Here is a 72,089-nt window from a genome sequence, read left to right as displayed (position 1 = left end):
GTCATTTGATTATCATTAATACATTGCTGTATTATTTTATTTAATACATTTGCGTGAAATTAAATCATATAGACTTATGATAGCTTACAACGTATAAATTATGGTAATGCACAAATAGTAAGGCGAATTAACATAACTACAATATAACTACAAGTAATAATACAATCCATGCACTATTTTCAAATGACTATCTTTCTCCACAGACATAGCTGAAAAATTAAGATTGGACTCTGAAACAAAAAAGCTGATTCTAATCTCTTTGCCATCTTATCCTAAACACGAATCTAAATAAATAATGATGTAAACTTCTTTGTCACTGATATTGATATAGCTCTGAAATACTTTACCAACCTGCCTAAATTATACTCCATTTTAAAGGGATATAGACAAATTAATTCACAGCTGCACCTTGCTAACATTTCTGAAGAAAAACACAGTTAATTGTCTTGCAAAACAATCAGCAGTGAAATCCTCTGAAGTCTGCTTCCGGTTCTGTGAGTCTGCTACCGAGCATGCACTTTGCACATGCATGCACACCTGAGGCCCACGCAGCACTAAAAAAAGGAACATTTTGAAGCCTTCCGAGTTTGCAAAGGTAGTAGAACAGTGAGTGGGGGGGAATCCGCTGTGCCACATGATTTAGATAAGCTAAAAGCAGGAAAGCCGACGATTCTAGCTAATATAAATCATGCGTCACAGCTGATCGTCGCCCAGCTGATCATCAGAAATACTGGTTCGCCTGAACTGGTATCATTTTTTACTACCGGTTCAGGAGAACTGATCCAAACCAGTAGCATTTCACCCCTGAAAATAATGTTAGAGTAAGTGGTATTGTACTTGATGGTAACTGAACTATTACATGATGCTTGAAACTAGTACATGTTTGTGGGCCCACTGGAACATGACCTATAGATAATTCTCGACCTACAACCATTTGTTTAGTGAGTGAAGTTACGACAGCATTGAAAAAAGTGTTTTATGACAATTTTTCACACTTATGACCAGTGCAGCATCCCCATGGTCACGTGATCAAAATTCAGAGCTTGGTAACTGACTCATATTTATGATGGATGCTGTGTCCCAGGGTCATGTAATCACCTTTGTAAGCTTCTGACAAATAAAGTCAATGGGGAATCCAGATTCACTTAACAACCATGTTATTAACATAACAACTACAATGATTCTCTTAACATTTGTGTCAAGAAAGGCCATAAAATGGGACAAAACTCACTTAACAACTGTCTTATATAGCATCGAAAATTTTTGACTCAATTGTGGTCTTGTGTCGAGAACTACCTGTACATAGACAATTAACCCACAGAAGGCTGATTCATGTTCCGGAACAATAATATTTGCTCTGTAAATGAGATGGGCAGTCTCTAGATTTGATAAATAAAATAGTAACATTCCTAATAATAACTGTCAAGTACAATACCACTTACTCTAATATTGTTTTCAGGGGTGAAATGCTACCAGTTTGGACCAGTTCTCCTGAACCGGTAGTAAAATATGATACCGGTTCTAGCGAACCGGTATTTTCGACGATCAACTGGGCGATGATCAGCTATGATGCGCAATTTATATTAGCTAGAATCATCGGATTTCCTGCTTTTAGCTAATCTAAATCGCATGGCACAGCGGAGTCCCCACCCCCCCACTCGCTGTTCTACTACCTTTGCAGACTTGGAAGGCTTCCTTTTTTAGTGCTGCACGAGTGCACCTCAGGTGCGCATGCGTACGCAAAGTATATTTTCTTTCAAGCTTGATCAGCACAAATACTTATAGCTGAAAGTAAATAAAGTAATTGATCTTCAATCTCCTATCATACAAATAGAGAAATAAGAAGGAAATGCACACCTTGAGTTGTTGTCTTTATTTGGACTGCATTGTACCAAAAATCGTAAGGGGTACAATGATTTCTAAAAGACTCCAGCAAAAATAGGATGCCAAGCTGAATTAATAGAATTTTCAAGTTCCTGTGTTTAAAACCATTTCAAATGTTTATAAAATGGATGTGGTTACATGTTACACACATTGTAGCAAGTATTATGCCACAAGTTAGAACACATCTACACATTTAGTAAGATTACTTTAAAATAGACATTTCTGATATTCATGCTAATGTAGGATTGTACCTTGATACAAAGGAAAATGATTTATACTTCTATCCTTAGAAATCTCTGTTTCTCTTTTCATATATTTATAACCAGTTTTGGTGGTCGAACTCAAAGCTGAACTGCAAAGATCCCCAGAGATTATCCAAGAATTGTCCAATTTGCTTAGTACTAGCAAACTAGTTGTGTCACAAGCCTCTTGGATTACAACCTTGAAACATTGCAGCGTGTCACAAATGAGCAAAACCTATTTTATAAGGAAGGCCCTTTCGTTGGCTCAGCCCTTTTCCTGCTGTGTAAAGTTGCAATGTTCTTGTCATTATTTTTACATTATAGCTTTGTGATCATGGTGTACTATCTTGTATCCCATTTTAAAAAGGGTAATTTAAAATGTAGTGATTTAGTGTTTAGCAATTACTTTAATGATAAAGGGTGGAGATGACTATCTTAAATAAGATTTCACTATCCTTTGCAAGCCCTGCCTTCCTGAAGCAGGTATAACACACAGCTGTATTTACAGCATTAAAAAAATTGTAAAGACAGTATATGTAAAAGATAAAACTTGGAGAGATTCTAGAACATGCTATTCAGGGATCGTGGTCCATTTTGAATGCTTTCGTTTGAAAGATGTTGCTTGAAAGGACCATAATTTTCTGGTAATCACATTTTCTCAGAGTGTTATATCTGGTGGCAGCAACATTTTACTGGATGATTGTTGGCAGCTGCATGCAAATTACTCAGGAAGCTGTTGATTTCCTGAGTATGCAAATTGCACAGCTCAGAGTAAGTAGGCACTTTGTTTTCAGTTTTTATTTGTGGGTGCTTCTCATAAAAGCAATTCTGTATCCAAAATACACCTGATTCAGAGGCGACTCAAAAGTCTCTTCTCTGGCAAACTGCTGGCTGCATCCTTTGGAATCACCCCCCCCCCTCACCCTTTCACTCTAAGCTAAATACTTTTTAAAATAGTCTTTTTAACTGTACAATTAATATACTTGATTTTCTTTTCATTCGAGAAACCATTTCCTTTTGAATTAATATGTTTTATTAAAATACAGAGTGGACATATTACGCGGGCTAGAAATGAACTTTACACTAGACGTTCCAATTAAAATCCTAATTTAACAATGACCCAGCTGTGTAATTTTGAACCAGTTTTTATCCTGTAGCTCCAGCTGCTCCAGTGTATTCTAAATCTGTAACAGGGAGTCAGTAATTGTCACACTGCAATTTCACACCATAATTGTAAGAATCACTAAACTGATATTTTTCTGTTTCACAATACCAAGTATAAACTTAAATGAATGATTACATGAAAATATCATTAAAAGAGTCTATTTATATTTATTTATTTATTTATTGTTTGTTTGATTGATTGATTATATTTAATATTGTTAATACTGTAACATAACCATGAGCAGGACATAAAACAGTAAAAACCACAAATCCCCAAGCCATCACAATGAAAATCAGCAAAACTCCCACAAAAAGTCTTTAAAAACTCATGGCTGTAGGAGCAGCATTCTCCCATACATCCACATCTCATCTTGCTGTGCTCCAGCCCAGGGCCGGATTTTCCTATAGGCTAACTAGGCTTCAGCCTAGGGCCTCAAGATCAAGAGGAGCCTACATTCAAATTGTTAGCAAAATTAAAATTACACTTTCACTATAGGTGAAAGGGCCTCATAAGTGGAATAGCCTAGGGCCTCTTTTCATCTAAATCCGGCCCCGCTCCAGCCTCATTTCATCCCACCATTTGTGGGAGAAGCCAGCTCTTCTAGACATGAGCAGTCCTTAGTGCTCTCTGACCTTGGTTGCTTTCTTGCAGACATTTCATTAGGTAACATACATCATCAGTGCTGGTCTTCTAGACATTCTGGAAAGCAAAGGTTAGGTGGTTGGGGCCTGCCACATCTCTAAAAGAAAGATGTTCTGCAGATGTTCCGAGATTGTTCTGTGCAACTACACAGAAGTCCAAGGTTCCTAGGTCCAATAGATGCAGAGGTCTTCAAACTTGGCAGCTTTAAGACTTGTGGACTTCAACTCCCAGAGCTATGCTGGCTGGAGAATTCTGGAAGTTGAAGTCCACAAGTCTTAAAGCTGCCAAGTTTGAAGACCTCTGCTTTAATGCTTGTGTCTTACAAAGTTGAAGAAGTTTTGGTATTGAGTGCTACTAATTATTCCAGCAATTCCTGCTGACCAATAAAGGCTACATAAGTAGGATTTTTAGATTTTGACAATTGTGACCATTAGTATGAGAGACTGAATAGGAGTTTAAATACATAGTCAGTGTTTTAAATTCACTGTGATGTCCTGTCGAGAGGACTGTTATATGCATCCAGTTTTAGAGAAGCACCATAGTTGATGCTGTCTTAGTATGCAGTTTTGTTTTGAAGATGTCATTGACCATTTTTACTCTTTTTCCTTGGTTCTAAACAGCTAAGACATAGGATTCTATGGGAGTGTTAATAACCTACCTCCGCGATGGCGAACCTATGGCACACATGCCACAGGTGGCACTCGGAGCCATATCTGTGGGCACACAAGACTTTACCTAGCTCAGCTCCAGCACACATGTGCATGCCAGCCAGCTGATTTTCGGGCCTTCCGTCCCCACCGGAAGTTGGGAAACGAGCCATTTCCGGCCTCCAGAGGGCCTCCGGGGTGGTAAGGAGGGCCATTTTCGCCCTCCCCAAGCTCCAAGAAAGCCTCTGGAGCCTGGGAAGGGCGAAAACAGGCCTACCAGGCCCACCGTGCCATCACGTGCCAAAGCAGGGGACGCACGGGGGGCTGTGTGCACATGCGTGGGGGGTGGGGGCATTGCGTGTGGGCACACATACACACAATCCCAATGCGCTCCCCCCGCTTTTGGCATGCAATGGTAAAAAGGTTAGCCATCACTGACCTACCTTATTGTTTTGGTGTCTTGAGTCAGTGTAACCCTGGTTAATGCCTGGACTAGTCTTTGGAGGGTTGTTGTTGGTTTTTTTTTTAATTATTTCAGACTATTATGTTCTGGCATTTGCATTCTAAATGGCATATTCACTAAGCAGGTTATGGACTGAAGAAGCTTCTTGGATGAGAAGCAAAACGTCTTCAAGAAAAAAACAAAGACAGTCCAGTTACTTTTTAAAAAAGCATCTTTAGGACAACCATGATCTGGATGACTGATAATCTCCATAGACATTAAGGAAGTTACATTTGGCCAAAGCAGAATCCTTCTAATAAAATGTTTAAATCCCTAAAAACAAGTAAAGCAGAATCTTTAGGCTTTTTAACACTACGTCTTCTGAACAGAATCCTTGGTCATACATTTTTAGGTTATTGTTCACTACCAAGAATTCCCTCCCCCTGCCACTAAATGAAAGGTGAAAATGAGAAAGAATGGGCTCCTTCTGTTAAATAAATTTACAGTTTGTATTATTTGGTGTCGTTGGTGACTTTTAAAGTGATGCCTGAAATGTTTTTCAGAATGATTATTTCATTATTTAATCCACTTTATTTTGAAACATCCTTTACATGCACAAATATCTGTTGTTACAAAGATATCTATTTCTAACCACAATAATAGCAAAATGTGCAACATGACATCACAAGGCAAGCTCCACCTTTTCATAGTTGCATTGTGACATCATGCACAAGTACAAAATAGGTGCAGTTTTCAATTCAATGTTGGGATAGACCTCTGAAAGAAGGGCAGGAGATGATGCATCTAAGTATGAGAAGTATTGTTTTCTCTGCACTGCAAGACCTGTCTGATTTGGTAATATATCACTAAAATGAATATTGTCTTATAATGGTGTTTTATAAGTTATCTTATATTCCTGAATGCTAACACAAGGATGCAATGCAAGTAGTCTTGACTTAAAACATTAAGCTGAACAATCATTTGAAGTTGCAACGGACTTCAAAAAAGATACTTACAACCTACCTTTAAAGTTACACTCCTGCGTCTCTCCCACATTATTGCATTTCAGGCAGGCAGTTCATTTTTACAACATTCAGCATCCTGTGGTCATAGGACCAGAGTCTGTTACTTTTTTGATGGTTTCTGGCATATTTTACCAGTTTCTGGCAAAAAAAAGACCTACTTGGGAAAAGGATTTGTTTAATGACCAAGTGGTTGGCTTAACAGCTCTGTGATTTGTTAACTGCCACAGTAATTCATTTTATGACCATATAAAACAGTTGTAAAATCCAGTCCAATTACATGGTGCTTCAATTTATGACCACACACTAATTTAAATTCCAACCTCCATTGTGATCATAGGTCAAGGACTTCCTGTAGAATCTTTGCTGGTTTGCGAACCATTTATTAGCACAATACAGACCAGATTTAACTCTGCTCATGGGAAAAAAGCAATACACGCAACAAAAAAGAATGCAGATATAAAGTTGTAAAAGAAGCATGTGTTATGTAGAATGACAAACCAACCCAGCTCATACAGGATGAAAACTGAGAAAGGGAGCTCACACCTCTTCTACCAGAACTTTTTTTGGTTGTTCACATGTTGGCCTACCCTCCTGCCTTGGTGCAACTTTTGGATTACATACTTAACCTCAGCCAGCCCCTATGTTGGACAGGAGAGCAACGTTGTGTTCTGGCTTCCTCTACTTTATGAGAAGGGTAGGACATTTCACAGCTTGAACATTTACATGCCTGAAAAAGGGCAAATCATCATCATCGTCACCATCATCCTCTTCTGTAGCACCATCTCCTGGCACTAGTAACTTTGAGACATGTCACACAAGGAAACATCTTATCCCATCCTTTTCAGAAAAGTAGAGGAATTCAAAGCACATTTTATCTATTTTTTAAAAATTAAATTTATTCAAAATAAGAGAAAGGAAAATTCCCTTTTAAGTTTAAATGTTCTGATGCCTCAAACAATCACAAGCATACAAAATAAGGCATCAAGCACTGATAATGTCATAAAATATCAATCACCCTTTACTTTACTTTACTTTATTCAAATTTCTATACCGCCCTTCTCCTTTCGGACTCAGGGCGGTGAACAGCCAAGATAAAAACATCTATACAAAACATCACAGTTAAAAAATAAAGTTAAAATAATTTATAAATTTGGCCCATAATTTAAAACTTGTCAATTTAAAATCAATATTAAAATTTTAAAACTAACCCTAAAATCAAGACAGACCGGCTAACTGGAAAAAATAAGTTTTTAGGGCCCGGCGAAAAATCCGAAGGTCGGAGATCACTCGTATCTCTGGGGGTAGATTGTTCCATAGGGTAGGTGCCACCACAGAGAAGGCTCTCCTCCTGGGGGTCGTCAGCCGGCATTGTCTGGCCGACGGCACCCTGAGGAGGCCCTCTCTGTGGGAGCGAACCGGCCGGTGGGAGGCTATTGGTGGCAGAAGGCGGTCCCGTAAGTACCCTGGCCCTAAGCCATGGAGCGCTTTAAAGGTGATCACCAACACCTTGAAGCGCACCCGGAAGTCCACCGGAAGCCAATGCAGCTCGCGCAGGAGAGGAGTCACATGGGAGCGCCCCGTCGCTCCCATAATCCCCCGCGCAGCCGCATTCTGCACCAGTTGGACACAGGAAGAAAACATTAGAAAGAAATAGAGAGCTTAACTCTCTCACTTATAAGAGGTTAGAAGGAAAAGGTTTTTGTTACTCTAACCTATATCAATAGAGTTCTAGTGGTAAGGGGTGAAAGGAACAAAACAATTGCTATGTTGTTTTTATTGTGTTTGACTTTTCAGAAAACAAATATAGCTCTGTTTATCAGCCAAGTAAGTTGAGGAGGAAGGCAGAGAATTCAGAATAGCATGTACTAGACAGAATGTGATAAGCTAAAGGCCTGGAAAGTGATAAAAAGATTTAAGAAATGTCAATAGGGTTTTTCAGTCATCCAGGTCATATCTGTCCCAAAGGTGCTTTTTCAAAAGGCAACCAGACTTTGTTTTTCCTTGAAGACATTTCTCTTCTCATCTAAGAAGCTTCTTCAGTTTTTTCAGAGAACTGAAGAAACTTCTTGGATGAGAGGCAATATGCATAAGGTGTTAATTTTCATTAGATTACATCTTTATGTTTGCTTTTGATTTTTGCCTTCCTCCTTTTCTTTTGTACTGGGGAGAATAAAACTTTCCACTTTAATTTGGCGGATTGATTCTCTGAATCAAAAAGCTCAACCAAACAATCCAGGCTAATTGTCCCCTCTCTAAAATGAGATGGAATTCACTAACTCCTTTGATTAAACAAAATGAGAGGGGTTTGGAAATCTGCACATCTGGCTTTGTCCTTAACAGTCATTATTGTGCAATTCCTAAGCTAGATTTCCTTGAAGGGCAGACATCAATTATATGATTCAAAATCATCAGTTGAGCTAATGCGATGGGGATTGTCTATGTTGTTTGCACCTTAAAAAGACAAAACATCATGAATTCCAATCAAATGCCAAGATTTTATTTAGCATATGGCTGGTCACACACATATTAAAACACTTCAATTTTACAGGCTAAAACAATTAACACAATTAGAAAAAGAGCAGTAAGAAAACCATTCCAAAATTCCAAGAAATCCTTGGAAAGAGGGGGAAAGAGGGGAAAAAGCTTCCGGAACACTGAAGATCTCATGAGGGATAGGGATGTGGTAAGGATGTCACTCCCCTTTTGAGACCTTTTCAAAATTCTCGCTGAACTTCCAATTGCATTATCATAACTTTGTTATTCTGATTTCCTGCTGTCATTTTTAATGGGAGAGAGTGAGAAAAATATGGCAGCCCTACAGTACATTTAATTAATCCCATTTTCATTCTTATTCAGTTTAAAACAAAGTAAATCAACGAGAGTTAAATCTGGGTGATGAGTGGACAGGCTACTTCATTTTTCCTAGTTCTTCCCAATTGGGAAATAACTTTCAGTATGCCACTGAACTCATGATCAGGGGGGACTATGGGTTCCGCAAAAGTTAGCTTTAGACATGAAAGTTAGCTTTAGACTATGAAAAGATTGCATAGAAATGATGGAAGAAAAGAGGAAGAGAGAGAGAATTATTATCACAACTATTAAAAATGTGTCAGCAGCTCATAGGTCTTAAGTATTGTTTTGCATTCCTTTATGCCATGTCTCATTACTGCTCAGTACTCCTGTCATCCACTTTAACCTTTCTTGAAGCAGCCCTGTCTTACGTTGAAGGAGAACATTAGTAAGAATATATGACTTACTGAGACATTTACTGTTTCAGAGCTGACATTTTCATCTTCTGCTACAAGAGGATACAGACAAAAGATTAAAGGAGTAACTTTAATTGATTCTCCTTTATTGATTTTTTTTTCTGTGCAGCCAAGCAACATTATGATGTGGAGCTGTTGTCTCTCACGTGCAGGGGACAGAGCTACCATTAAAATGAATACTTACTGTTTGATAAATGCAATGCGACACTGTTTCCTCTCTATAGTTCTTATTTGCAATACTTGTTCAAAAGAAAAGAAAAGAAGACAAATAACATATGAGCACTAATGATGCTCATTAAAAAAAGATTGCTCTTTTTGCTACCATTTTTTTTTTTAATGCACAAGTGTTTATGTATCTAAAGCCAATGGAATATTTGCAATTTTGTAAAGTTCTAAACAACTAAAACATGTATTGATGGCTGAGTTTTCTCTGGTGGCAAAAACCAAAAACCAAAAAAACCCCCAACCCTTTTAAATCTTTTTCCCTAAGTATAAAAAGAAATACTGTAACTACTGCCAGAGCTGTGGACTCGAGACCAAATCAGACAATCCACTTAAGTGCAGGTATATTCAGGAGTTATCCTGGAATGATGACTGTATCCCAGATTGAAAAGTAGCCTCTGAAATATTGTGATTGTATCACCTTGAACTGCAAAACTCTTCACTCTGTCACACAAAAAGCCATTCCTTGGAATTTTGTAAATATATATTTTCAGCAGCTATGCACAACTTTGATCATTGTCAATGAATGTTCAGAACCTGCTAGCAAATTATATATAATAAAGGTTGATGTGATATAAGTGTCATCCTGGTATGTTCATGTAATGGGTTGGCTCTACTGTAAAAAATATTAAAAGATGGGAAGCTAATTCTCATGCTCCAGAATACAGTTCTTTCTTTTTAAAACTTAGTGGGAGAGAGTCTGGAGAGATTCTCAGTCAGCCAGGTCATGGTTGTCCCAAAGGTGCTTTTTCAGGAGGCAACTGGACTTTCTTGTTTTTTTCTTTGAGGACGTTTCACTACTCATCCAAGAAGCTTCTTCAGCTCTTATAGGACAGTGGGGAATAGAAGGATTTATATTCCTTGCAGACAGCTTAGTGGGAGAGATGCACTTTTGAGTCAGTGTTGATTCCTCGTTATTGCCTGGACAAGTCCCTGCAGATTTCTTGATAAGATTTTGAAACTAGTTTGTCATTGCTTCCTTCCTAAAGCTGAGAGCGTGACTGTCACCTAGCTGTCTTTATGCCTAAGGTGGAACTGGAACTCACATCTCCTAGTTTCTAGCCTGATGTCTTAACCACTACCCTAAACTGGTTCTCCAACAGTTATTAGGCTCTTCTTCTTTTTCTTTCTTATAGAGACGGGTTGCATTTGTACTTTTCCTATCCTCTGTCACTTTCCTGTTTTCTGGGAGTCTTCAATAATAATTGATAGAAGTTCTGATAGCTCTTCAGACATTTAGTATTCTGGGATGGGTTTCATCAAAGCCTGCATTTCTATGTTTGGGAATGGCAAAGGAGATTGCAGGTTACCATAGATGTGGTGAAATTCTTTTAACTAATTTGAATGCTTTCAGATCTCAGCAGGACAGAATGAATCACCAAGGAATTAGCTGTGAGGATGGAATAATGAAACAGGAATGCAAATTACTTGGCATTAGAAGTCCTGATGGATAATGGGTTCACGGGTTAGACATATTTAACCACATAGATTCAGAGATTTTATTTCTCTCAGACGTGTATACTGAATATGTCCTCTTTGTAATAACTCTACCTTTCCTCCATTAAAAGAATATTATAGTATGTGGAAGGCAGGTTATTAGACAGGCTGGTTATTAAACAGTATATCTTGATGTATGAACTTGACACCTCAGTCTGGTCCTTGCACAGCCTATTAGTCTCTAAGTTGAATTTAATGTATCAGCTTAAAACTATTGCTACCAAGAGAGGCTATAAGCAGAGGACAGTTTTCCATTATTCTAAGCTGTGTACATTGACAACTTTATCTGCAACTTGCAAGCTGGATGCATTCATTCAAGCATTCATTCATTCAGTCAGTTAATTAATTAGTTAATGCATCAGCAAAGTCATTAATATTTTTCAAGTGCTAACTGGCCTCATTTAACCAGTTAGGAAAAAAAACACAATCTCAGTTAAAAAGAATTTTAAAAGCAATCAGTGCAGGAAACAAATGCAGATTTGACTTTCTGTTGGCCTGTGAGAAAATTCATTGTGGTTAGTTCTGCCTCCTAGGCCCAAGTTTCTATAGATGTAGATTCCATAAAACATTAAATTTAATGACAACGTTAAATTGTTTGGACCAGGTTATCATACAGTTTAAAAACCATCATTTTAAACTGAACTTCTCAAGTCAATTCATCCACATTGCAACTAGATTATTACATGCTGAGCTGGTTGAAGCTTCTGGATTGTCTTCAAAAGCAGCTTGTACTGAAGTGGGTTCAGTTAGTCCTCAACTTACGATCACAAGTGAACCCAAAATTTATGTTGTTAAGTGGGACAACATAAACAACATTAAGTGCCTTTGCCTCATTTTACAACCTTTTTTTGCCACAGTTGTTAAATGAATCACTGCAGTTGATAACTTAGTAACCTGGTTGTTAAGTGAATCTGGCTCCCCATTGACTTTGCTGGTCAGAAGCTCAGAAGATACAGCAACGGTCATAAGTATGAAACAGTTGCCAAGCGTTTGAAATTTGATCACATGATCAGGGAGATGCTGCAAAGGTCTTAACTGTGAAAAATTGTCTTGAGTTCTTTTTTCATTGCCGTTGTAACTTTGAATGGTCACTAAACGAACTGTTGTAAGTCGAGGACTACCTGGAGTGCTCAAATTTATTTATTTTTATTTATTTATTATTAAAATTTATATGCCGCCCTTCTCCCATAGGTCTAGGGGCGGCTCACAAAATAAAAACCATGACAATAAAGTACTAAAAACCAATCCAAATTTAAGTTTCAAGTTTCAAGTTCAAGTTTATTAGATTTCTATACCGCCCTTCTCCCAAAGGACTCAGGGCAGTGTACAGCCATATTAAAACAGATAGATTTATAAAATTTAAAACCAAATTAAAATCAATATATAAAATTGGCCCACAGATTTAAAACACACATACACCCATAATAAAATTCATATTAGGCCAGTCCGGCTTTAAAATCCCCAAAGTTAAAAGCCTCATAGTCGGTCAGGGAATTTGCTGAAAAAGCCATGTCTTCAGGCCAGCGCGGAAAGTGCGGAGATTGGGAGCCGTCCGGAGCTCGGTGGGTAACCCATTCCAGAGGGTCAGTGCGGCCACAGAGAACGCCCTCATCCTGGGGGTCGCCAGCCAACATTGTCTGGCCGACGGCACCCAGAGGAGGGCAGCTCTGTGAGAACGCACAATTTAGACGAAGTGAACTGATTAATCATACAAAGTGGTTTAGTCTAGTGTCATTTCTATCTCCATAGTTAGGACTAGGGAGTGAACAGAAATCTCAAAGTTTTATTAGGTCTTAGACGGGAAACTGCACTGTCATCCAAAACTACATTTTTAGATGCTACCTGAGAATTCTGGGAGTTGAAGCCAACATGCCTTAAAGTCACTAAGATTGAAAAGTACTGAACTAGATTAACCTTTAAAGTGTTTTCTCTTTTATATCCAAACCTCCTTCAAGAACTTATCTGGGATTTATAGGTGGAAAAATAGAGTTAAGAGCCAATTGCTCTCTTCATATTGCTGACACCTTAGCTTAAACTTCCCAATTACTTCTTCTTACAAGTTTGTGTTAATTTTAAAAAGGATTCAGGTTAAAAGATGGAAGATTAAGACACTCCAAAACTCAGTTGTCATGTCACAATATTAATATCACAGCCATTCAAAAGAGATAGTAAAAAAACCTAGGAAGGAAATAAAAAGATTAGAACACATTTAATATTAGACCATCATTAGAATATATTCCTTCCAGAAGCAAACATTCAGATCAATCGGGATCAACATTAGACAAATTATCATGCACAAAACAATCCTCGAATCAAGAACCTCCAAGGAGGAAACCATACCGCCAGGACAAGCTACAATGAATTAAACAGACAGCAAATTCCACAGTCATTTGCACTGATGATATTACCTAGATAGGTAATGAAATGTCCACAAGTAAGTAAAACAATTTCTACAATTAATCTTATTTCTACAAATAATCTACTGTACTAAAGTATTTATAGAATATACTATTAAAAATATGACACTAACATATGTAAACAAATTTTGAGGTGCTACAGTCAGGATCAGCATATAATACCGTAGCTGAAATGAAGGTTGCACAGATTAGTGAAGCCACAGAGATGGCCATCAATTCAAATACAGTGACCTTGCTAAAATTGGACTTCTCAAGTGCTCCTGATTTATGGAGATAGCAATGGATGGATGATTTCTCAGGGCACAATGACCCCATTTTGGTGACACTAGCATCATTGGGAAGATTTTCCTCATGATACCTTCCATTAGGATTTAATGGAAATGTTAGGAGCCCAGAAGAGATAATTATACAATGACAATGAAAAGCAGGATATTAAGTCATATAAATGGCTACTTAAATAAATATAATGAGCCCACATTCTACTTAGTGAAAATTCCTTTAGAATTCTAGGCAGACAATGCCTTTTTTTGTCTTGTCAGACCCTCAAGTAAGAACTCTATATTTCAATACAGAATTTAAATATAGCTCCAAACAAACAACCAATCACACGACCAACTGACCACACTGGCACACAAGATGCTAAGGAGAATAGGACAAGAAAATCCTGCTGATGATGTTACCTAGTCTGGTAATGAAACATTCAGAAACTAAATTAAAACAAGCTTGAAGAGAAAACCACTGCCAAGAACCCTATAATCCTACATCTCAGCCATGGCAGGGCTGTGAATTGGACCCACTGCAAACAAATCAAGATTACTTGCCTGGGCATCTTGGCAGAATTGGTCTTCCTCATGATTCCACTAATAGTTCCATACACTCAAAGTTTACCAGAAGTGAAATTTTCTGAAATCATCACTGCCCTCACTGATAAGTGTATCTTTCCTTTGAAATATTGAAATGTGTTCCTCTATTTTACATTGGGCGATGTCCATTGTAAATTGTACATAGGAGCATTGTTGGCCAAATAGCTTGGATTTCAAGCTGTACCCCTTAGATATCTTGGGGATACAACTGAAACTGGTGGGAAATACATTTCATTTAATTGTTATAGGTTTTCATGCAATGAACTCTTGTTCAATCATACTAAGTCTTTTTATTGAAAAGCAGCTCTCTCTCAGAAATTAGAAGAAATCAAAAGGAACTAATCATGTTGAATAAACTTATTTGGTACTCAAAGTACCTTTAATGTGAGACTTTTAAGCTGTAGTGCACAAAACAGAACTTTTTTCTTACAACTGACTTATATTAAAAACTTTAGAGAGACGTCCATTTTCAGTTGCTACTTATTCTTTTATCCCATGTTTTCCATTTGCAATAATAAATCTTGGTAAGATTTATAGAATGAACTAAAATACCTTGGACAAAACAGCAAAACAGAAGTCCTTGATATCCTTGAGAAAATTCAATATACTTTGACCCAGGGGTAAAATGCTCCTGGATCGGACCGGATCGTCCGATCTGGTAGCAATTTTTCCCTGTGGTTCGGCGATCCGGTAGCGATCGCTGCCCGGGTGTCATTACTTCCTGGTTTTAACCAGGAAGTAATGTTTTTTTACCCTCTGCACATGCGCAGAAGGTTTTGCGCATGTGCAGAAGGTTTTGCACATGCACAGAAGATGTGTGTGCGCATGTGACGCACGTGGGCATGGGGAGCATGCACTTCCGAACCGGTAAGGAAGGTAAGTAGATTTCACCCCTGCTTTGACCCAATTATAGCATAATATTAATGCCACGACAAATAACTGCCTCTGCAAATGATTGTTCCAGTTTTGTTTTAGGTGGGAATAAACATCCAGGTACTTTTGAGTCATTTTATTTTTCACTGCAAAGTCATAGAGCAGGAGGAAATAATGAGGGAGAACTGTGTCTCTCCTGGCATTGATTGACACAGCAAACAGCAACCAAAGGGAAGCATGCTCAAAAATAATAATAAAGGCTTTGAGTGGTGTAATAAAATGGTGACCAGCTGTTTCATTTGTTCACCTCCTGGGCACTGTAGTTGAATTGTCCTCTTTGCAGTGTTTATTGTGCATATGTATTCATTGAGTGCTATTAAAAAGGCCGGTTTTTATATGTTGAGGGCAGGCTCAAGCCTTCCATTACTAGAAGAAGCTTCCTATCACTGCCACAATTAAAAGGCAGCAGGCTATAGATCAGTGACATGAAAGGCATGGAAATAGTTGAACACTTGTCAAGATGGAGCATGTATTGTCTGCCTAGCTGATTGTTCTCCAGACCTTAAATTATATAATAAATCTTTCCCAAAACCCATGCAGAAAACACATAGGAGATGGCTAGATTCTGCGTCATCTGACCTTCATGTTGCCTTCAAGTAATTGTTCTGCACCGACATTTTAACAGAGATGTTAGTAAAAGATAGTGCTCTGCACAGATTTGCTTCTAAGGTATCCAGCCAGCCTTTGGTTCTAATTTAAAATGTTGATGCATGCTTGCATCTGTGCAAATACACTTTTTTCCTGAACTGAATCAAGTCAAACTGATTTTATTACTCCATATGAAGGGATAATTCATACCGAATCCAATACTTTGATGGAATTGAATTAATTATGCAAATAGAATCCTCTGAACTGAATTTGATCATTCAAATAGGATCTGATGATTTGCTCTGTGCAGTGATGGTAATATCACTTGGTAGCAAGTGATGGTAGCAAGTTGTGTTTGTACTATGTATTAGCTGGGCTGGACTTTAACCCTACTTTTTTTTCTTACCTACTTTTTTCTCCTTTAATTTCTTTACCTATCTCAGGCTTCTTTTCTGTGCTTTCCATATTGTGACTTACTCCATAATGGAATAATCTACAGACATGCCCTGTAAGTATATTCGACTTTTAAAACAACTGAGTAGTCCATTCTTTCTGGTCTCTCTTCCCCTTCACTCTCTATTGCAATGGAACTCATGTTTGAACTACTTCTGGCAAAGAGGATTATTCCTTAAGAATGGAAAGCTGAAGGGCCCAGTTCAACAAATCCTAACAAGTTAATCAGCTTTGGACCTGCTGGAACCAGGTTTACCTCATCTTAGTCCCTGTTGTTGCTGCATTGTTTGTAGTATCTGATATCCACTTTAGGCAGTGGTGGGATTCAAATAATTTAACAACCGGTTCTCTGCACTAATGATTTTTTCCAACAACCAGTTCACCCAACTGCTCAGAAAGTTAACAACCGGTTCTCCCAAAGTGGTGCAAACTGGCTGAATCCCACCACTGACTTTAGGGCTAGAACAAGGGCTACCAGAAGAGTTAATCAAAGGGAATATCTACCTCCTTCTATTCTAATTAGGCGATTTGGAGATTCCTGTCCATCACGGGTTCTTTTAAGTATACCCAAGTCAGTGTCCTCCAAAGCACAAGAGAGCCAACATAACAACACAACAATACACGAGCACACAATAGATAGAAACCAGGAGTGAAATGCTACCGGTTCGCTCAGGTTCGGGCGAACCAGTAGTGATAAACTACCAGTTCAGGCAAACCGGAAGTTTAAAAAATGCTTTAAAAAGTAAAAAAAAAGTTCCGACGATCACAGCTGTGCCGCACGATCGTCAGAACCTTTTTTTAACTTTTTTAAAGCATTTTTTTTTACTACTGGTTTGGGAGAATAGGTAGTAAAAAATGCTTTAAAAAGTAAGAAAAAAAGTTGGACACCCCCACCCAGTCACATGACCCCCCCCACCAAGCCACACCCACCAAGCCATGCCCACAGAACCAGTAGCAAAAAAAAATTGCATTTCACCTCTGATACAAACTTAAGGTAAACCGCTCCAAACTCGATTGCAGAAAATACAACTTCAGCAACAGAGTGGTCAATGCCTGGAATGCACTACCGGACTCTGTGGTTACATCCTCAAACTCCCAAAACTTTAACCTTAAACTGTCTACTGTAGACCTCACCCCATTCCTAAGAGGTTTGTAAGGGGTGTGCATAGGTGCACCAATGTGCCTACCGTCCCTGTCCTAATGTCCCTTTTTATTCATATCCATTTCATGTATTCATAATCATGTTTATACTTATATCTGTTATCTAATACATGGTTGATAAAATAAATAAATAAATAAATAAATAAATAAATAAATAAATAAATAAATAAATAAATAAATAAATATAAACAAGTCCCTAAGCAACACACACACAAGTATTCATAGGCTAGTACTCACTGCTCACCACTTCTCCACTCTTCCCCACAACAACTACTATTGTTTCTCCAACTACTACGGCTTCTGATTCCCACTACTGGAGAAAAAGTATCTCTTTCTGGCTGCTTTATTTTCACACATCAACACCCTAGCTTCCTCTCAGCACAGCTTTTATAGCCAACATAGCTGTGCTAGCTGGGGCTTAAAGAGGCAGGACAATAGCTGCCTAGATGCTGGCCATTTTCCAATCTGCCGGCTCACAATCTTTTCTAATGCATCTTAGAATGCAATCTTTTCTAATGCATCTTATTCCAAAATACAAAAGTTATTTTTACTTCTTTCATTCCACTGGTAAGGATTTCAGTCTTAAATAGTTTTTGCACGTTGTTTGCATTTCATTTTGCTTTCTGTGCTAATGCGAAAAACCTCTGACACATTGTTTTTTTTCTATTCAGCTGTCAAAAACAAATTGTACAAAATCACATTTTTCCAAACAAGGTAATGTTAAAATTCAGCACTAATATTTATGTTTTCATCAGTAATGACACCCAAGGACCTTCCAAGAAATCAAAAGAAGTGTGGCAGCACTTTTTGCGAATTAACAAATTTTATTTAATGCGCACACTTTTGTGAATTGAAGGTCAAGTGAGTTGCAGCTCATGAAAGTTTATGGCTTTTATAAAATGTGTTAATCAGAAAAGGTGTTACCAGACTCCTCCTGATTTTGTGCTACTGTAGACTAACCCAGCTGCCCTCTTCTAAGAGTCTTTCAAGGAGGCCTTTACAGGCTCAACCAGAAATTGAATCAGGATCTGCATCTGAAGCTACCAGAGAAATAAGGTCTAATAGTCCATTTCCTCTTCTGGGATATAAAATATTTGATTAGTTTATCAAAATATAAAATACAGAAGTTCAAGAAAAATGAAAATAATAGAAAAATGAGAGAGGAAAAAGGGAAGACAGAAAAGTGTAGGGTAAAGGGGTAAAGAAAAGAAAGCATTAACTTCTGACACCTTTTGGTGCAGTAGAATACAGTACTAACATAAAACCTCAACTTTTTACTTTTATATGATAATATATACTAGCCATTTCTATAACAGCAAACCTATCTAATCAGCAACATCCAAAATTTAAGTTTCATTTTTTCCACCTCAAGCACAATGTCCAAAAGAGGTTTCCAAGTAGAAACAAAATTGGGTTCATTTCTTTAATCAAAGCAGTCAATTAATCTGCTAATTCCATCAACTTTTGCAGCCATTCATCAATTGTGTGAAGCAAAGTATTCTTCCAATTTTGTGCATAAAGTATTTTTGCTACCATCAACATATATAACATCATTTTCTCTTCCAAAGTAAGCTGTGAGCACAGTAGAAGTCATCTGCTGTCTTTGTTTTATCAGGATTTTTATTTGTTCAGTTTCTGCAAAATGTGTTATCAAATTTGTCAGTATTGTTACTGAAATACAATTAAATATCTGGCAATTTCATGGTTCAATAGTAGTTACTATTAATGAAAACCACAAGTAGAAGTCAAAATTACTTTTGAAGAATGTATTACTGGTATAATGAGCAGGACAGGGGTGAAATCTAAACTTTTTTGCTACTGGTTCTGTGGGCGTGGCTTAATTAGTGGGTGGGGCTTGGTGGTAAGGTGACTGGGAGGCATGGCTTGTTGGTCAGCTGGGCGTGGCCAAGTCAATGTCACTTCTTTGCCCTTTTTTAACCTACAAAACACAACACAACATAACTGGCTCATCCACAATATAAAAGCAGTTGTTCTAGACCCAAAATGGCCCCTGTAACAAGCAGGAACCTCACACAGCCACAAAAAGCCCAAAAAACCAACTTTCACATTTTACACACAAAAATTTCACATACAACTTTGTGAGATTTTGTGTGTTTGTGTAGTTAGAGTGAAACACTACAGAAACACACTAAATCGCAGAAAGCTGCACAAATATTATTTTATTTTAATTTATTTTTATTTTTATATAAAAGCAGCTAAATTTAAAACTTCCTAAACTTTAAATGGCTAGGTCTAAAAAAGAACAACTAAAAAACCCCCAATTAACTATTTTTTAAAGCTCCCAAAGGGGAAAAAAAACTTACCCAATAGAACAGGGGTCTCCAACCTTGGCAACTTTAAGATTTGTAGACTTCAACTCCCATAATTCCTCAGCCAGCTTTGCTTTGCTGGCTGAGGAATTCTGGGAGTTGAAGTCCACAACTCGCTGCCTGCTTGATTGCAGGTAGGGAGATTCAGTTGCTTGCTGATGCAATGGATTGCATGGATTACAGCAAGGCGGTGCGACCAGCAGCTAAGGTAAGCAAGCTGAGGGAGGGAGGGGGAGGGATTTTTGCTACGAGCCATTTAAAAGAAAAAAAGTTTTTTTCTTTTACATGGCTCTGGAGATCCAAACTGAGTTGCCTGATTAGCAGGCAATTCAGCTGGGATCGTCAGAGCTTGGCTCGTGAGAGCCATTTAAAAGAAAAAAAAGGCTCTGACGATTGCGCGGCTCAGCTGGGCATGGGGGGGGGACGGAGGCAGGGATTTTTGCTACCGGTTCTCCGAACTGCCCGCCGCCATCGCTGCCTACTCGCCCGAGCTGGTTCGAACTGGGAGCATTTCACCCCTGGAACAGGGGTGTGAAACTCAAAACCCATGGGCTGGATCTGGCCTGCGAGGTGCTTAAATCTGGTGTGTGGGGCCGGCATGGAAATAGCAAAGGACCAACCCCTCTGGCAGCCAAAATAGGGGTATGGATTTCTGGATCTTCCCATGCCCCATTTTTGGCCTGGATGGACTCCTGCAGCACTCTGTCAGCCAAAACTGGGCATGGGGGGCTTTGCTCCCCTCCCAACACCCATTTTAGCCAGCAGGATGCTGCAAGAGGTGTCCATCCCATCTCTTCACCCCCTCCCCCGCCGGCCCATGGAGGACAACTACATTGCTGATCCGGCCCTCGAAAAATCCAGTTTCACACCCCTCGGCTAGTTGTTGGGCAACAGTATAGAACAAATTAATTAAAAAGGAGATAGTATCAGTTACAAAATTAGTCTTGCTGCAAGCACATGTATAAAAACAAATAAAGCTTTAGTGGGTCCTTACTACATATTATTATTGTTTCCAATGAGCCAATTCATTTGGATCTGGACCATAGGTTGCATGTATATATTATCACCACGTACTGTTCAAATTTTTATTCTTATTTGCGCTGAATAAAAATGTAAATTTTATCCACTGGTACATAGAATATTTGCAGTAATTACAAATATAGTTATCTTAAATAAAAGATTATAAATGCCAATTTAGGTGAGTTTTCTGGATAGATTTTTACATATGAGAACTGGCTTTTCATCTTGTTTGACAAGAAACAACATATGCATTTTTTAAACATAAAAAAGCCTTTATAAAGATAGGTTTAATATGACAGTAAAAATGTACCAGGTAACATTTTAATTATCATCAGTGAAACCTTCAAAATAGCACACTGACTGACTATTAACACAAGTCCTACATCAAATACCTCTTGTACTTAACTACAAAGCAGAAAATCTCTATTGTTTATTTATATTTAAAAAAAGCGAGATGCTGGTAAAATACATAGAAGAAGGTTATAAATTAAGAGAGTTAAGCAAGTCCGCTGGCTGTCGAGTATGATTACAATTTTTAATTAGTATCAGTTTTATTATTTATTTAATCCATATCCTACTTTTATTATTTTCAGGAGGCAACTGGACTTTCCTGTTTTTTCTTTGAGGAGGTTTCACTTCTCATCCAAGAAGCTTCTTCAGCTCTGACAGGATAGTGGGGAATGGAAGGATTTATATTCTTTGCAGACAGCTGATCATTGGCATCCTTTTAGGTGGTCATTGAAGCACTTGGAGGTTTATCTGTGTCCTCAGGGTCACCTGAGGAGTGTTCCTGGTTCCTATAGTCTGCAATTTTGCCTTCCATTCCCCACTATCCTGTCAGAGCTGAAGAAGCTTCGTGGCGGAGAAGTGAAACGTCCTCAAAGAAAAAAACAAGAAAATCCAGTTGCCTCCTGAAAAATCAGGAGACAGCCTGAGACTGCCATGACCTGGATGACTGAGGATCTCTACAGAGTTTTAGCTATACAATTTGGGATGAACATCCTTTGAATGGTGTGGGAGCAGGAATGGATTTCAGAGAAAAAATTACAGGCTACAGAAACCAGAAGCACAACTCGGGTGACCCTGAGGACACAGATAAACATCCAAGTGCTTCAATGAGCCTGTAAAAGGATGCAAATGACCAGCTGTCAACAAGGAATATAAATTCTTCCATTCCCCGGTATCCTGTCAGAGCTGAAGAAGCTTCTTCGATGAGTGGCAAAATGTCCTTAAAGAAAAAATATGAAAGTCCAGTTGTGTCCTGAAAAAGCACCTTTGGAACAACTATGACTTGGGTGACTGAGAACCTCTATAGACTTTTACTATTCAGGGAGTTACAGCAGTCTTGGATTTAATTAGGTGTGGATCAATTGTAGTCTCCACTTTCAATAGTGTGAATAAGTAAACATTCCTATGATCTGAGTAGACATTTGTATGGCCTTATGCCCCAGAGAGTTGATGATGTACATAGTCTATCCAAGTTATGAGTATTATCTATAGAAACTGCAGCAGTACAAAATGACAATTTATCAACATCATCAAGTCTGAGGCTCTTACAGAATACAGGAAAACACAATTTATCAAATGTGATTATAAATGACTTTAATTACAATAGTCTCTTGTATATCACAGACAAGATCTGTGGCTGTTCTTTGATGGATTGTGTAAATATGTTTTCTCACACCAATATCACCTACTAATATATGATTCAGTGATATACATGTATATAGTTTAAACTAATTTTGATTCCACAGTGATGAGTGGGTAAAATTTGAGCAATTTATCCAATCTTGTGCAATATATTTGCAAAGCTGAAAGCTAACTCTTTGGTGAAAATTTCTATTTGATGAAACATTCTTATTAGCTTAATGTACATAACCTAGCTGACTGTGGCTGATCACAGAAAGACAATCAGAGCTAAATATATTTATTATGTAGGACACCACCGGGAAATCTATTTGTATGGTAGTCTTCAAAATGAAAAAGAAACAACTTGGAAGAATGGAAAGTCACTGTCATATTATTACTAAATCTCTCTCTCTCTAAGATGGGGTCACTCCAAAACAAACTTTAATGTATTAACTCATAATTCAGATATAGAGGAACCTATGAAAAAGTTTAAATACTAAGGGGTCCTTGATGCTGTCTGAGCTTTTTCGTTTTTTTGCAGACATTTCATTACTCAAACTAGGTAACATCATCAGTGCTGACTATATCGGTTTAAATAATATCAGGGATTCTGGAGGACAGTGCAACAGTTTACAACATGATCTTACTTGGATTCCCTTTCTATCTTTAAACACTATTTTCTTTTCTCTTGAGCAAAACAGAAGACAACTCACATAAATGTGATCCTTCTTAAAAACGTTCAGCAGATGAAGTTTATTTATTTATTTATTGGTTCGATTTATATGCCGCCCTTCTCCGAAGACTCAGGGCGGCTTACAATGTGTTAAGCAATAGCCTTCATACTTTTGTATATACCTGCTTAGTAGGGCTTTCAGCCCCCCCCCAAAAAAGCGGTGTTCTTTTTTATACAAAGTCAGCTTATTGCCTCCACAATCCGGGTCCTCATTTTACCTACCTCGAAAGGATGGAAGGCTGAGTCAACCTTGAGCCTGGTGATATTTGAACTTGCAGTAATTGCAGGCAGCTGGTGCTACTTAACAGCACTTTAGTCTGCTGCGCCACCAAGGCTCTCTAGATATCCAACTCTCTCTTCTATCTCTGGAGGAATATCATGAGAAACAAGCCATAGCCGGATGTTGTTTGTGTGTAGGGTACTCATTTCATATACATTGAATGAAATAGGATGTTTAATTTTGTATATATACAAAATTCATACACTTCTGACATTCTTGCCTACACTTTTTGTATTATGTTTGGCTTGAAGTGACAGTTTCAACCAAACATAAAGGTTGATTCTTGGGAGCATACAACAACTTGCTTTGTCATTTCAAAGTGACTTATTTCCAATGTTAATGGGCAAGGGCTGTTTCATTTAAAGTCATTTTTAATTTATAGAATTTTGTTTCCCTTTCTTTCCAGGAGGATGTTATTATTTTATTTCATTCATCATTTTCCTCTGTGCTAGAAGCATAATAATTGTAATAATAAGCAAACTGTGTTTTTCTTACCATTAATAAATTAATGACATGAAATAAATGTGGCCTGCTGATTTGAAAATAAACAGGTCTGCTGCACTTTGGTATTTCTGCTGGCAGGTGATTATTAATAACTCTCATAAGACACTATCATTTGTATATGAGACATGCCTACTGGAAAATTATGTATCTACCTCATCTATCTCCCATTTAAATTGTTACACTAATTTGTTCCTTGCAGGCAAGGTGCGCTGCTGCAGTTTTCTATTCCTGGCACTATAATTTGGAGAACGGAGGTTGAAATATAAAGCCAGAGCAGGGATTAGTAAAAGTAAGGAGAACAGAAATCTTAGACAGTACATTTACAGCAGTCTTGTGCCCAGCTGACCTTGATGGATCTCAGTAAGTTGAGCAGAGCTGGATCTGATTAATATTTAGATAGGAAACCATGAATTTCCAAAGATGCAGGCTAGCCACGGACATAGATGGCAATGACAAACAACTCCTTTGTTGCTTCCAGGAAAACTATAATGAGATGTCTATGAGCTGCATTCCAAGGGGATTTTACCTTTAACCTTTAACCCACGGGTGTCAAACTTGATCATGTCATGTGAATCATGTGACATATCATGATATTTGTTGCCTTTGCGAACTGAGGTGGGCGTGGTCTGCGCGTGATGGTTCATGGACCTTATTGTGTAGTGGGCTTCAGTAGGAAAGAAGCAAACCAGCATAGCTACAACAACATTTATTGACTCAAAACTGGAACTGAAGAACAGCAGGCAAATACCTGTAATTTATACTCTAGGCCAGTGATGGCTAACCTTTTTGCCGTCATGTGCCAAAAGCGGGGGGAGCACAGGGGGGCCGCGCATGCGTGTGCCCACACCCATAATTCAATGTGTGTGTGACACACCCACTCCCCCTGCTTTTGGCACGTGATGGCACGGTGGGCCCGGTAGGCCCGTTTTTCACCCTCCCAAGGCTCCAGAGGCTTTCTTGGAGCCTGGGGAGGGCAAAAACAGCCTTCCCCAAACTCCCGGAGGCCCTTTGGAAGTCAGAAAAAGCCCATTTCCCAACTTCTGATGGAACCGGAAGGCCCAAAAATCAGATGGCCAGCACGCACATGCATGCTGGAACTAAACTAGGACAATGCTCGTGTGCCCACAGATATGGCTCCACGTGCCACCTGTGGCACCCATGCCAGAGGTTCGCCATCACAGCTCTAGGCCCACAGGGCCTTAATCAATCATAGTACTTGAAAAAGCCCGCCCAAATATGAATGTATCAAGTTTCCCTCCAAAACAGTTGGAGTTAACAGTTAGGGTCATCTAAAGATTAGTTTCACTTTAGCAGGGCTTAACACAATTACCATGTTTCTCCGAAAATAACACCCTGTCTTATATTTTTTTTTTTTTGAACCCTGAAATAAGCATTTGGCCTTATTGTCATGCGCTCAAAAGCCCGATTGGGCTTATTATCAGGGGATAATATTATTTTGGGGAAAAAAGGGTATATATATTCAATACATAACAGACCTTATGTAATCTTTCACACAAACACTCATTTAAGATCCCTATAGCTCCCTTGAGACGCCCATCACAGAGGTTTGATTGGAAATAACTGAGAAAGAGAATAATAATGATATTCAAAATTATAATTCAAATAATTTTATGTTTTTCCAGGCCTATAAAGTAGGAGAAGGGGCTAAAAATGCTACTGCTCCCCATTCCCTATGACAGGGTCTCCAGCCTCGGTAACTTTAAGACTTGTGGACTTCAACTCCCAGAAGCTTTGCTGGCTGAGGAATTCTGGGAGTTGAAGTCCACAAGTCTTAAAGTTGCCGAGGTTGGAGACCCCTGCTTTATGACATCACTGGAGAAAAAAAGCACAGCTGTAGAAGCCTGTTGGCCCTTACAATGCAAATTAGTTCCTAAATTGTTCCACAGAATTGAATTAGTAAATAAAATTAAGGAGACCTATTGGCAGATAAAACTTGTTAAAAAGAGATTACAACATACACACTTCAGATCATCCCCTCTTCTTTTGCAGTTTCTATGGTACTATGATAAGCACCCTTCAGATCTTTTCCAAGCTGTATTTCTCAAGATAGCTCTTATTTAATTGATTGATCCAGTGTTTTTAGGTAAATGCCTACTTTCCTAAACCCATAAATGGAAGCATTTAATTTTGATATATTAAAATAGCACTTTGTTAGCTGTTAGTTAGGGTTGAAGAGGCAACCTGCAACACACTGAATATGCACTTCACTTCATGAAATTACTTATTATTTATCTTGATGAAGCATTTTAGGTGACTCCAAAGCTAGGGAATTTCAGAACAAAACAATACAACAACAACAACAACAACAACAACAACAACAACAACAACAACAACAACAAAAACAACAGCAACAACAAACCATGACTCCTATGCTTTTGAAATCACACTAGTATTATATTTGTAGACTACCTGAGAAATCCCAGGACTATGTCTAGAGTGGATACAATTTGGATCTAGACTACAAATTGGATCTAGATTAAAATTTCTGCAGATAGCAATGACAACTTGTATAACTTGCTAAGGAAGTTATATGGATACATTTATGGGGTCCCCAGGAGCCAAGTTCAATTCAAGTGTATCTTTGCTCAGATAACTAGCAAAGCCTAGGCAACCTTAGCTTTTCTCAAAAACTTTAAGCAAGGTCACTCCAATTTATTACTTAGACAGGAGGGCCCATGATGGAAGTCTATACCTGAAGATTAAAAAAAAAAATTCCCAAATCCCATGTGGATTGTCCCAAGAAAACTGTATGGAAATATCCGTGTACTCAAAGGAAATTATACTTTTAATGTTTTACATAGATTTCTTTTCTAAATGCATAGCCACTATTTATGCCTATGGATTTCTCAAAAATGCTGATGTATGGCAGCCTATAAACCAACTTGGGTGTGTCCATGTGATCACACCTGTGACATCATTATTCCAGATATATTAAGAGAGGAAAGAACTTGGCACCTTCTTAGATGAAGAACTAAAAATACCTGGTTATCAAATTATAAACCAGGCACACAAATTACAAGGAAACAATCTTTATCTAAACATAAATAACATGTAGATGGTCTCACTCTTTTTGGATGAACTCCTTTGAATTATTTGTTGATGGAATCAAGGTATATTAATAACCCTACCAAATCTTGTATCTCTTATATCCTATGACTTTAGGATATAGACTCCATCATATAATTTTAATAGATTATATCTTTAGACTCCATCATATAATCCTAATAGACTCTATCATATAATCTTAATAGTTAAGGTTGAGTTCTGAATCTACTAGAAATGAAATAGATTCCAGTGTTTTGTATCCTGTTGTACCTAGCATCTAACCACAACATGTGGCTTTCAGATATTGAGGAACTCCAAATACCAAGAGCAACCAGCAGCATTATTATATTATGTAGTTCAGAAACATTTGGAAGGACATAGGTTCTCCAACCCAATATTTTTGTTCCAATCTGACAGTCTATGTCTCTCATGGTCTTTTCCTGACTTTCCTTTTTCTAGCTTCCTACTAGGATCTTGTGCCTACCAATGTAAGCATAAAGTGGATTCACTTAACAATAAGACATTGCTCACCACCATGGTTTATGGAATATATCATAATTTGAAGGGTCAATCAACAAGCTAATATATTTATATTATGGATTACAAATTGCCGCAATTGAGTTTATAAATCATGCTAAGCAAGATCCAAACAAAATACATCATTCCACACACACCAATGCTTCTACCACCTATTTTTCTTATTGGTCTGTAAGCTCACAGGGACTTCTATTTTACATAGCTGAAAAATAGGTAGCTATTTTTCCCCTTCCTCCATCACTACCTGCTTTAAATTTGACTAATATAATTATACCCTAGTGCAGCTGACTAATGAATCACATAGTTTTAATCCTTCATTGCCCTCAACATGATTACCTTCAAGGGACTCATAAAGCAGGGATTCTAAAAAACTGAAATGGTCCCTTACGTGAATCTTGATGATCTTATCACTGTCTGCAAGATTAAATGCATGCCATTCCAATGATTGCCCAACATGCGTGAGGTTACGCTATGAAGCTACATTCTGCCTGCACAGGAAGAAATTTAATTCTCAATCTTATAAGATTAAGGCATTAATTCCCTGCTTGTGACATATTATCAAATATTAATTCCCCATTTAGGTAAATAATGTAGTCAGGGCATTCTAGAATCATTTGTTTACCTAGTGAATCTACACTTGAGGTGAAATAGGGATCAACCCAATGGACAATACAGCTGATTAAACAGCAAATTGGAAGTGAAACAATTACCCATTTCTGAAGTCATTTGTTTTGAATCCATCAAGATAAGAAAGAGCCTTGATACTACAGTGGTTTAGTGCACCCTGTTATTAACACAGCTGCCTGCAATTTCTGCTGGTTCGAATCTCTCCAAGGCTCAAGGTTGACTCAGCCTTCCATCCTTTCTAAGGTAGGTGAAATGAGGACCCAGTTTGTGGGGGCAATAAGCTGACTTTGTATAAAATATACAAAAAGAATGAAGGCTATTGCTTAACGCATTGTAAGACGCCCTGAGTCTTCGGAGAAGGGCGGCATATAAATCAAATTAAAAAAAAAAAAGCTTTGCTGTTATTCCAGAGACACTCAATTTAAAGGGGTTTTCCTTACTTATAGGTTTCATAAAAACAACTAGTTTTGACCCTTAGCAACTCAGAAATAGGGAATGTAATTATAAGCTTATGGCCATTCACCACCATTACAGCAAACTATTACCTATTATACTCCTGAGCCTAGGTACAGTTCTCAGCTGTATTACTATATCAGTTCCTTCCTAAGGTTAGACAATCCAGATGTTTGAGACTGTAATAGCCATGCTTGGGAACATTACAGAAGTTGTCAGAATAAGAGGAACTGTCAAAAAGCAAAATATATATACATATAATGGAGAGATTGGTTTAAAAACCTATACAATGAGAATGCACCTAGGGAAAATAGGGAGTATAAAACCATTCAATCCATATAGGTGTCCAGTAAAAGCCACAATGACATCACACACATTGTGATGCTAAAATGTAATTATATTAGTTGCATTATTTGTGTGATGCTGTTATGACACATGTGATGTTTGTTGCCCCCCTCATGAGTGGAATCAGCATCTGAGGCACAACTCACAATGGCTAGTTACCAACAAAGAGTGGCTCATTTCCTTTCATACATTTTCTTATTTTCCCCTCCGTCATCCTGATTTATTTAGCAAATATTGGACAGCCTGGATTTTATTGTGTCTGAAGTTATTTGGTTAACAGACAGCTTCAGACCAGAGTATTTGCCTTACAAAAATAACACACACCTGTATTTATATTCAGACTAAGGTAAGATCATGATGATGACTGTTATTGACTAGTTAAGAAGGAAATGTGTTTCAAATTTGTTTATCCTTTCATCACCCCACAACCAACTTTTTAAGAGTCCAGCAATATGTATTCAGTTCCATGCAAACCAGCTTAATGTATTCATATAAAAACTATTAATAAGTGTTTGGGCAGCTGGTTTGGATTCAGTTGATTTCTTTTCCTTTAACACCTGCTGGATAATGAACAAATTCCCATAAGGAGTTTTCATTGGAAAAGCTTGGGAGAGTTGCTGTAAACAGACAGATGGCAAGTGATAGCTCTGTGCATAGGTGTCTGCTGCTTTCATTGGTTTCATGGTGAATAGTAATGGTGGGAGGGTTGATGCAATCTTGAAAGGAAGAAAGGCAAGGAAGAAAGATCAAAACCAGATAAAGCAGCATACTTGCAGCAAAATATTTGAAAGCTGGAATGAAATATCTGAACCAGGTATGCCCTTTGGGGCACATTGTGAGACGGCAAGTGAAAACTAGTTTAGAATATAGAAGCATAATCAACAAAACATGTTGCACTGATTTGTCGTTGATTGACTATCAGTTCTTGGGTGCTGATTTTGATCTATACATTCTTTTATACTTTAGCACAAAATAATTTACAAGGCCCTCTTACAGATGAATATCAGCTAACTTATTTGCTCATGGTGGGGGGGAAGCACTTGTGACTCCCCACTTTGCTAAAATGAGGTGCTGCTGCTCAGTGGGGCCAGCAATGCTACATTTTTATTTATTTTTTTTTGCTGAGAATTGGATTGGCTGCCTTATGAACTGTAAGTTTCTGTAAGTTTTCAAAGACATTTTTTTCCATGCATCTTAATGAGGGTGAAACCATACTATTGGCTTATTATTGTTGCTTAATATTGACATTGTGGCTGCTTCATTGTATTTTTATTCTGATTTTATGGTATTGTTGATTGCTACATAGTTATTGCTAAGTGCCAAGAATCTTTGGATGGTTGTAAGGACAAAGCTAATACAAATGAACAAACAATTAAGATGCTGCAAACACTGAAAACAGATGAATTTCACGAGTTGATGGCAGCACATGTTTACAGGAGTGTTTAATTTTTAAAACTGTATGTAATTTTAAGCATAATTTACCACAATTGTGACTCCAGGGTAGGATTGCAAAATTTAGAGATATTTTTTCTTCATACTAAGAGTATTGGTTAGGTCATGAGCCAAACACATTTCTCCTTATTCATAAAAATACCATCTCTTAAGGCTGTTGTCTTTTACCCTCTTGTGGAAATCAGCTCCACAATCACAGTTGTTCTTACTGTCACTTCCTACCTACTACATGCCAAGTAAACAAAATGCAATTATCTCTCTTCATGGCCACACTTTATAATCTTGGACCAAAGGCATGATGAAATGAGGCATTTTTCACTTGTTTCCTAGATTCAAGAAGAGTTGGGAGTTGAGGCTCTATATACCCCCAAGAATTGTATAGAAGGTTACTACCGAGAAGGGCTATCATCTTAATTCTATTTTTATTTTATTTATTTTATTTATTTCATCAAGCATGTATTTGATAACATGTGTAAGTGTAAAACGTGATTATGAATACATGAAATGGATAGGAATAAAAGGAAACATTAGGACAGGGGTGATAGGCACTTTAGTCCGCTTATGCATGCCCCTTACAGACCTCTTAGGAATGGGGTGAGGTCGACAGTGGACAATCTAAGGTTAAAGTTTTGGGGGTTCGGGGAAGAAACCACAGAGTCCGGTAGTGCATTCCAGGCATTGACCACTTTGTTGCTGAAGTCGTATTTTCTGCAATCGAGTTTGGAGCAGTTTACCTTACGTTTGTATTTATTGTATGCTCGTGTCTTGTTGTGGTTGAAGTTGAAGTAGTCATTGGCAGGTAGAACATTATAGCAGATAATTTTATGTACTATGCTTAGGTCAGATGGAAGGTGGCATAGTTCTAAGTTGTCTAAGCCCAAAATTTCAAGTCTGGGGGCATAAGGTATTCTGTTGTGAGAAGAGGAGTGGAGGACTCTTCTTGTGAAATATCTCTGGACTCGTTCAATTGTATTAATGTCTGATATGCAATGTGGATTCCAGACAGATGAGCTGTATTCAAGAATTGGTTCTAGCAAATGTTTTCTATGCTCTAGTTAGCAGTATAGTATTACCAGAGAAGAAGCTACGTAAGATTAGGTTAACAACTCTTAATGCCTTTTGGCAATGTTGTTACAGTAGGCTCTGGCACTTAGATCATTAGATATGAGTACTCCAAAGTCCTTGACAGAGTGAGTGTTGTCTACAAGGTCATGTGGACCTAGCTTGTATTTTGTGTTATATTTTTTATTTTTTATTTTTTATTTTTTGCCAATCTGTAAGAACAGAGCATTTGTTGGTTGTGATTTGGAGTTGCCAATTTTTTGACCATTCAGATATATGAATGGTCTTTTTGAAGAGTAGCAGCATTATCGGTGGTGTTAAATAGTTTTACATCATCAGTGAAGAGAACACAGTTGCTTGTAATATTGTCGCAAAGGTCATTTATGTAAAGTATAAAGAGTGTTGGTCCTAAAGCGCTGCCTTGGGGGACACCGCTATTAACAGGTGCAGGATTTGATAGGGCGCTCCCAATCTTGTCTATACCACAGCTGCACTGTAAGGACGGGAGATTCATAGGATGTCCTATTTAGATGAATGGATTAGATAGGCAAATTCTGTTCTGACAAGATGGGAACTTCTGGGGTGACTGGGTGATGCAGCATTAGATCTTTAAACATTCTCGACTGAGCCCAGAAATCTAGAGGCAACCAATACAGCTTTAAAAAGTTCAATGGAACATATTTGTTTTCAGTGATTTTAAATACATAGAAATAAACACTTTATTGGTTTATTTTTATTACAACATTTATACCCTACCATGCTGAAAAACATTCAGTGTTATTTCTGTTGAATCCTTAATTTGAGACCTAACTTGATATAGGAGAAATAATATTACTGCAAGATAACCAAAAGGGAGGGAAAAGTTCATTTTGGGAACTCTTTTTTCTTAATGGGAAGCACACTATATGTTCCCATATATTAAACCTACAGTCTTTCACAAACTGATGCCTTCAATTTCCAGCCATCACTTAAGCACCAAACAAATATCCTACATATTACCCTCCAGGCCAAATAATGACTGTGTCCTTCTTTTGTAAAAAGAAAGCTTTTCTTTCCTTTTACAGGGGAAAAAAATGAAACCGAAAAGAAAAATCAAGCAGAACATCTGAAGAGACATGAGTCTTCTCCAAAGACATATGAAAAAATATGAGCCAGTTTGGAACAGAGGCTATACAGCTTTACACATTTCTAAAATCTATTGCAACAGTCAGATGTATGTGTGATTTATAGCATATCACAGATCTCAAACTATCTGGCAGTTTAAACAATCCTCTCCTGTCACTCAGTGTATAAGTTGTCGCTCCAGTTTCAGTCACTGTGCATTTATTCATAGGCACAATAAAATTGCTTTAGTGGACTGCAGTTGACTTGCCCTTTCGCCCCCCTCCAAATATCACCCACTGTGAGTGGCAGGGGTTGAGCTTTCAGGTCTCATCTGACATATATAAATATATATATATTATATTTCATAACTAATTATTTGACAGATTAATCAAATACATGGCTCCTTGGAATCCTAAATGTATGGGCATTGTGAGATTATACAACATACTCAATAGCTATAAATGGAATGGTTTAGGGATTCACTGTCCTTAAGGCAAAAGGGCAACATTCATCATGATGACCTAAATAAAGGTCCATTGAAGTATCCAAAGGTATCCAAAGAAGCTTCTTCAGCTCTTCTTCTTGGATGAGAAGTGAAACATCTTCAAAGAAAAACAAAGTCCAGTTGCCTCTTGAACAAGTACCTTTGGGACAACCATGACCTGGATGACTGAGAATCTCCATAGATGTCCATCAAGGTAATTTTCATGGTAGTCTATAGTTTCTACCCATTTTTAATATTTTACCAAGTTGGTTCAGATTTACAAGAGCAAAATGAAAAACAATTTTTTTCACAATCCACTGAAGTATATAGTTTGCTTGCTTATACTTTAGAAAGGAAGCTCCATGCAAGCATTCTTTTTAAAAGAAATATATACAGAACCTTAAAAGAAGACTCCTCTGAGTTACACGGACATGTCCATGTAGTTTTTTTGGCTAAGGACCCAATCAATTTGCATTGCTTTCTTTGGGCTGAGATTTCCCAGTCTACTCCATAAGGCTAGGATTCCTTGAAATATTTCCACCCAAGTAGCAATCAAGCTTGATCCTACTTCACTTTGACCTCAAATAAAGTTAGCCTTATACTGTCACCTTCTGAGGCATAGAGATTATTGGGTTTAGGATTTAAATATTTATTCCAGTCACAGGTAGGTATCAAAGGAACCCACAGCCAAATCTTGTGCCAAAATAGCATTGGTAGTTTTCAGATTCCAAAGTGAGATTCATAATTTAGGGCACTTTCACATTTGCCATCCTCCCCTCCTGGGCTCCAGCTGGCTTGTTTATAAATCAGCATAAGAAAACTTTCTTCAGACTGACAAACTGGCAACAGCTTATAAGGTATTTGGTTCAGATGGCAAGGTAGTCCACCCATTGGACAATTCCCTTGCTGCTGTCCCCTCCCTTTCAGTTCTAAGAAAGCTATGGCCAATCACCTTCCACTCTACGGAAAGGTCCTCCTGGGAGTACATAGTTTTTTAAGTGTCTGTTGGTCACAGTCTGTTTCTGTCTCTCTCTTGCCTTGTAAATGGAAGATTGTTCATTCAAAACCTAGCTAAAACTTTTCTTAAACCAAAAAAATTCTTTCACTGAGCTTTCTATTTGTCCTGCTCTTTTTACAGTTGCCTAAAATAAAAGAATATAATCCCCACCTTCCAAACAGGCACACACTGTACATTTTTGGGATTATCTGATAGCTGGTGATGAAACTACTCTTGATTGTTACTGTGGGAATAATATTTTAGAGTAGCTTGTGTTTCTAAGTTTTCAAATATAGCAGAGTAACAGAGTTGGAAGGGACCTTGGAGGTCTTCTAGACCAACCCTCTGCCGAAACAGGAAACCCTATAACATTTCAGACAAATTGTTGTCCAATCTCTTCTTAAAAACTTTCAGCGTTCAACTCAGAACTTCTGAAGGCAAGTCTTTCCACTGATTAATTTTCTAACTGTCAGGAAATCTCTCCTTAGTTCTATGTTGTTTCTCTGTTTGATTAGTTTCCATCCATTGCTTCTTGTCCTGCCTTCATAGGTTGACCTGCTCCTCCCTCCTGTTTGTGACAGCCCTTTTGATATTGGAGCACTGATATCATGTCACCCCTAGTCCTTTTTTTCATTAAATTAGACATACCCAATTCCTGCACCCTTCTTCTTGTATTTTAACTTCCAGTCCCCTAATCATCTTTGTCACTCTTCTCCACATTCTTTCACATATGAGACACTACAGAAATCTAGTCTGAATAAGAGCATAGTTCTGATTTTATCAACAATCTAAGCCATAATGTGACCTGTGTCACACTTTCAGATTAGTACATTGGGTAAATCAGCCATTATGATTTACAAAGCATTGTCTATAATTTAGCATCTTTTACAAATAAACACCCAATGATGAACCAATAAAATGAATGGTGACTTATGATTTACAAAGCATGGTCTATAATTTAGCATCTTTTACAAATAAACACCCAATGATGAATCAATAAAATGAATGGTGACTTAGCACGATAAATGAATCAGGTAATAAAATTGTTACATTTTATGGTGTTTTGAATATCTCTTTTTAAAACAAACATATCTATGATGATACATTACATAATTCATGTATGGTTTTGTGAGAAGTTAAACTCTTCAGCATTTCATAATATATTTTATATTTTAATCATATTTTTTTAAAAAAAATATAATTACTTTTGCTTTTCAAAATTTTATTTCTATATTCAATTCAAAATGTTGCAGTTTAGAACAATACAGTAAAAAGTCCTGTTAAGCATAAAGAGAAGCAAACAAAGCAGCAATGATACATTCAAGGACAATGACATTGGCTTTCTAAATTAGAAGCAATTTAAGATTTATTGTAAGAAGAGCAGTTCAGTCATGGTTTCTGTGGTAACCAAATATCAATGCTATTTGCATTCAAATTTCTTTTAGTTCTAGCGTCAGGATACATTAATACCCCTTATCAAAATGTCTGTCATGACTTAAAAAAATAAAAATAACATGATGCTAAGAGTAATGAAATTAGGGAAAAGTGCTGGCTTCAAATAAAGTTACCTATCCTTCTACCCAATCATGATTGTTATGGTATTCCCCCAACTATATTATGATTATTATGGTGTCGGTAAAAACTGAAAAAATCATCTTCTGTTCACTCTCCATATTAAGATGATGGAAAGGGGATTGTTTGCATTCTTGCAAATCATTGGAAGATAATCTAAGACAACTGTGGCATGAGGACTGGTATAGAAAAAAAAATTGGGTATATTTCACAACTGAGTTGTTGTCCCTTAAATAGGATTCCATAAGAGCAATAAATCCAGGATCCAAAACATCTTTATCACCAATATCAGGGACTTTGAAAAGAAGGTCCTTGAACAAGCATCCTCAGTTCACAGTAAAATGCAACCTTAAATTATACCTACTTTGATTTGATAATTGTGACCTCAATGATTAATAAAACTTGTTATTATTTAATAAAATAAACACACAATGAAATATGGGAAGGAAATTATCTACTGTGGCTCGGGATTGTCCATCAGCAGGATACTCTGTAAATTTGAACAAAATAGAGTCCAATTTAGGATGGTGGGGCAAATATTAAAAATGGCTACAGCATGAGGCTGAAGAGTAAAACATTCCAGGAAAAAAATTCTCAATGCTCAGGATGTGACCAAATGTTCTATTCTAATCCATCTTCCCCACTCATTTGTGGGGTTATAGGCAGCTTGCATAGTCATAATCACATGACTATGAAATGTTTTTGTTGCCCATGTTGATTCTAAAGCATCGATACCACAGAAACAATTTGCACTTTGAATTTTTCCATAATTTCATGGCATTGAAAACTAACAGTATTTTTTGAACCCTAAAGGCTCACAGATGATTGGTATTTCCATCATTCAACATATTGCACTTGAAAATTGCACCCTTCCTTAACCAGGAGGAGGAGGAGGAGGAGGGGGAGGAGGAGGAGGGGGAGGGAGGGAGGGAGGACTGGAGGAAAGGGCAGAGGATTGAAAGCCAGCAGGTGGCAAGCACCGGGGAAACCAGGAGATTCAGGCAGTTCAAATGAATATAAAGATTTATTGCAAGTTTAAGTACTCTATAAGAATCTGACCAACTAGCGGTCAAGGTAAATGAGCAGGAGATAAGAGAAGCATCCAAGGTGGGCTGGACTTAGACCTCTTGCAGGTGCACAGGGACTCATGACTTATGATGCATTTGACCCCTCCATCAAGCTCAGCCTGGTCATCTCCTACAGCACGTTTTATTAAAAAAATCTAACTTTTATTTAAAACAACAAAACAAACACATCACAAAAATGATGTAAAGAAAAACAGTTTCTTCCTTCATTGACATGTTGAGTTCTTACAGTTTGAAAAGTATGTTGCATTGTTTCCAAGTAATCAAGGTTAACTCCTTTTATATTGAAAAAAGATACAAGAATTATTTTTCTCTGGCATCAAGAGCCGCGGTGGCACAGTGGTTAGATTGCAGTACTGCAGGCTACTTCTGCTGATTACCGGCTGCCAGCAGTTTGGCAGTTCAGGTCACACCGGCTCAAGTTAGACTCAGTCTTCCATCCTTCCGAGGTGGGTAAAATGAGGACCCAGATTGTTGGGAGCAATAGGCTGACTCTGTAAACTGTTTAGAGAGGGCTGCAAAGCACTGTAAACGGTATATAAGTCTAAGTGCTATTGCTATCAAGCCTTTTATTGTAGCTGTTTCAAATATATATTCCAGGTACAATTCAGTTAGTTTAAAGGTTGAAGGGAGGGGAAAAATTAAGTCTCTAGTTAACTGTGGCAGCAGTAATAGATTTGAGGCAACACACATGAAAGCTATTTTTAGCTTTAACTATTTGATGTGAACACAGCATAACCTTCATTGACTTTAATTTTCAAATGAGATTCTCATTATAGTAAGACTTGAAGGAGTCAAATCGTTAAAATAAATGAATATTTCATTAATGTGTGACATGATATTTGCTAAACATTCACTGAATAAGAATCAGTAGCAATAAAGGTTCATGCTGGCCATGCATTAATATAGTTCATTGGTTTATTTTGAATCAACAAGAAAGAGCAAATTGATTCCAACAGAAAGGAGATCCAGGATTTCATTCCTTCTACACTTAAAATGCCTTTAGAAGAAACAGTTGTATTTGAACCTAGGAAGGAATTGAAAGCTTCTGCATGAAGGCTTCTCTTAATTACCTATTGCCAGTTGGGCCAGGAACCATAAGAGCTGTAGTGGCACAGTAGTTAGAATGCAGGACTGCAGGCTAATTCTCAGCAGTTCAAGTCTTACCTGCTCAAGGTTAACTCAGCCTTCCATCCTTCCGAGATTGGTAAAATGAGGACCCAGATTGTCGGGGTGGCAATATACTGACTCTGTAAACTTCTTAAAGATCACCATGAAGGGGTATACAAGTCTTAAGTGCTATTTTGCTATTGCTATTTTTGAAGGGCTGCAAGAAAAAAATGTTGTCCTCTATTCATTTCCTAAGTACTATTAATGCAATCTTCCGCTACATTTTCCTGCATCTTTGTTCAAGTAATATTTTCCTTCTTCTCCTACGAAGAGTACCAAATTGAAAGTTTCATATAAATTTCCAGAAACCTAAAAAAAAGTAAAGCTTCTTTCATATCAGGCTCAGCTTCTGGTGAGACATACGGAAGCGGTGTGTCATTGCTCTCATTGGGGATATTTTGGCAACTTTTTATTATGACCTACAGTCCCTGATATTGCTTAACTGGCTTAGCCTCTGAACCCAGCCAAGGATGGCTGGACGCTGCTATTTGCTGAGATTGTATATGTTGCAATATTTCCAGGATCAGACTCAATAAAGATAATAGAAATTAAAGCTTTAAATATATTTCTTTTTAATTATGATAGGCATTCTATATTCACTGAATATTCAAGGTAGAAGCAACGAGAATGGTGAGGGTGGCTCCTTATATATACAAGGGGTGGAGCTAGGAATGGGAGTGGTAAGTTATGAATACATTAAAGTCCAAAGAATAAGTTAACCTCTGATGTTCCATATATACATTATTTACACATTGGAGAATAAGGCATTTACATCTGACAAATCCCCCTCTAAATGCCGGTTCGTTACACAACACCAATTACATTCTGATTCAGGACAATATAATACATATAATTTAGAAGTTAAATATTTGTGTTGTTTAGAAGGTAAGGGTTTTGTTAATATGTCAGCTAATTGTTCAGAAGTATCGCAATGTATTGCTTTAATGAATCCGTCTTGAGACAGTTGTCTCACATGCTTAAACTTTATATCAATATGCCTGGACCTTTGTCCAATTGCATCGGATCTGGATATTTCAATGGCCGCTTTATTGTCTTCATGCATAATAAATGGTAAGGTGGGTTTCTTCCAAACATCAGTGATCAGATCATTGAACCATACAAGGTTATTTGCAGCTTTGGACAAACAAACATATTCCGCTTCTGTAGTAGAAGTGGCTACTAGTTCTTGTTTACCAGTATACCAGTAAACTGGACAATCATTCAATAGAAAAACATAACCAGAAGTACTCTTTCTGCATGATGTATCACCAGCCCAATCTGCATCAGCATAACAAGTAATTTTTGGTTCTCTGTCATTATTGGGTTCCAACATTAAACAAAAATCTAATGTACCCTTCAGATATCTTAGAATTCTTTTGACAGCTTCCCAATGATACAAGGTTGGTTTACTAACATATCTTGACAATAGATTGAGAGGTAATGCAATATCTGGCCTAGTCCAATTAGATATATAAAGGAGTGAACCTATAACTGATCTGTAAAATGTGTTGTCTTTAAACTCAGGGGAAGATTCATCAGTGTTTCTAAGAAAATCAGTTTGCATAGGGGTGTCACAGGTTTTAGCATTATTTAAGTTACATTTGTTTAGGAGTTCGATGATTTTATCTTTCTGTGTAAGTTTGAATCCCCTTTTAGTTTTGTTAATTTGCACACCAAGGTATTTATTCACTTTACCCAGAGATTTCAGTGAGAAGTGTTCATTTAACTTATTTACAAAGATTTCCCTGCTCTCTTTATGCTTTCCAATGTATAAAATATCGTCCACGTAAATTAATACAAATTCAATATGATCATTACTCTTTTTTACAAAGAAACAGTTATCAGCAGTGGTGGCGTTGAAATCCATGGTCTTAAGTACTTTTACCAAGCAATCGTACCATCTTTTGCCGGATTGCTTTAATCCGTACAGACTCTTATTTAATAACCAAATTTCGTTCTTATTAGTGTATTGACTGTGTGGTGCTCTTACATATATTTCCTTATCTAATTTTGCATGTAAGTATGCGGTCTGTATGTCATATTGGAATACGTCCAGATTGAGTGCAGATGCTACTACAAGGGCTGTTTTGACACTCTCTGTTCTCACTGTGGGTGAATATGTATCAGTATAGTCTTCTGGATATTTTTGTGCATAGCCTTGTGCAACTAGTCTAGCCTTGTATAAGGTATTGCCTCCTTCTAAGTTCTTAATTTTATAAATCCACCTGGTACCTATAATTGTTTTATCCTTAGGTGCGATCGCAGGTGTGAATACATTTAATCCTTGTAAACTTTCCATCTCTTTTTCCATAGCTAGTTCCCATTTTTCTCTTTCTTCATGTGGAAGTTTCAATACTTCTTCATATGTATTAGGTGTTATTTGTTCTCCATTCATATGCATTATGTAATCTTTGTATTTATTTGGTATTTGGTTTCTATTGTTTCTAATAGTTCTTTCAGGCTTGCTATGGTTATCATGCAAATATCTAGCTTCCTTTTTTGTTAATGTGTCTGTCTTTATTTTATGCTGACTATTAGTCCAAGTTTTGGTTTTGTTCTTACTTTTGTTAATATTTTGATTTTCTGTTGTTCCTTCCTCGCAAGATATCTTATCTTTACATTTATTAGGAAATATTTCATTAAGGTGCAATTTTGACCAATTGGCCTGTTCATGGAACACAGCTGTTCTGGATACTATAAATTTGTTATTACTATCAATAAATCTGTACCCTTTGGTTCCAGTTTCGTATCCCATGAATCTTAATCTCCTGGATACGTTTTCTCCCTTTCTCCTCAATTGTTTAGGTATGTGTACGTCTGCAGTGACTCCAAATATGTGCATGTGTGATAATTTGGGTTTTCTATTGTACATCACCTCATATGGTGTCTTATTCACAATACTGGACCAGGTTCTATTTTGAGTGTAATTCGAATAATGTAATGCCTCTGACCAAAATTGTTTGCCTAAACCAGCATCCTCTAATGTGCACCTAATCATGGTTTGTAGTGTGGAATTTTTCCTCTCTGCAACTCCATTTTGAAATGCAGAAAAAGGATTGGACGTGAAATGTAACATTCCTCTATCCTTTAACCATTGGGAGAATTCTTTAGACATGAACTCACATCCCCTATCTGTCATAATTTGCTTTATTCTGATATTATGTTGTGTTTCTATACGTTTGTAGAATTCCTTAAATTTCTGAAATGTTTCATCCTTGTGCTTTAATGTGTAAACAAAACCATATCGGCTGTAGTCATCCACTATTGTTAGGAAGTAACGTTTTCTATAGGTAATTGAGGGACTTAATGGACCAACTAAGTCCATATGTACCAAATCAAAAATATTGTTAGTTGATCTGTTAGATTTTTTTGGTCTGGGACTGGTTTTTAGTTTGGTGGACTTACATACTGAGCATTCCAAATAATTTTCACAATTTTTTATTTTGACACCTTCTGCGTGTTCAGTCATTTTTTGTACTACAGGAAAGCTTGCATGTCCTAACTTCCTGTGTAAGATGTGAGCACACTCATCATGAATTGGTTTACCTATTTTTGGTTTCTTTTCCTTGTATGTGTTTTTGTGATCATGAGTTATTCTACACTCATCATTGTCACTGTTACTGACATTTTCATCATCTGCTTCAATACAATCTTCCATATTTGAATCAATGTTATGTAAACATCTTTCTTTAGTTATCAGATAGGGTAGACCTCCTTTTATCATTACAGTACCTACATTTGTTTTGTTCTTTTCTATAGTTGCTTTCCCCTTTGAGAAAACTATATTGATATCAGATTCTCTGCTTAATTTTATGGCACTTAGTATGTTGTGAGGTATTTCTGGGATTAATAATACCCCCTCTATTTTCCCTAGACCAGGCAAGGTCACATTTCCTTCGCCTAGTACTTGAACCTTTTCTTGATTAGCTACCTTTATCACAAACTTATCTTCTATAAATGAAGATAATATACTTTTGTTGTTGGTGGTGTGATTTGTTGCACCAGAATCAATAAGCCAATTGTTATTCTCATCCTGCTGTGTTCTGGTGCTGTCTTGTTTATTTAGCCCATTCAGTGACCCAGATTTCCTCTCTTTTGAATTTTCTCTACCCCCTCTACCTTCTTTGTAATTTGGTGGGCTTCTATATTTGTGTCTATCTGTGGAAGATTGTCTGTAATTATATTTGCTCCTATATTCTGGTCTATGTCTCTCTCTTGAGACTTTGGGGCAGTCTCTTCTACTATGTTCCCTGGATCCACAATTGTAGCATCTAAAGGCCTCATTATGTTTATCTTGAAAGACTACTTTCCTAAAAGGTTTGTGGTCTGTTTGGTTACTGGATCGATTTTTTCTTGAATTGTCTTCTGCTATCAATTTGTTAGATAGACTTTCTATGGATAAATATCCCAAATTAATGGTATCTAAGTGTGACATAAAGCTATCCCATGATGGATCAAGTGAATTGATAATAACACTTTTCATTGTTTGATCTGAAATCACTTCCCCCCTCAATTGTAGCTCAGCTCTTATTTTGTTTAGATTTATCAAATGCTCACTTATAGAAACCCCTGGTTTTACTCTAGAGGAAAAGAAATCCTTAGACATTCTTGTGGTTGTAGCTACGCTATCGCTGTGAAATAGATTAAACATGCATTGAATTATTTCTGATACAGTTAGGTTTGGTTTGATGCTATGATACATTGCAGGAGACACGCTAGATATTATTATGAAAAATGCTCTATGATGTAAACAATCTATTTTTAAAGTCCAAGGTCTTCTTGGAGGGCTAGTTATAAAGAATAGTAAATTTTCTTTCATGAAAATAACCTGAAGCTGTTGATACCACTCTTGTAAATTAATGCCATCAATTCTAAGTTTTGGGAAGTCACTGGGTAAGTTACCTACATTATTCTGTCCATTACTTACAACCTGGGGCAGTCCGTGATCTCTCAAGTGCAGGAAATTACAGAACGGCATTGGGATGCTTGCAATGAGTCTGCGCGGTTCTCTGGCCAGTTCAAGTCCTTCTGGGTCGTCTACGTAGTTTCGCACATGCGCGTTGTTCATTTCTTCTTTGGTGGCGTCGTGGAAGGTTCTCTCCCTTTCAGCTCTCTCGATCCGCTCCTCCTCAGATGAGTCGGTCTCTGGCTCGGTTTTTGGGGTTCTGGTGGTGGTGACGGTTCTTTTCTTCTTTTTGTGTGCGTTGGTATTCGATTTTGTCTGTGGTGTAGGGCGAAATCGGCATGGCTCTCTGGGCTCGGGCGTCGTCGCTTTCGAAGTCAGGATGGGAGCGTGCAGGTCTTGAGTCGCCGGTTTGATTTCTTGCTTCTTCGTAGATGTCTTGGTAATTTTCAGTCTTGGCCCAAAAGCAGCAAAAAGCGTTTTCATTGCTGATTTTACTTGAGATTTTGTTAAATCGTCTTCACTTTCTGATTTTGGATCATCTGAAGAGTTTGAGACTTCTTTCTCACTTTCTTCGTCTGATAGTGTTTTTCGCGCCAGAAATTTTGAACTGAGCGTTTTGATTGGCTCTGCTCCATTCTCTTTTGAAGTTCGTTGAAACCAAGATGGCTGCCATTCAAAACTTCGCGCGGGATCACATCCCCTCTCTCCAACAACCATTTTCTCAGTAGTCATCTCACTTACGACTTTTTGATCTTTGGGTTTTTCTTTAATGACGTTTTTCTCTCTCGCTGCTCCGCTGTTCTTCAGCATCTCCTGGAGGTCCGCGATGAGACTTTCATCATTCTTTTGGCTTTTTAGTATCTTTAATATCTCTGACCTGAGTTCGTTATTTTCTATTTCGATTTCTTTCTGGTCATTATTTTCACTCATTAGTTCTTCTTCTTCAGTGGTGTATTCTTCGGATTCTCTCGAAATCGCATTGGTGGATTCGTTGATCATCTCTTGATCAGTTTCTATTTCTTTGCTGTAGGCCCTGGTGTTGGGCCTATCTTTCTTGGACATTTTTAATTACTTATTGAGTCAATTAACCATCCTCTGCTACCAGCTTGTTGCAATATTTCCAGGATCAGACTCAATAAAGATAATAGAAATTAAAGCTTTAAATATATTTCTTTTTAATTATGATAGGCATTCTATATTCACTGAATATTCAAGGTAGAAGCAACGAGAATGGTGAGGGTGGCTCCTTATATATACAAGGGGTGGAGCTAGGAATGGGAGTGGTAAGTTATGAATACATTAAAGTCCAAAGAATAAGTTAACCTCTGATGTTCCATATATACATTATTTACACATTGGAGAATAAGGCATTTACATCTGACAGTATATATCTTCTGTTGATAATATATGCATATCTAATTCCAACGGTACATTAATTTTACCAGAACAAAGTACTGTGGATAATAGTAATTAAAGTTACTTAATGACAATCAGTTAGGACAGATGTAATTCCTCGAAAAATAAAAATATAATCTAAAGCTCATGATTATCTAATTATATGAGGTTTTCTCTCTGTGGCCTATGAGTTTCTAACTGGAGTTATTCCTATTATCTGTAAAAGTAAATAACTTCCCTGAAATCTTGTTTAACTAAATTGTGGTCATTATTAGTAATAGTCAGAGTAGGTTGGGTTATTCACTCTCTCAGCTCAACCTATCTCACTGAGTTAATGCTGCATAGATAAAATTAGCATGTAAGCAACCTTGAACTTCTGCAGGAAAGACAGGATTTAAATGCGGTAAAAATATTGCTGCTGAGGTTGATGCTGAGGGATGGCAATGCATGAATAGTTAAGTTCCAATTTAAATTTAGCAACCAGAGGATGCCTGATTCAATTTTAATTCTTGATTCAAAGACAGAACAATTTGGTTGAAATCAATTTCAGTCTCCAGATTTATACATAGATGTATAGATGGTGATATAGATATAGATATAGACCAGTGGTGTCAAACTCAAGACCCAGGGGCCAGTTCTGGCCCGCGGGGTGCTTAGATCTGGTCTGCAGGGGTTGCCCTGGAAACAGTGAAGGACCAGCACCAGTGGTGCTTCTGCCAGCAAAAACAGAGCTTGGGAGGGCTGCCCATGGCTTTCCCAAGCTCTGTTTTCACTTGCAGAGGATTGCAGAAGGCTGTCACAGGCAAAAACAGAGCTTGGGAGCCAGTTTTCACTGGCAGAGTGCTTGGGCCACTACAGGCGCCCCCGACACGAGTGACATTGAGCTGGCTATGCCCACCCTGGTCATGCCCATCCTCAGCCCCCCTGAGGTCAAACACAGCCCTGATGCAGCCCTCAATGAAATCGAGGTTGATACCCCTCATATAGATGATATAGAGATGATGTAGAGAAAGAGATAGTGAATGATGAGAAGTAGAGGTAGAGGTAGAACTAGATAGAGAATAATGAGAGAGAGAGATGGATAGAGAATGATGAGAGAGAGATGGATAGAGATAGATAGAGATGATAGAGACAGAGGTAGACAGATGATAATATAGATTCAGATATAGGTATAGATACAGATAAGTATGGATGAGTATAGGTATAGTTTCAACTATCGGCTATAACAAGAAACTATCTAAATGATATTTTCTCCAATTCCCCCTTTTCTTTTCCAGAATGGGACATCAGCGATAACAAGTTCTGTAGACCTTACCCCAGCAAAGTCTCCATTAGAAACATTCAAAGATTTTACTGAGGTAAACCTTTCAAACATTCCCCCTACAACTCTTGTAAAGCAAAAACACAGAATAAGGAAAGGACACCAGAGTAGTTTTCAAACTGCACATCAAATAATCTACAGAGAAGTTTTACAGAATCAGTGCAGAAAACATGCTACTCCAATTTTAAAATAACTTTCAAAAATAAAATGTTAAGGGTAAACTTTTGCTAAAGTTCAAGCAGTCCTTCACTCTCTACCATCACTTTTTTGGTCTGACTGCCTTGTTTATATGTCTCTTTGGCAAGGCTCACTGAAACTTCCTTTCTGGTAATTATGAATTTCATAATTACTACATGCTGATACAATAATTTAAAATATGAAAAGTATTGTGAGATCAGTATTAGGTATAATTTATTGAGAACTTGCTTTGTGGGGAGGTTAAAGGCACCAGGTTAGAAACTAGGAGATTGTGAGTTCTGGTCCTGACTTAGACATAAATTCAGTTGAGCGACCCTGGGCCAGTAATTCACTCTCAGCCCTAGGAATGAGGCAATGGCAAATCAAATCCGAAAATCCAAGATGTCAAGAAAACTACAGGGACTAGTCCAGGAGATCACCCAGAATAAAGATTGACCTAACGGCAAAATGTATATTTTACGATGAGATAAAGAAATCCTGCAATAAATAGCAATAGTCTGATAGCAAGCTCATTATTTCAGACTCTTTATCCAACAAACAAAGAGTCACTCAGTACAAAATAAAACAGGGGCAAAGTATTAAATGCTAAATATCCAAGGCATTTGGTCATTATATTAATATGCTCTTGAACTGACTCCCTTTTTCCATTATAATCTTTGGATCTTAGGCTTGCCAAAGGCCCCAGTGTAAATGATTATTCTCTCCCTCCCTCCCTCCCTCTCTCCCTTCCCCACCCTGGAATTACTGCCTGAAGCTGCTGGGAGACAGCGAGGATAGATGCATAGTTTTAAAAGCACTTGGGGATTTATTTTTTTTAAAAAAGAAGACTGTTAGGGGTAGCTATATGAATGTGGTCACTGAAATGGACATATTAGAAATGGCTTATTAGCATTCAAAATGGCAAGTTTAAACAAGACACAATTACAAGGCAATTGCTGTATCGTTTCCAGTCATTACAACTTCATAGAAAAGATAGAAAGCATGGGAATGAAAAGAGAACAAACTGTATCGAATTGGTTCTTTCCTTCAGACATAACACAAATCTCATGAACTCTTTTATTGCCATGGCCTCTGAAGTGCTATTTGGGGAGTTTCCCAATGAGTTTCTTCCGTAATTAGTCATTAGAAATAATTACCAAATTATTTAGACAATGCATAGCCTGAACTTTCAAGATTATAAACAGATTATCTTTCAAAATGCATTGAACTGAACTGAAATCATACAACATGTTCAATCACAAAACATGTTCTATAATGAGCACGAGGATAGCTGAAGCCAATCTTTAATAACTCATTATAGTCTTTAAATCTGTGACCATAAAAGCAGCAAGAGGTTCTGTGGGAATGGTTTAGCCTTTTTGGAAACCAAAAATACTAGAAATATCTGTACAAGCATGTAGGATTCTTTCTTCCACACTAACCTCAACCAATCAACCAACCAACCAACCAACCAACCAACATTAATTTGTTCAGTAGTTCCAAGTTTCTTTCAGCAGTTCCAAGAAGGTTCCACACCCATTTACACTCGGATTCAGATGACCCTGAGAGTAGAGATAAACCCCCAAATGGCCTCAATGACTCTCAGAGAGCTAACAACCAATCTTTGGGGGGTGCTAACAATAGGATGACTGCAAGGAATATATATCCTTCCATTCCCCACAATTCAATCAGAACTGAAGAAACTTGTTGGATAAGAAGTCAAACATCTTCAAGGAAAGAACAAAGAAAGTCCAGTTGTCTTTTGAAAAGCACTTTTGGGACAATTTGTTCAGTAACTCCTTTTTATTCCAGATCTTGTTTATCTAAAATAAAATAAGATTATCATACAATCTGGAAATATTTTAATTGTTAGCATGCTTTCTCTAAGTGACATTTCCTAGTCCACCTTATCATAGTTGTGTTTTCAGTATTGTTTGAATCACAGAAAAGGTAGAAGATACATTTCACTAACATCCTTTGAAATTTGTATAAGGCGATTCATTGTTTATTTATTTTAAAAAGAGGTTACTTCATTGTAATGCATACATCTTGTTCAGACTGGGTAACTTTAAAAAAAATAACATTGTATACCTTCACTTCAGGGGTGGGTTCTACTTATCTTTACTACCGGTTTGCATCACTCCTGTACACTTGCTTTGCTGCGCAGATCACCTATGATGATGTCCGGGTCAGTGCGCAGAGCCTCCCGCCAGTTTTACTACCAGTTCTTGCGAACCGGTCTGAACTGGGGGCAGCCCACTACTGCTTCACTTCCTAAATCATGGAAAGCAAACCCTTAGTCATAGTAATATGATTTTCTACAAACATTCACCTAGCCTGACTTGGTGGCTCAGTGGCTAAGACACTGAGCTTGTTGATCAGAAGAGTCAGCAGTTCGGTGGTTCGAATCCCTAGCACAGGTCTCCTGCGTGAACATGGGGTTGGACTAGATGACCTCCAAGGTCCCTTCCAATTCTGTTTCCGTTAAATCTAAGTTAAAACCCGTATGTGTATTAAGTCTACACTAAACTCAACATAGCTAATTTTTTTTAAAGTAAACAGACAGGAAAAGAAATTGGGGATGTTTGCTGACTTAACTTTAAAATCCCAACTACATCCTCTGAAATCAAGCATGGCTTGCTTCTGTTCTTTTGTATAAAAAAAATAGGATCTTGTCTAAAGGCATACCCTTACTAATGACAACCATTGTTCTATAGGGAGTGATATGAGAAGAAGGTGTTTTAAATAAAGATACTTTAACAACTAGACATCCCAGAGTAGAAGCCTTGAAGTTCCTGAAGCCATGGATGTCCTATTGTTGAGGAAGGAATGGCATTGTTATATTGCTGTTTTGCCTGATCTGAATATCTTGATTTAGTGGTCCAAAAAGATGCACAAAGACAAAGCTCTGAATGGAGTAAGTTCAGATCCAGGAAGGCCCAGCCACCTCCTTAAGGGTTTAGCTGCAAGAAAAGAATACTGAAAGGGCTCTGTTTGTCTTGTAATCTAATAGCTGATTTAGAGTTTCCCGCAACCAGTCATAGCCATCACAACATATCTATCCTGCAAAGAGGAAGTTGAAGGATAAGCATACATTGCAGATGGCTGCAGACAGGTTGGTTCAAACATCTTCCAAATCCCAACTGCGCATTGTGCAGAGGTGCGTAGGCTGCATGCTGATTGGTTGACCAACTTCCTGTTTTGTGCTCGGGTGTTTGAGTACCTCTAACCAGAACATTAAAATTCACAGATGTATGAATGCAACAGCTATGCAACTGTCTACAAACAACAGAGATAGATGTTCCATCACTTGCAGCACCAGACAAGTCTGCTTAACCCTCTTTACTAGTTAGACTCAGATTTAGTTCCTTAAGCAGATTGGGCTTCTGATAGCTCAAATAATTTTCTCCCAAAGAAACATGAAAGCAGGAGAGTGGCAGATCTGAGAGCTGCCCATCAACTCTGTATCTCTCCTTGAGTGACTTCAGGTATTGATCTATTGATGGGATTCAAAATGAGGTTTTTTTCTTCTCTATATATGCCCAGTGTGGATTATTCAGCAAGTTCTGAATCATCCTCTCCCCTTAGAAAAGTTCCCAGTTCTGATTATCTTAAAAATGATTTTTTAAAAAAAATTATTAAAACCTCACCTTTAGGGCAACCCGCTTTGATGAAATTTGCGTTCCAATCATCCTTTCATCAGGATACATACCTGCATTCTTCCTGTCACAAGTAAATGCCTTATTCTCCATTATGTAAATAATATATGAACAGTGTGTCAGGGGTTAACTTATTCTTCACTTCTTAATGTATTCATACTTTACCACTCCCATAATTAGCTCCACCCATTGTATATATAAGGAGCTGCATACGTTCATTCTGTGCTTCTATCTGTGAATATTCAGTGAATATAGAATGCCTTATGTAAATAAAGAGAGATATATTTGAACTCTTAATTCTTGAACAATTTATTGAGTCTGATCCTGAAAATATCGCAACAATCTGGTAGCAGAGGATGGTTGAATTGACTCAATAAAAACTTAAACATGTCTAAAAGAGATAGGCCCAACACCAGGGCATACAGCAAAGAAATGGAAGCGGATCAAGAAATAATAGATGAGTCCACAAATGCAATTTCGAGAGAATCTGAAGAATACACCACAGAAGATGAAGAAATAATAAATAAAGATGATGACCAAGAAGAAAACGAAATAGAATACAACGAACTCAGGTCAGAGATACTAAAACTCCTAAAGAGCCAAAAGAGCGATGAAAGTCTTGTCGCGGACCTCCAAGATATACTAAAAAACAACGGAGCAGCGAGAGAGAAGCACATCGCTACTGAAAAACCAAAAGACTCAAAAATAGTAAGTGATATGCTTACAGATAAAAATGCAGCGAAGAAGAAAACCAACAATCCCGCGCAAAATTTCGAATGGCAGCCATCTTGGTTTCAACGGACTCCCAAGATGAGTGAAGCAGAGCCAATCAGAAGGCAGGATTCAAAATGTCTGGCGCGAAAAGCCTTACTCGATACGAAAAATGAAAAAGAAAAAGTATATACCTCAGAAGAATCAGAAACAGAGAATGAAGAAGATTCGATAGACACACAAATAAAATCAGCAATGAAAACGCTTTTTGCTGCATTTGGGCCGAAACTGAAGATTACTAAAAAATCAACCAAAAGGCAAGCAAGCGAGCCAACGCCTCAAAATCTACCCGCTCCTATCCAGACGGCGAAAACACCGACACCTGAACCCAGAGAGCCCTGCAGATATCACCCCACACCGCAGACTGATCCAAGAACCAGCACCTTCAACAAAAGAAGACGAGCGCCCGCCATCACCAGGACTCCCAAGATCGAGCCGGAGACTGATTCATTGGAAGAAGAACGAAGCGGGGGAGCTGCAGCAGCGAGAACCTCTCACGATGACTCCAGGAATGAAATGAGCAACGCGCATGCACGGGACTACGCAGACAACCCAGGAAGTCTTGAGATGCAGAGAGAACCATGCAGACTCGTTGCGAGCATTCCCACGCCGTTTTGCAATTTTCGACATTTGCAAGACCACGGACTACCCCTGGTTGTAAGTAATGGACCCAACAATGTTGGGAATTTACCCAGTGACTTCCCAAAGCTGAGAATAGATGGCATTAATTTGCAAGAATGGTATCAGCAGCTCCAGGTTGTCTTTATGAAAGAAAACTTAATGTTTTTTATTACCAACCCCCCAAAAAGACCTTGGACTCTAAAGTTAGATTGCTTACATCATAGAGCATTTTTCCTATTAATTTCCAGTGTGTCCCCTGCCATGTATCACAGTATTAAGCAAAATCTGACTGTCTCAGAAATTATTCAATGCATTTTTAATTTGTTTCACAGTGAAAGCGTAGCCACTACCACAAGAATGTCTAAAGATTTCTTCTCTTCTAGGATAAAGCCAGGGGTTACCATAAGTGAACATTTAATATCTTTAAACAAGATTAGAGCAGAACTGCATTTAAGGGGGGAAGTGATTTCAGATCAAACGATGAAAAGTGTTATCATCAATTCGCTTGACCATCATGGGATAATTATATGTCACACTTAGACACAATCAATCTAGGATACTTATCCATAGAAAGTCTATCCAATAAGTTAATAGCTGAAGACAATTCAAGGAGGAGTCGTTATAACAACCAAATAGAACACAAACAATACAAAAGGGTAGCATTTCAAGAAAGATATCATGAAACATTTAGGTGCCACAATTGTGGATCTAAGGAACATAATAGGAGGGATTGTCCCAAAATTCAAAAAGATAGACATAGGTCAGAATATAGAAATAGGTACAACAACAGACAGTCTTCCAATGATAGACTTAGGTATAGAAGTCCACCCAACTATAGAGAATATAGAGGGGGCAGAGATAACTCAAAGGATAGAAAATCTGGCTCACTGAATGGGCTAAACAAACATGACAACATTAACACACCACAACCAGAGAACAATAATTGGCTTATTGATTCTGGAGCAACTAATCACACTACTAATAATAAAAACATATTATCTTCATTTGTAGAAGATAAATTTGTAATCAAAGTGGCTAACCAAGAAAAAGTTCAAGTTACAGGTAGAGGGAATGTAATCTTACCTGGCTTAGGAAAAATAGAGGGAGTATTACTAATACCTGAAATTCCTCATAATATACTTAGTGCCATAAAATTAAGCAGAGATTCTGACATTAACATTGTGTTCTCAAAAGGAAAAGCAACATTAGAAAAAAAACAAAATAAACATAGGTACAGTAATAACCAAAGGAGGTCTACCTTACTTAATGACAAAAGAAGAATGGTTACACAACATTGATTCAAATATGGAAAATGATAATGAAATAGATAATGAAGAGAATAGTAACAGTGACAATGAAGAACGTGAGGTAACCCATAATCATAAAGATACACACAATGATAAAAAACCTAAGATAGGTAAACCAATTCATGATGAGTGTGCTCATGTCTTACATAGGAAATTAGGACATGCCAGTTTTCCTGTAGTACAAAAGATGACTGAACATGCAGAAGGTGTTAAAATAAAAAATTGTGAAAACTATTTGGAATGCTCAGTATGTAAATCTACAAAGCTCAAAACTAGTCCCAGACCTAGAAAGTCAACGAGATCAACCAACAAAATTTTTGATTTGGTACATATGGACCTAGTTGGTCCACTAACACCATCAATTACTTATAAAAAATGTTATTTTCTAACAATTGTGGATGATTATAGTCGTTATGGATTTGTTTACACATTAAAACATAAGGATGAAACTTTTCAGAAATTTAAAGAGTTTTACAAACGTATAGAGACACAACACAATATTAAAATAAAACAAATTATGACAGATAGGGGATGTGAATTCATGTCTAAGGAATTCTCCCAATGGCTAAAAGACAGAGGGATGTTACATTACACATCTAGTCCATTTTCTGCATTCCAGAACGGAGTGGTAGAGAGAAAGAACTCAACATTACAAACCATGATTAGATGCACTTTAGAAGATGCTGGCTTAGGTAAACAATTCTGGTCAGAAGCCCTACAATACTCTAATTACACACAAAATAGAACTTGGTCCAGCATTGTAAATAAGACACCATACGAAGTGATGTATAATAGGAAACCAAAATTAGCACACATGCACATATTTGGAGTCACTGCAGACGTACACATATCTAAACAACTAAGGCGCAAAGGTGAGAACGTATCCAGGAGACTTAGGTTCATGGGATACGAGACAGGTACAAAAGGATACAGATTTATCGATAATAATAATAAATTCATAGTCACCAGAACAGCTGTGTTCCATGAACAGGCCAACTGGTCTAAAATACATCTTAATGAAATATTCCCAAACACCAATACAGATACCAAACTTCAAGAAAAAAGAATTAGAGAAGAGCACAGTAACAATACACATAAAAATAGAATTAAAACATGGACAAACAGTCGACATAAAATAAAGACAGATTCATTAACTAAAAAAGAAGCAAGATATTTACATGACAATGATAGTAAACCAGAAAAAACAACCAGAAGTAGCAGAAATCAAATGCCAAATAAATACAAAGATTATGTAATGTATATGGATAGAGAATCACCAATACCTAACACATATGAGGAAGTGTTAAAGCTTCCTCCTGAAGAAAAGATAAAATGGGAAGCAGCCATGACTAAAGAGATGGATAGTTTACGAGGGCTAAATGTGTTCACCCCTACAGTTGCACCAAAAGACAAAACTATCATTGGCACTAGGTGGATATATAAAATTAAGAATTTAGAAGGAGGCAATACTCTATACAAAGCTAGATTAGTTGCACAAGGTTATGCACAGAAATATCCCGAGGATTATACAGACACATACTCCCCCACAGTAAGAACAGAGAGTGTCAAAACAGCTCTGGTTATAGCATCAGCACTCAACCTTGATGTATTTCAATACGACATACAGACTGCGTACCTACACGCAAATTTAGATAAGGAAATATATGTAAGAGCACCCCACAGTCAATACACAAACAAAAATGAGACTTGGTTATTAAATAAAAGTTTATACGGGTTAAAACAATCTGGTAAACAATGGTATGATTGTTTAGTAAAAGTTCTCAAAACTATGAATTTCAATGCCACTACTGCCGACAATTGCTTCTTTGTTAAAAAAGATAATAATTCTCTAGAATTTGTACTAATCTATGTGGATGACATTTTATACATAGGTAAACATAAAGAAAGGAAAGAGACATTTGTAACAAAACTAAATGAACATTTTTCATTGAAATCTTTGGGTAAAGTAAATAAGTATCTTGGTGTTCAAATCAGTAAAACCAGAAGAGGATTTAAGCTCTCTCAAAGGGACAAAATCATAGAGCTCTTGAATAAATGTAACTTAAGTAACGCTAAGCCATGTGACACTCCCATGCAAACTGATTTTTTGAAGAATACAGAAGAATCATCTCCTGAATTCAAAGACAATACATTCTACAGGTCTGTCATAGGTTCACTTCTTTACATCTCCAATTGGACTAGGCCTGATATTGCTTTGCCTCTCAATTTATTGTCCAGACACGTTAGTAAACCATCACTATACCATTGGGAAGCTGTCAAAAGGATATTAAGATACTTGAAAAATAGTTTAGACTTCTGTTTATTGTTGGAACCTAAAAATGTCAAAGAGCCCATCCTCACATGTTATGCCGATGCGGATTGGGCTGGAGATACCTCATGTAGAAAAAGCACATCTGGTTATATATTCTTTCTCAATGACTGTCCAGTTTACTGGTATACTGGCAAACAAGAGTTAGTAGCCACTTCAACAACAGAGGCAGAATATGTTTGTCTATCTAAGGCAGCTAATAACCTTGTATGGTTTAATGATTTACTCTCTGACGTTTGGAAAAAACCCATTTTGCCTTTTATCATGCATGAAGATAACAAAGCTGCTATCGAAATATCTAGATCTGATGCCATTGGACAAAGATCCAGGCATATAGATATAAAATTTAAACACGTGAGACAGTTGTCTCAGGATGGATTTATCAAAGCAGTTCATTGCGAAACATCAGAGCAAATAGCTGACATATGAACTAAGCCTTTGCCATCTAAGCAACATAAATACCTGACTTCTAAGTTACATGTATTATATTGTTCTGAATCTGAATGTAATTGTTGTAATATATCGAATCGGCATTTAGAGGGGGATTTGTCACAAGTAAATGCCTTATTCTCCATTATGTAAATAATATATGAACAGTGTGTCAGGGGTTAACTTATTCTTCACTTCTTAATGTATTCATACTTTACCACTCCCATAATTAGCTCCACCCATTGTATATATAAGGAGCTGCATACGTTCATTCTGTGCTTCTATCTGTGAATATTCAGTGAATATAGAATGCCTTATGTAAATAAAGAGAGATATATTTGAACTCTTAATTCTTGAACAATTTATTGAGTCTGATCCTGAAAATATCGCAACACTTCCTCCAATCCTTCACAGTAAAAGTTTTAGAAGGCAGACTGGCATATCACCTGAGCAAAAGCCCCCATCTCAAAATAGGAGGGGTGAAAGGGAAAGAAGATTCCTCATCAGCATTTCCGCATATCTCTTCATAGGCACCATAATGTTCTTCTTTATCAACGTAAAATGTCAAGGTTGTTAGAACTGCAGGCAAAATACTCTCAGGGCAAACTGAAGAGAAAGTGGTTTGAATTGAAAGCGGATACTTCATTAGGAACTATTAAGGCTCTGTGGAACCACAAATTCATTTTTGTTTCCATTTGAATATGAGGAGAAAAAAAACAATGGGGCAAGCAAGAGTACAAAGAATATACAGTATAATTGGAGAATAAGTCTGGGAGGCCGGCTAGAAATGTTACTGGTTAGGATAGTACATAAATATGAATACACTCAGGAAAAAGGAAGAGAAGCTTCTGGATTTTGTTTTTAAGCCGAAGAGTGATATTGAAATGCTACTTTTGTGAAAACGTGCTCTATAAGCGATTGATTTAAGGAACTCAGAGAGTAGAAATAATATTAATCCCTTCATTAGCGATGCAAAGACAATAAGCTTCCTTAGCCAAATAAGATATTTTAAAAAATTTTCCCAAAGTTTCATGATTATATTGCAGCATCCATACAAAACGAATAACAAATAACGGTAACGGTAAATATTCCATGAAAAATTGTCATTATTTGCTTTGCCTGGGACAGATCAAAAGCACATAACTTAGCAGGGGAAAAGAGTGCTTTTATTCAAGTGGAATGATTCAATTTTAAAAAGTAATATGGAAACTACTTGCCAATATAGTGCCTCACAAGGCAGATACTTTATTTCACAGGCACTTTAACTGCAAAAATATATATCAGCAATACTTAGAGTCAAATGAATCATAATAAGAGTTTTTTTTTTCCAGGTATAAGAAAAGAAGAAGGAAATGGCCAAATCCATTAGTATTACTGATTGAGTAATCCAGTTTTTTTGCACAACCAGAAAAGCCATCGTATGTCTAATTAATCTAATTTTGTTGGGTGTGCGGCTTTGCACTTATATCTTGATATTTATGTTTTACTTTCAAGGAATCCGCTGATACAGTTCCTTATTCCTTTAACAATATTCTGGATGGAGCTGACCTTGAAACCAACGCAATGCTGTGGATGCATTATCGGTATTATCAATGCTATCAGCATTATCAGCAGATGTCCCCAAGACACCGAAATCTGACTTAGAACCAAAAGATTGAGACAGCTGACAGGTAATTTATACATACCTGCCCTGGATCCTTGCAGAGCCTATAATTTGTTAATAATATAAATAGTTGCTGATTTATCATGTACATTAACTGATTCTGTGATGCAGTCTTACTGCATTTGTTGCATAATTCAATGTGCCAAGAAAATGACAACGCTAATAGAGCTCAGTCATGGAGCCCTGAATTCTAGATGCTTCCTTATGAATGATCTTATATACATATAAATAGGAATCACATGGATATGTCACCAATTTGAGGCAGGAAGTGTCAAGAAACAAGGCACAGCTTGATCCAAGCTTTATTTTTTCCTAGGGTGGGAAGCCTCCTGAGTTTCTTACACTAATTAAAATCAGGGTGGGGTTATTCTGGCTTTATTTCTTATACTTTCATCTTTCTCAGCTCTGTAATCTTTTCTGGAAGTCTTCCTTTAATGGCCCACCCCTTCCCTCCCTCCTCCCTCTCTTCCTTCTCCTCAGGGTGAGCTCTATATTCCTTCAGAGTGGAAGAGAGTCATGCAAAGCTGCCAGCACATTATTCTATGCACTGCTTTTCTATTCATTTGGGTTCTTTCAGCAATGGAATATGTACGCAGGTTTTTCACGAGACAGTAGACAAATCTGAGAAGGATCTGCCTTCTTTTTTTCTCCTGCCTCCATTTTCCCCCTCTTTTTTCTGTTACATTAACAGTAGCGCCACTATCAAGCTCATTCATCAGTATTTTACCCCAAGGATCTGTTCACAAAAAATGAGACATTTAGAATAAAATGGCCATGAAGACTATCTTTATAATTATCTAGAAAAGAAAAAAAACTAGTCACCTTCTGGGATGCCTTAATCTGAGAAAAAAAACTTCTTATAATATGGAAACCTTCATACACATATCTTTATACTGAGGCAGGCCATAGATTTATTTGGTCTAATGTTATCTATGAGGTCTCAGATGTTACATCTTTTCTAACCTGCTCTACAGAGTAGAGAGTTGGTCTCTGACAGAAAACCACTTGAAGAAACTAGAAGCATTTGAAATATGGATTTACAGACGGCTGTTACATATAAACTGGGTTAATAAAATCACAAATGAGGAGGAGTAAGCCACCTGGGAAAACAAAGCCATTAAAAAGCAAAAGTTAGAATATTTTGGACATGTGATGCAACACCCAGAAAAATACAGCATCCTTTCCTTAATCCTCTAGGGAAAGATTGAAGGCAAACGAGGTCCAGGCAGAAGAAGAACATCATGGCTTCAAAACCTAAGGGACTGGTTTGGACAAAACACAGCAGCATTTTTTCATGTGGCTGTTGACAAAAATAGGATTGCCAACATGATCGCCAACGTCCAATGATGGATATGGTACAAGAAGAAGAAGAAAAAGAATGTTGTCTATTCTGAAGAGCAATATCTCTCCAAGAAAGTGGGCAGAATATTCTATTATTCCTCGATCCTAAAGTCATTTAAAAGTAGAATTAGGAATAGTGACAAAGGGTATCTATATCAAAAATTCACACTCTATAACCTATCTTTCTACTACTCCAGGCTTTAGGATATGAACTCAGAATTTCTCCATGGTTGTTTCTGACCAGACATTTTTATCTAATTTCTTTCATGCTGACTTTGTCTGTTGTTAACCTAGGCAACTTGTTCTACCTCAGAGTAAATACTATTCCACTTAAAATATATTCAATAATATTCCAGAGTAAGATTTTTTTTAATTGGGGGAGGTGTTAGCAGTTGATTGGGTTTACTGGATTCATTTAAGAAAATTTTTGGCAGTTTTCTAGAACACTGGTATCAATATAACATACCCAGTCATATCATTGTATTAGCAAGAACAAATACAGTAAACAATTATGACAGTAGGAAAGTATGATTACAGAAGACTGGGGTTATTTTGGCATTATGCTTAACCAATTACAAAGTCAAATAGAAGTCTAACAATGAAAACATTTGGCAAATGGCCATAGCTCAGTAGCAGAGCAAATGCTTTGCATGCAGAAAATTCCACTTTCAAACATCAGCATCTGAAAATATAAAACTTTCAGATGGAAGTCTTAGAAAACTTCAATAGATCATTGTATATACTAGTGTGGAAGAAGGCAGCTTAAATGTCTCTATTCTTCCAAGAGTTTAAAACAAATTAACATAATTTGTTAATTAACTGGGACATTTTGCTTGAGCAGGGCACCCTTGGATGCAAATCTATGAAGTGGTAAAACAGTCTACTTCTAACAGTGAGTAGCCACATTGCTTTACAGGCCAACAGAAGTGCCTGACAACAGTTTTATGAAGTCATGTCAACTCACCAAGATATAACAACAGTGCTTTATATAACAAAGAATCTCACAATGTATATTTTTTCTGACTCACATAGGCCTATGTGAGTAGACAGTTCCAGAGTACTCCAATTCAATCGCCCTTCCCATCAAATCATAGCAAACAGTCACTGCATTAGCCATGTGAAAAGGAACACCACACACATACAGCAGTGGCGCTCAATCTCTTCAGCTCATCAGCCCTTTTATAAACTTTCAGATTGTTCCTCAATTCCCAAATATTTCTTTTATGAAAATAATTTAATATATACCATATTTTTTGAAGTATAAGACACACCTTTTTCCCCCCAAAAAGAGGGTGAAAATCTGGGTCGGTCTTATACTCTGAATGTAAACCCGCCCAGCTTCTCAAAGCTTCAGAAAAGAAGCCCCCAAACAGAGCTTCAGAGGCTTTTTTTCTGAAGCTCTGTTTCAGAGGCTTTCAGAGGCAGGAAAAAAGGTTTTTTCTGAAACAGTTTCAGAAGTTTCAGAGGCAGAAAAAAAAAAAGGCACAGAACTCACAACAAAGGAACCTGTTGCTAAAATTCACCTCTGATTGGGGGTATTCCGGGAGGCCGATCCACCTGCCAATCAGCTTTTTTCTTATTTTCCTCCCCAAAAACTAAGGTGCATTTTATACTCTGAAAAATACAGTGCTGCTTTAACAAACAGTGCTACAAACAACAACAGCAGCAATAATAGAGACAACTCAAGACTGCTTTCACTGGTGGCTGATCATTCAGTCTGGGGTAACACTAACTTGCTTCAAGCCATCTCACTATCAGAACTAGAAAATTCTTTCTGAAAGCTTTTGAAAATGTTGCTGTTTATTTATTGTTTATTTATTTATTGGTTCGATTTATATGCCACCCTTCTCCGGAGACTCAGGGCAGCTTACAATGCGTTAAGCAATAGCCTTCATACTTTTGTATATACCTGCTTAGTAGGGCTTTCGCCCCCCCCCCCCAGCGGTGTTCTTTTTTATACAAAGTCAGCTTATTGCTCCCACAATCCAGGTCCTCATTTTACCTACCTCGAAAGGATGGAAGGCTGAGTCAACCTTGAGCCTGGTGAGATTTGAACTTGTAGTAATTGCAGGCAGCTGGTGCTATTTAACAGCACTTCAGTCTGCTGCGCCACCAAGGCTCATGCTCTTAAACCATTTCTCCTCACCAGAAATTGTTCCTGATTGATATTTCCCCTTCAAAATAGAACTGGGAAGGTGCCACGTGTGGCTTAAATGTCATGCTTTTGAAATCTATAGCTGGGTGCTGTAGTTTACATGGTCAATGATGTCCTTCCTATAGCCTTGAAAAATGCTTCAGGAGAGTTCATTAGTATGTCTGTTTCAAAAGGTTACTCCTACACATTGTTTCCGCAAGTCTAATCTAATTGACTATTACTGCTTTCACAGGCTTTTCAGAATGCAGACTCCTTCCAGTTGAGTCATTGTTGGTTTTATTATGAAACTAAACATAAGCAACACCAAAGAGAAGACATCTGATTGCTGTTCAAGAGCCATGAGAGAACATCAGGGAGGAACCCGCAGCTCCACTTTCTGATTCAATGGATTACTGCAGCTGTTGCTGCTGCTGCTGCTGTTGGAGTTTGTGAATCTATATTTGGCTAGCTGCCTCCAAGGCTACCCCACAACTTCCCCTCCTATTTTAATTCAACAGTAATCCATTGGGCCTTTTCTATTCTAGTTTACATTTTATGAAAAGCAGAAAGGTGGGTAATGGAAGAGAAAAGGAGTCACTGCTATCTATTTCAATTGACAAGATTTCAAGATTAATAGAATATACCCCATTCCCACATACACCAATTGATCAATTCTTATTAAGGATCTTGTTTGTAGTGGAAATGATAGATTGCACATGGGCATTAAAAGGGCTTTTTTAAAAAATAATGGTGGGTACAGCTTTACCTGTAATTCTATAGAACTAGTATATACTGTAGACAGTGGTGAAATCTAAAATTTGTTACAACCGGTTCTGTGGGCGTGGCTTGGTGGGGGGAGGGTAATGTGACTGGGTGGGCATGGCCAATTTTTTTCTCTTTTAAAACCATTTTTTCTACAACCTCTTCAGTGAAGAGGTTGTAAAAAAATGTGTTCAAAAGACTCTGACGATTCCAGCTGAGTTGTCTGATTGGCAGAGGCTTTTTTTCTTTTAAAAGCCTCTGCCAATCAGACAACTCAGCTTGGATCATCAGAGGCATTTAAAAGAAAAAAAGCAGGCAAGTCAGCTGGGATCATCAGCTGACGATCCCTTTGATGATCCCAGCTGAGCCGCCTGATCATTAGAGGCTTTTTTTTATTTTTAAAAGCATCTTTTTGGCCGAAGAGATTGTAGAAAAAATGCTTTTAAAAATTAAAAGAAAAAGCCTCTGATGATTGTGTGGCTCAGCTGGGCATGTGGGGGGGGCAGGATTTTTGCTACCGGTTCTCCAAACCACCCGCCTCCATTGCTACCGGATCAGGTGATCTGGTCCGAACCGGGAGCATTTCACCCCTGACTGTAGAGAGTGTAAAGGGTGGCCTTAACAGTGAAAGGGAAGATTCATTGTCAAGGCAATAAACAGATAAATCGGGATTAACCCATGTGACAGAGCTAGTTTGGTATAGTAGTTTAGGTACCAGACTAGAAAAAAGAGATCAGGACTTCTTGTCCTGCCTTAGCCATGAAGCTAGCTGGGTGATCTTGGGCCAATTCCTCTCTCGCAGTCCTAGGAAGCAGGCAAGAGCAAACCAATTCTGAAAATCTTGCTGAGAAAGCTGCAGAGATTAATCCAGGCAGTCTCCAGGGGTCAATACAGATTCAAAGCACCACCTTCAGAGAGAGAGAGAGAGAGAGAGAGAGAGAGAGAGAGAGAGAGAGAGAGAGAGAGAGAGAGAAATTAATTTATGAAAATATATCATATAGGCACAAACACATATCCCTGTTTAATAAAAGAGGGAAGAAAGAAACAAAGATTTGCTATAGCTATTCTAATAAAAGTCATTTTAGGCCTACATAGCATTTGTTTCTTAGTCTAGTTTACCTTTAGGGCTGACATACACTTGGTTTTAAAGTTTCTCCCATGCTGCTTCCTGTAGTTTGAGATACTGTACATTAGATAGGTCAGTGTATTCCCCCTTTTAAAATCCCTTTGATTTAGGAAGCCATGGGAGGGAGACCTAATGGAGAAATTGGATGGAAGAAGATTGTCAGCAGAAGGAACAAATCAAGGGAGAGGAAAGTGACTGCTGTCAAGAGACTTAATTCTAGCAATATGCCTGCCCTCTAAAATAACAATGCTCTCATTGCTAGCTAAAATAACTAGCTCTCATTGAGTGGGTGAGGTTGAGTCAGGGTCCAGTGTTACAGTATTAGATTGAATTATTCACCTCTTTCTTCCTGTGAAAGACTAACATGAAGCAAAGCAGATTCAGTCTCATAGTTATATTCTCATCTACCAAGCATGCTTTAGAAATAAGAAATAATTTGTAAGACAAAATGGACAGTTATTTTTGGTATTAGCATGTGTGACAAAGAACCCCTTAATTCCCCCAGAGCTTATTGCTTCAGATTGTGTATCTCCTTTGATATTATTTTTAGGATGTGTCGTTCTATCTGACTAGCAGCAAAAAGATGTTTTGCTCTGACTAATTGGAAACATAAGAACAAACAAACTCTTTTACTTTCCATCAGATTGAAAGAACCAAGCCCAGGTATTATTATCAGTCATTTTCTTTCTCAGAAAGTGATTAGAACCACTACTACTGCTGTCTGGCATTAGGAATAAGCTTGCTCCTACTGGTCTTCTGCCTGTCACAATGAAGAATATGTCTATGGACATTCTCAGTCATCCAGGTCATGGTTGTCCCGCAGGTACTTTTTCAAGAGGCAAATGGTTTTTCTTTGAAGACATTTTGCTTCTCATCCAAGAAAAGTTTTCATTCTGGAGCTGAAGAAGCTTCTTGGATGAGAAGAGAAACATCTTCAAAGAAAAACCAGAAAGTTCAGTTGCCTCTTGAAAAAGCACCTTTGGGACAATGAAGCATACGGTTTCTCTTGAAAAGTTCACATGCCATTTAGAGGTATATTAATACCTAGTATAAACACCAGAAACTTTGTAGGAAATTCAAAGTGGATTTCAGTTAACTTGCCTATCTACTTGTATTGCATTTCATTGATAAAATGCAGTTATTCATCTATCTTTTGGTCAGTGGTGTAATAAAATGTTCTCCCTTACTCTACCTACTTAATCTATGGGTAGGAATACCTGATAGCTCTGTAGCACCTATTAAGGATGAAGTTGTGTCTTTTAGATAAGGCGTGGCATTAAAGACAAAAAGAGGCAGACATACAATAAATGATTATGGAATGCTCAAATGAAAAGTCCACATAGAAATTCTTTGTCAAGCAAGAGAGAATAGAATCAAAACATTAGAGACCCAAAGGATAGGTAAAGATATATGACAGGTGAAGCAAAAGATACAGTAAGTTCTTGTACAAATACCTCATAATAATCATGTTGGCTCCGAAGAATAAATGCAGTCATTTAATCATTAAGAAAGGTCAGAAAAGCAAAAATTATTATGAAATGGATATATAATAATATAAGAAACATGATGGACTATCATAATTCCTTTAAAATTCTCAGCCCCCTTCCATAAAAAGCATATCTAAATTAGATATTAGATCTCTTATATCACAATCCCACAAACAATTTCTGTTTAGCTTGATAATTTATCCAATCATTTCAGTAATCTGCAAATTTTACTTTTCTTTCTTTCTTTCGAAAGAAAGAAAAAAGAAAAAAGGGGGGAAAGGGGAAAAAAGAAAAAAAGAGGAGAGGAATAGAATGGAATATCTGGCCATATGTTTTTTTCCAAGCCAAAATAGCAACTCGGTTTTTTGTTTTTTTTTTAAATCTTACTTCAGACCTGAATTAGAGTGCATTATCTCTGGAACATCCCAAATGGATCAAATTCTTGTTGAGACTCCCTGAACTGGACTAAGTGATGTTTATACACTCCTATTTTTCACCAAAAGAACTTGAAAATTATATTTTTGTGAGGTAAACACATACAAGCTACTTTTTGGAATCAAAACAGCAATATTAAAATATAAATTCTCTTTCATAATTTGCGAGGAGTTTTCAATATATTTAAATGTTAACAGAGGTTAGGTTTATACCATCATTGAAATCCTTGCTTTTATTCAGTTCTAAAGTTTCAGTGGATTATTCCATCTTGCAACTTCTGTTTTATTGGATATGGAAGTTTGATGTTTTCCAATGGTATAATTATTCTTTCAGAGCTTTCTAATCAGACACTAATGTCTTGTAATTATATGTATATACTTCACTGAATCTTTCTTCTCTTTTTATGTGGCCTTTACAGTTTGCACGCTAATTGCAGCTATATAGAGCATACAATATTATATTAAGCAAATTCATTAAAAAGGAGAAAAAGAACACTTACCTCAGAGAATTATTTATATAAATACCTAGGATTTATTTTAAACATCTGGTTTTTATCTTTCTTTTCTTGAAAGTTTTATAAATCAAAGGAAGGCTTACAATCAAATATTTGGGGGGAAATCCAGCAATTCATAATTTTTTTACATTTTTAGACATGGGATTGGGATAGTAATTGTATATTTTCTGGTGGTGGTGATGATTGGAACAACTGTGTTGGCAGCTGCATAAAACAATTTTTTGATATTGATAGTCTTTGCACAGAAATAAAAACAACAAAAAAGAAAATTGTTTTTATAAACCTTTAGCGAAGAAACAGAGAAGATGAAATATGCAGTTTTGGCCAAACCATGAGAACAGAAATATCTCCATTCTGTTAGTACCAGTAACTGAATTTGAGAGATGTACTTTTCTGATGTTAGAGGTAATAATAAGTTTTCATTTCTTCGGTTGTTCGTAAAAATGTCAAAATTCAGAATTAAACTTTTTCTAAATAAAAACTGGCCATCATAGCTTGTGATAATAATTTCTCTACTTTTACATTATATTATTCTGGTATCAAAAGAGTAGTCCTAACTTTGTATTTTTTAAAAAAACCATCACGTTTTTTCCCTATAGTTATATTTTTATACCTGTTCAGTTTTCTTTTTCTCTCAAAAACTAGTTGATTATCCCGTTGATCATTTTGAATGCTTTTTCTGTAACTTCTCTATTTCTTCTGTATGCCTGTCTTTGATTTTCTGTGCCTTAGAAAATATCAAATTAAACCATTCTGGTTGTACTTTACTACTCAACAAAGATGATGACTCACCATTTATCCATGTTTGTTAAACATTTGGTCAATCCAGTTTGTGCACACAACTTACACTTATTTTTGAGATCATCTTTCCAGCAAAGAATTCACATGTTTTTCTGAAATAAGAGAAATGCAGCCAATTTCATAAATGAGTAGTCAGAGGACAAGAAGAGCAGTTATTCCTTCTTTGCCTCAGCATACCAGCGTGAAATGATATGGCAACATGCAATTCACTGAAGTGAAAATTTCTATCTTCAAAACTGTCTGAATTACAAGTTTCATAATCAAAACCTATAACATTTTCTAAAAAATATTTTCTTCCTCTTCTTTCACCTCAGATGTTTCTGATCACCTGTTAAGAGGGAGGGAGAGAGGGAGAGGGAGAGGGAGAGGGGGAGAGAGAGGAAATGGAAATTGTGCATATGATTAATAAATGCTAATAAAGATGTTGCTGACTGGAGATTGGGGAGATAAACACTGGGGAAGAGGAAGGAAAGAAAAAAGATAAGAAAGAAAAAAAGATAAATTAGACACAGGCAACAGTAATCAAAAGTGATTTACTTAAATAACAATGAGAATTAACAGGGGAAGGAACTTTTGCTGAAAGATTAGAATGCCAAATTCGCTTTTTGATTATACCAATACAGTAAACTTCCAGTTTTGTAGACTCTTCTTCAGCATATTTTGTCTGCACTATAACTAATAAAAACTGACTTGGAAAAATACAGTTTTCCAATTTTTTTGGGAGGGAAACACATACAGTTTTCCAATTGTGCATAAAATTTTATATAGTATACATACTGTGAATTATATGATTACATAAATGGCATAGATTTTATGAACATTAGATTTAGATTTAACAGACATTCAGAGTTAATGGACACATGTTTCTTCAAACGATCTATTAAATCAAAGTTTACTGTATTATTAAACTACATTATTAGAATTAACAGTTAAGAACAGCCCTGCTGTTCTGGAACTTTGAAGTATTATATAATGTGAAATGTATTTCCTAGTTAATTGCTGCTATTTATTAGTAGCTGTAAATGTAATTGCTTAAATTATCTCCATATTTAATGGTAAAACTGATTAGAGCCTTAGCATTGTTTAAAAAATAAGTAGTACATCACTTATTATGTTGCTTTATATTTATTTTAAATTTTAGAAAATGTGAAGATTGGGAACCATGATCACATCTCTGTTAAACAAGTGTAAATAGAAATATCCTAACATATAAATCTTCTAGGATATGGGAGAGGGTTCAACTCCTTACTACAATCACGTCTGAGAAACAGGGATAACTATATAGTCATGTATCATTCTCTGCTTTATAGATGGATGGATGGATGGAAAGAAAGAAAGAAAGAAAGAAAGAAAGAAAGAAAGAAAGAAAGAAAGAAAGAAGAGAGACAGAGACAGACAGACAGACAGACAGACAGACAGACAGACAGACAGACAGACATGAAAAGAGGTACATAAAGGCACTGTGTGGCTTTAAAACTGGATCTTACCCTAATGAGAAGGTTGTATTGTGTCTGGGCGAATTTTTTTTTGTGGAGGAGGTTGTCTGTTTGGGCAATATCACGTACAACAATTCAAAATCCCAGGTTGCAAAAAGTGGTTTGATTGTTTTTCAACAGCTGCAACAAGTGTTCTGCATGGGATAGTTAGCACAGTACATGAGGAAAGGCTTGCACAAATGATTATTGGGAGCACCAGACAATGAAGTTAAAAGAAAAGAGGGCAAGGCAAGAGAACATCTTTACTTTGTTCCGTTCACTCTTCAGAAGCAGAGAGAGCTAAACCAGGTTGCTTATGAAACAGATTTGATAGATGTTTCACTCAAGCTGTTTTTGAAGTTAAGTTTACTTTATTGTCATTGCGCCTCGTACAACAAAATTAAATGCCGTTTTCAGTGGATATCCTACATAAGAAAACTATAAAAAAAAAAAAACACCACACATTCTTCACATTCTACACAATTGAATTGAAAACCCCAGATATTGCATTAATATTGCATTAATATTGCATTAATATTGCACCATACAGTAGAATTCAACATAGTTACTGCTCTGGGATAGAAGCTGTTTTTCAGCCTATTTGCCCTTGTTTTTATTGTTCTGTACTGTCTGCCAGATGGCAATAGTACAAAAAAAGCGGGTGCCCAGGATGAGATGGAACTTTAAGAACATTTTCAACTTTCTTAAGGCAGCGGGAGCTATAAAGCTCTTCCAAGGAGGGGAGAGGGCAACCAATGGGCAATTATGTTAACCCTCTGGAGCGCTGTCCTATCTGCCACTGTGCAATTAGCAAACCATACACAGGTGCAGTAAGTTAAGATACTCTCTATAGTGCAGCGGTAGAAGATCACCAGCAATTTTTCATTCAGTTGTTGTTTCCTGAGAAGTCTCAGATAATGTAATCTCTGCTGGGCCCTTTTGACCAGTGCTGCAATGTGAGCACCCTAGGTCAGGTCCTCATATGATAACACCCAAAAACTTAAAACTGGCCACTTACTCCACTTGGTCTCCATTGATAACCAAGGGCTGGATGACTGATCTATTCCTTCTGTAGTCCACTATCAACTCCTTGGTCTTATTGGTGTTAAGGACCAAAAGAGTGAAACATCCCTTGAAGAAACACAGCTCCATTAAAGACATTTTTTAAAGAAAGGTTTTTACCCACTGAATCTTTGGCTCTATGTTACTATTCTCTCCAAATAGTTGACTGAATAGCTGTTAATTGTCTATTAATTTCATTGTATTTGTGGGAATCAAATTCCCCACAGAAAGAATTCCATACTGAATATTGGAAACCAAAACCAAAAATTATGGGATAAAATTGGATCAGTTCAGAGTAGATATTAAAACTTTGTGAGATAATCAGGTTTATGCCATACAAATAGATAGGAACTGATAATTCAGGGACATGTGTAAGAGAACTTAGGAAAGTTAAAATAAAGGAACCAACTGCCAAGAAATATACTACTAATTAGCACTTAGTAGAATAACTATAAAGGCCTTGGAAAAGATATTCAGGTGCTATGATATGTCTGTACTTATATAGGTCAAAATCATGCAGGCAATGGCTTTCTTTGTGACACTCTATGGAAGTGATAAATAGACTTTCAAGAAGGACAGTGAGAATATTAGTGAGATATTTTGAACTGTGCTGTTGGCCAAAATTCCTTGGAATGCCATGGACAGTCAAATGGAGAAATTATAGGACAAATTAATGTAGAGTTCTCAGTCAAGGAATAAAAAACCAAACTCAGATTATCATGTTACCATACTTTTAATTCTTTGTCTAATAACCAGCTCCCCTGAGAACTCTGGAATGCTGGAAAAGGTAGAGGAAAAGAGAAGAAGAGGAGTGAATTAGATTGATTCAATTAAAGTGGAAGACTTGAAGGACTGGAAGGGAAGACTTGTAACTGGAAGGGTCCCAATAATAACATCCACTAATACTGAAATATGTAATGTCTGGGATATCCATGTTCCTGGATTTGGTTGCATTCTGTCTGTAAGGAACAGATAAACAACTTAGATATAAATATTAATGACACTCAAGTCTTAAAATAATATATCTAGTATGTGTGTTCTCACACAGAGGTGTCTTAGACACAATGGCTCAAGTACTTATAACCTTGTGACTTAATTACAACGCTGTAAAGAATTCTCAACAGGGCTGTCAATTAGCATGGCCTGGAAGTGGGCAGCTAGAACAAAGTGCAGTGGCAACAAGGCGCTGTGTGACACATTGTTCTGTGCCCTTTGTTAGAAAGCTTAGTGTAAGATTCTGGCATTAGACAATAATGTTTTAAACAGCTTTTAATCAAGATGATGGAGACCATGCTTTCCAGCATAAATCTGTCTGACGGCACTGTTCATCTTCAGAGTCCTTTCCACTCATGTCTTCTCCTGCTGATATCCAATCTGCTTCTGTCTGAAAGTCAGATTTTGTCAAAGTTCCTATAGTTTATAATGCTTATTTCCCCTTCTCAGCCCAAAAAGTGTGAAATTTGTTACAATCCAAGCAAATGTTGAAGACATTCTTGTTCACATCCACCCTGAATTAATTTAACAAAGTAGACAACCCATGAGCTGTTGGGCCATCATTTCAGATATATTTCCTTACCTGAATAGAATGACCACAGGTATGCAAAGAAATCAGTGGGAGCAGGAGTAACTTTAACTTTCTGCTGACTTTCCCTTTGAGCTTCTTTGTGGGAAGCTAGCAGGAAACATGGTTTGCCTCCCTCCCTCCCTTCATTGAAGAACCTTAATTTCTGTTTCAAGGCAGCTCAATCCCTGAGATATCCTAGCTTTTAGTTATGCCCAGAATTTGCCAAGATTTGGTACAAAAATCCAGGAATGTCTATGGAGATTCTCAGTCATCCAGGTCATAGTTGTCCTGGGTTCTTTTTCAAAAGGCAACTGGACTTTCTTTGTTTTTCTTGGAAGTTTCTTGAATGAGAAGTGAGACATCTTCAAAAAAAAAACCCAAAGAAAGTCCATTTGCCTTTTGAAAAAGCACCTTTGGGACAAAAACCCAGGAACCTTTTAAAAGCATTATAGGTCCAGCTATGAAAACTATTTTTGATATTTGGAATTTAAATTTCAACATCCCGTCTTTTCTTCACTTATTCATCCACACAGATTTCTCTGCCCTGCCAATGCAGAGCCAGTGTTCGACTTAATGAAGAATTAATTGTGGATGTGAATAAGAATATCTTCAATATTTACTTGGACATTGGAGGATCCCATCGAAATAAATGGGATAGACATGATTAGCTTTTTTTTTTTCACTGCAATTGATCTGTTGACCACAAACTATGTTTGTGGTCAGAGCCAATCCACTGTTTCTACATAACGCAAACAATCTTCTTAATTGGAATTGTTACTATTTTAAATAAAATAGCATGGTTTTAATTAAACTATGCTAATTTATCTTGGCTTTGGTATGTTAATTAAATTTTAATCCAGTTTATATATTCACAAGTTAATTAATATTAATATTTCAAGTTCTGACTAACTTTGTAAAGGTAATATATATATATGAATATCAATACAGAAATATAGATTTTCAAAGAGCAGCTAAAATGCTCAATTTGCACAGTATAAAAAATATATTTGTCCAACCTATTGTTATATGTTGATAAGAGTGGGCAGAAGGAAAAAGCCTTTAGGAAGACATGATTGCCCAAAATATATGTGAATCAGCCTTGAAAAGAGCTTGAAATAATATGAGTAACCTGATGATTCATACTGCTAACAGCTGAAAAATACAACAGGGGGAAAAAACCTGTGAAGCTCTACAACCTTTTTGTCTTTTGAAAATAAGCTGAGAATTTTAAAATCAATAGAGCTTTTTACAGGGACCAGCAGCAAGAGGATTTTGAATTGAAGCAATGTCAGGAAATATCCACAATTCAAGCTGAAGATTAGAAATGCTGAACTACAAAAGGGGGAAAACGCAGCTTTCCTAGAAATAACAAAATGAACCAGAATGCCAAGAAATGGAAGGCATGAACACCTCCCCCTTAAGTTAGAGAGCGAGAGAGAAATAAGTACTAAGAACCATTGTTAGTGGTTGTAAATTCTGGAGCCATTTATAATTTCGCCCTGGGTTATACATTTATGCAATGTAGTGGAAGCCAGTAGAGAAAATGTAGTGGCCCATTAAAATCTAATGAATGTGTTGCCTCGAATACTATTCTTGTTCCAAGTGATTCCAATAAAACCGGGGAAGAACTTCTTCAAGGACTTTAATAAACTAATTGCAAACTACATATGGCAAGGGAAGAAGGCAAGAATTAAACTAAAACACCTACAGGACTCAAGAGAGAGAGGAGGATTGGCATTGCCCGTTTGGGAAATATATTACAAAGCATCAGCATTAATTTGGATCAAGGAGTGGATGAAACTCAAAAACCATAGACTATTGAATTTGGAAGGATTCGATCTTCAGCGAGGATGGCATGCCTTCTTATGGGAGGGCACAGACAAAAGGCATGAATATTTTCAGAGACATACAATCAGACATGCATTATACCAAACATGGCAGAGTATTAAAAAGGCACATTATTACAAAATCCCGGAGTGGTTATCAACGATGGAAGCCCAGACCTATCCAAATGCCATGGACTATAACAAAACGAAAACTTATAAAGATCTGTTAAACAATCAGGGGGAACTAAGAACGAGGCAAGAACTAAAAGAGATGGGTACAGACATTGACTGGTGGCCGTATATACAAATAAAATCAAGATACAATAAAGATTCAGCTCAATTTGAATTCCAAAAAGGTCAAACCAAATTAGATAAAATTTTGCAAGGGACACAGGACAAACTGATCAAAAAAATCTACAATTACTTACGAGGATATAAATTAGAAGAAGAGGTAATGAAAGAAAATATGATAACCTGGGCAAAAAATTTCGGTTATAGTATTCAATTAGACAAATGGGAAAAACTATGGAAAATAAATTATAAATTGACAATGTCTGTACCCTATAAAGAAAATCTCTATAAAATGTTTTATAGGTGGCACTTGCCACCAGCCAGATTGGCAAGAATGTTCCCCGGCACGCCATCAACATGTTGGAAATGCAACCACCACAAAGGCACCTATTACCTTATGTGGTGGACCTGCCCAATGGCGAAACAATATTGGCAAAAGATCAAAATACAAATAGAGGAAATAACACACCAAAAGATAGAATTAAGACCAGAAATCTTCTTACTAGGCATAGTGAATGGATACTACAAAAAAGAAACAACATATTTAATTATACATATGATAACAGCAGCATGAATACTATACACGCAACACTGGAAGAGTAATGATATACCAACACCAGATAAAGTAATCAATAAAATTATGGAATGTGAGGAATTAGATAGACTCACAAAGGAATTACAAAATAGGGAAGAATATGATTTTTACTTAGTATGGGAAAAGTGGTATAGTTGGTTGAAAGATAGGAAAGAGATGAAGCAATAGGAAGTAAACAAAATGACCAAATATAATATGATG

At 37.2% G+C, this 72,089-nt stretch overlaps 1 long non-coding RNA gene across 2 annotated transcripts; it reads left to right on the top strand.

The window, feature by feature from the left end:
• Positions 1-13,377: 13,377 nt before the first annotated feature.
• LOC117672364 (uncharacterized) lies at positions 13,378-58,157 on the top strand. 2 transcript variants are annotated; one of them, XR_009620105.1, is made up of 5 exons: positions 13,378-13,466; positions 16,277-16,341; positions 45,476-45,556; positions 56,307-56,482; positions 57,673-58,157. It is a non-coding gene; the product is annotated as an uncharacterized LOC117672364 (long non-coding RNA). The 2 variants fall into 2 exon arrangements; XR_004593199.3 differs by lacking the exons at positions 13,378-13,466; positions 16,277-16,341 and adding an exon at positions 29,134-29,317.
• Positions 58,158-72,089: the final 13,932 nt, after the last annotated feature.

Source organism: Pantherophis guttatus, chromosome 3, assembly GCF_059756535.1.
Source record: "Pantherophis guttatus breed Tessera chromosome 3, ASM5975653v1, whole genome shotgun sequence".
Taxonomy (NCBI): Eukaryota; Metazoa; Chordata; class Lepidosauria; order Squamata; family Colubridae; genus Pantherophis; species Pantherophis guttatus.
This window is presented reverse-complemented; position numbering and strand designations above follow the sequence as displayed.